Source organism: Mesoplodon mirus (assembly GCF_964341445.2).
Source record: "Mesoplodon mirus genome assembly, chromosome: 19".
NCBI lineage: Eukaryota > Metazoa > Chordata > Mammalia > Artiodactyla > Ziphiidae > Mesoplodon > Mesoplodon mirus.
Window position 1 is genome coordinate 60,427,416 of NC_138995.1, and position 71,766 is coordinate 60,499,181.

The following is a 71,766-nucleotide window of genomic DNA, read 5'->3' on the forward strand; positions in this document are numbered from 1 at the left end:
AATCCACATCAGAGCATTCACATGAGGACTAACTAAGTCTCAAGTTTAGTCTGAAATATTGCATACTGCAGAATAAAATTAAAAGTCAAAATATGTTAAAACTTAGGTAGATATATAGATAGATCCTGAGGATGTTATCCTGTGGTTTCTTTTCTAAATCTCTTATAATTTAAAGTAGTATGGTTTTACATTTCACGTTTAAAGCTATGACCAAGTTTGAGCTAATATTTGTACAGGTGTGAAGTTTTGGTGGAGATTCTTTCTTTTTTTTTTTTCCTAGTATGGAAGATCAGTTGATATGGTGTAATTTTTTCAGATTCTTGCTTCATTCAGTTTTCTTGGTACCTTTGTCAAAACTCAGTTGCAAGTAATTGTGTGGGGCTATTTCTGGGTTCTCTGTTTTGTTCCCTCGTTCTGTATGTCTCACTCCACAAATATCAGTCTTGATTACTTTTTATCTTATTAGAAGTTTTGAATTGAATGAGTGATTCCAACCAATTTATTCTTCTTAAGATATTTTAGCTATTCTAGTTCCTTTGCCTTTCCATATAAGTTTTAGAAAAATCTTGTTTGTGCCTACAAAATATCTTGATAGAAAATGCATTAAGCCTGTCTATCAGTTTGCGATCATTTGACATCATTTCTATATTACGCCTTCCAATAAATGGCTGTAGTATGTCTATTTATTTGTCTGATCTTTGGTTTCTTTCACCAATATTTTATAGATTTCAGCATCAAAATCCCGTCAACGTTTTGTTTGATTAACACATTTCTACTTCTTTTTTGAATAATCGGACATGTTATTTTTACCTTGTTTCCATGCGTTAATTGCTACTATATAGAAATACAATAGATTTTTGAATGTTGATCTTGTATCCTTAGAATTTACTAGTCTCACTTATTCTAGAGGTATTCATAGATGACTTGGACTTGTCTGTATATATCATTTCATTAGTTTCCTAATGCAGCTTGTTGACGAAAATTCAATTATCTATCAAGAAGAAGAAGAAAAAAAGGGAATTTTATGCACGCCAAATTGAGGGCTATAATCCAGGAAGCAGATTCTCAGAAAGCTCTGAGAACTGTTCCAGCTGTTAGAGTTCAAGGTACAGTCATACACATTTTTGAGACAAAGGATCGTGCATCAAAATGACATACTGATATTTTACATAAAGTTCACCAAGGATACGTAGTCCAGGTGAGTACATACAACAACGCGAGCAGCAAGTCACCATGACCCCCTACAGAGTTGGGAAAGGACGCTATTCTTTTGAGAAGTTAAATTGCTAGTGTCGAAAGGAAAAAAATTTGACCTTTCCGGTTGGTGGGCAGGCACTCCCACGTTTGAGGATCTGTGGTTAATGTGTGATGCAGATGCACACTGCACACTCGGGAGGGAGGAGGCCCAAACAGAGAATTTTATGTTAATTTTTTTCTTGTCTTGCCTTAAAATATAAATTTTATTTCATCAGGCGGTAAGAAATTACCACAAACTAGGTGGATTAAAACAATAAAATGTATTCTCTTTCAGTTCAGGTCAGACGTCTAAAATGGGTATGTTAACAGAACTGTAACCCTGACATTCCAGGGAGGAATTTATTTCCTTGCACTTGCAAATTCTGCAGACTGCTTATATGCTTTGCCACTTCATCCATCATCAAAGTCAGCCAGGTACCATCTTAATATCTTTTTATCTCCGTCCTGCTTCCACCACACTAGCAACTTCTATGTGGCCAAGTCCGACCGCATCCTTCTTATTCAACCCCTTCTGATTATACCATGTTTATCAGATAATCCAGGGTAATCTTTCATCTCAAGATCCTTAACACTTGAAGGTTACAGGGGTGAGCATGTGGCTGTCCTTTGGTGGCGGGAGGTGATTGTTCAACCCACCACCACAATGATACCTCCTGCTGATGGATACACTATTATATCTTCTTTCTGACCTTTATCACTTCTATTTCCTTTTATTCCCTTATTTCATTGGCCGTAACTTCTAATTGCATGTTGACTAACAGTGGTAAAAGCGGACATACTTGTCTTATCCTCAGTCTCTGTGGGGGAAGCATTCAGTCTTTCACCATTAAGAATGATGTTGTAAGGTAAGCTTTCTTAGGTGTTCTTTATTGAGTTGAGGAAATTTCCCTCTATTCCTGGTTCTCTGAAAGCTTAAACTGAGTGTTGAATATTGTCAAATGCTTCTTCTGCATCAGTTGATAGGATGCTATGATTTTTCCACTGTAATCTGTTGCTACTGTGATTTATGTTGATTTTTAAACGTTAAAACAGCCTTGCATCCCTCAAGTGAACCCCTTTTGGTCATCGTGTACAGTTCTTTCTATATATTGTTTGTTTGTTTTAAATATTTATTTATTTGGCTGTACCAGGTCTTAGTTGCGGCACACGGGATCTTTAGTTGCAGCATGTGGGATCTAGTTCCCTGACCAGGGATCGAACCTGGCCCCCCTGAATTGGGAGTTTGGAGTCTTAGCCACTGGACCACGAGGTCAGTCCCTCTTTCTATATATTGCTAATTTCTATCACTAATATTTTGTAAAAATTTTTGCTTTTTTTTTTGCAGTACGCAGGCCTCTCACTGCTGTGGCCTCTCCCGCTGCGGAGCACAGGCTCCAGTCACGCAGGCTTAGCGACCATGGCTCACGGGCCCAGCCGCTCCGCGGCATGTGGGATCCTCCCAGACCGGGGCACGAACCCGCGTCCCCCGCATCAACAGGCGGACTCTCAACCACTGCGCCACCAGAGAAGCCCCTGCATATTTTTTTATGTGGGATTTAGTTAGTAGTTATTGCTTTCTTCAAGTGCTTTTATTTTTGTTACCGTGGTAATAGTAGTCTCAGAAATTGAGTTTAAAAGTATTCATGGTCTATTTTCTGGAAGAAATTGTATACAAATACTGTTATTCTTCACTCATTTGATAGAATTGCCTAGTGTCACCAGTTGAGTCTAGCAATAAGTTTGGGAGGGGCACTTTTTTTGAGGTAAGAACACTTAACATGAGTACTACCATGTACAGTATTGTTAGCTATAGGTAGTATGTCATACTGTAGATCTCCAGTACTTATTTATCTTGTATAACTGAAACTTTGTACCCTTTGAACACCATCTCCCCATTTCCCTCTCCGCTAACCCCTGGCAACCAACATGCTACTCTGATTCTATGAGTTTGACTATCTTAGGTTCCACATAAAAGTGAGATCATACAGTATTTTTCTCCATCGGTCTTGTTTCACTTAGCATAGAGTCCTCCAGAGCTCTCCATGTTGTTGAACAGGATTTCCTTCTTTGTTAAGACTGAATAAGATTGCATTGTATGTTTATAAAACATTTTCTTTATCCATTCTTGTGTTGATGCTCATTTAAGTTGTTTCTATACTTTGATTATTGTGAATAATGCTGCAGTGAACATAGGAGTACTGGTACTTCTATGAGATCCTGATTTTATTTCCTTTGGATATATTACCAGCAGTGGGATTGCTGGGTCATATGGTAGTTCTATTTATAATTTTTGGAGAACCCACCATACTGTTTTCTGTAGTGCCTGTACCACTGTTCCCTTTTCTCAAACATCCTTGGCAACATTTGTTATCATTTGTCTCTTTAAGAATCATCTTAGGGACTTCCTGGTGGTGCAGTGGTTAAGAATCCGCCTGCCAATGCAGGGGACATGGGTTCGAGCCCTGTTCCGGGAAGATCCCACATGCCATGGAGCAACTAAGCCCATGCGCCACAACTACTGAGCCTGCTCTCTAGAGCCTGCAAGCCACAACTATTGAAGCCCGTGCGCCTAGAGCCTGTGGTCCGCAGCAAGAGAAGCCACCGCAATGAGAAGCTCGCACACCACAACAAAGAGTAGCCCCCGCTCGCTGCAACTAGAGGAAGCCGGCGTGCAACAACGAAGACCCAATGCAGCCAAAAATAAATAAATAAATAAGTATATAAATAAATTTATTTATTAAAAAAATAAATAATAAGCATTCTAACAAGTATGAAATGATATAGCATGGTGGCTTTGATTTGCTTTTCCCGGATTAGTGATGTTGGGTATCTTTTCATATACCTGCTGACCATTTGTATGTCTTCTTTTGAGAAATGTCTGTTTAGGTCCTTTGCCCATTTTTTAATTGGATTATTTGGGGGGGTTTGCTATTGAGATGAGTTCCTTACATATTTTGGATATTAACCCCCTATCAAATATATGGTTTGCAAATATTTTCTCCCATTCTGTAGATTGCCTTTTCACTCTTTTTTTTTTATTTTATTATTATTTTTTAAAATATTTATTTATTTATTTATTTGGCTGTACCTGTCTTAGTTGTGGCATGCAGGATCTTTAGTTGTGGCATGCAGGATCTAGTTCCCTGACCAGGTATCGAACCTGGGCCCCCTGCATTAGGAATGTGGAGTCTTAGCCACTGGACCACTAGGGAATTCCCTGCCTTTTCACTCTTTTTTTTAATATATAAATTATTTTATTTATTTGGCTGCGTTGGGTCTTTATTGCTGCATACAGGCTTTCTCTAGCTGCGGCAAGCAGGGGCTACTCTTTGTTGCGGTGTGCGGGCTTCTCATTGTGGTGGCTTCTCTTGTTGCAGAGCACGGGCTCTAGGTGTGTGGGCTTCAGTAGTTGTGGCACACAGGATCAGTAGTTGTGGCACACGGGCTTAGTTGCTCCGCAATATGTGGGATCTTCCCAGACCAGGGTTCGAAACCGTGTCTCCTGCATTGGCAGGTGTATTCTTAACCACTGCGCCACCAGGGAAGTCCCTGCCTTTTCACTCTTGATTGATTCTTTGGCTGTGCAGAAACTTTTTAGTTTGATATGGTCACATTTGTCTAATTAGCTTTGATGTCAAATAAAAAAAAATTATTCCACAGGCCGTTGTCAAGAAGCTTTTCTCCTGTTTTCTTCTAGGGGTCTTACAGTTTCAGGTCTGACACTTAAGTATTTAATTCATTTTGATTTGATTTTTTTTTTTTTTTTTTTTTGCTGTGCCGTGCAGCATGCAGGATCTTAGTTCCCTGACCAGGGATTGAACCCGTGCCCCCTGCAATGGAAGTGCGGAGTCTTAACCACTGGACCTCCAGGGAAGTCCAGTAAGATCTTTTTTAATGATCACTGATCACTTTTTTTTTTTTTTTTGGCGGTACGTGGGCCTCTCAATGATCAAAGGGTACAACGCTTCTGACAACAAACATATGGGGGTTTTCCCCACACCAAGCAGTTCTCCAGCTCTTCGGACACCAACTGTGTGTCCTACAATTGAATTTTGATACCAGCTACTTGGAGTAAGTACAGACTCCAAAGAATTAAGGACTCAGTTGCACAACACTACCCCCACTTCAGATGCCAATCACAAGTCCGAGGCCTCCCATGCTTCTGACCTACTGGCTGTAAATGGCTACAAATTCTACTATACTCTTTGAGTAGAAGTGATATTCAGAGATCAATTCTAGATTTATTACTGACCTAAACAGAAATGCTTGTTAACATTTTTTTAACATCTTTTTTGGAGTATAATTGCTTTACAATGGTGTGTTAGTTTCTGCTGTATAAGAAAGTGAATCAGCTATACATATACATATATCCACATATGCCCTCCCTCTTGCATCTCCCTCCCACACTCCCTATCCCACCCCTCTAGGTGGTCACAAAGCACCGAGCTGGTCTCCCTGTGCTATGCGGCTGTTTCCCACTAGCTAGCTATTTTACATTTGGTGGTGTATATAAGTCCATAACACTCTCTCAACATTTGACCATCAATATAAAGTTCTATATTCATTGTTGATGGACACTATAGATCAGATTAATTTTCCTCCTGATCCTATATGCTGGGTGTATGTTTATTTTATTTTACTTTATTTTAAATTTTATTGAAGTATGGTTGATTTACAATGTTGTGTTGTAGATTTCTATAAATGTAACTGAGTGTTGAAATGTTTCAAGTGCTTCTCTGAAGCTATTGGCATAATAGAGGTCAGTGTTCTCATTGTTCACACCACAGCAGGCTGTGTAATACCACATATATTAAAACATCATATATTACTAGAATAACATCTGCTCAGTCACACTGTGTATTTTAATGATCCATTTTGCATCAAACTTCAGAAGTCAAACTGCTTTTTTTTTGATGTGTTAACATGAGGGATAGAAGAGCAGTATTACACATTTTCATATCTTCTGTAGTGAAAAAAGTTTGTAAATGAAGAGAACTGCCAATACCTTGCAAATGTGGGAAATTTTCCTGTAAAACAATCAGTCTTGTTGAGTATTTCAAAGTTTTGAAGTTATTTATGTTTCTCTTATTTCTAATTCTTCTTAATTCAGTTTTAGTGATCTATATTTGTAGAAATCATTCTCAATTTTCAAATTAATTAATATAAAGTTGTCCTTAGTAATCTCTACAGGTTTTGAAAATCTCTATCAATAGTCATCTACTATTATTAGTACTGTTCAAGTGTGTCTTTGCACATTTTATTTTATTTTATTTTATTTTAATAAGTTTATTTTATTTATTTACTTCTGGCTGTGTTGGGTCTTTGTTGCTGCACATGGGCTTTCTCTAGTTGCGGTGAGCGGGGGCTACTCTTCCCTGCGGTGCACAGGCTTCTCATTGTGGTGGCTTCTCTTGTTGTGGAGCACGGGCTCTAGGTGTGCAGGCTTTGGTAGTTGTGGCACGTGGGCTCAGTAGTTGTGGCGCGCAGGCTCAGTAGTTGTGGTGCATGGGCTTAGTTGCTCCATGTCATGTGGGATCTTCCCGGACCAGGGCTCAAACCCATGTCCCCTGCATTGGCAGGCGGATTCTTAGCCACTGGGCTGCCAGGGAAGCCTTTTGCACATTTTAAAGCCAATATTTCAAAAGAACATTTTGTTATATTTAATATAATTTTCATTTTTGCCTTTTGTTGGGTTTACACTATACCTTCCTTTAAAAATTCTTGAATTGGGTCCATAGGACATGGATTGTCCAGTGAACTTCTAATATGTGAATTTGCAGCTATCTTATTTCCTCTAAATAATTATTTTCATTAAATAAATATCACAGGGTTGACACAAGAATTTTCTTATCTTTTCATATACATAAATTCTAATTATCTAAACAGTGACTCTTTAAGGTTTTCAATATTTTAAAATTTCTGAATGTACAGTTTTCCAAGTGGTATTATTTGATGATGATAAAATATTATCTGTCTTATTAAAAAATTTTTTTAGTGTTTGAAACTTTGTGGTCTAACAACTGCTGAAAAATGCTCTTTATATATATATTTTTTGACACAAGTTTGAATATATTGTCCATTTGTTGAAACTCCTTTAAATTTTTTGGATCCTCAAATCTAGCAGTCACAAATAAGGGTATATTCTAATCTTTCTATGTGACTGAGGAATTGTCCATTTCCCCCACTTTTTAAAAATTATTTTTTATTTATTTATTTTTTCATTTTTTATTGTTATTATTTTTTTAACATCTTCATTGGAGTATAATTGCTTTACAATGGTGTGTTAGTTGCTACTTTATAACAAAGTGAATCAGTTATACTCCCGTACGCGGGCCTCTCACTGTTGTGGCCTCTCCTGTTGCAGAGCACAGGCTCCGGACGCGCAGCCTCAGCGGCCATGGCTCACAGGCCCAGCCGCTCCGCGGCACGTGGGACCCTCCCGGACTGGGGCACGAACCTGTGTCCCGGCAGGCGGACTCCCAACCACTGCGCCACCAGGGAAGCCCCTCCCCCACTTTTTGATTCTCCTGTTTTGTTCCCTTGGATCTTTTCCTAAAGAAAGATCCACATAAACAAAAAGGTTATTCACCCACACCCTCCTTGTCTGCTATTCTGGAAATGTGAAGATTCCACCATGGGTATATTTCCTCAGTAGAGGACATGGGAATCCGAACTGACTCCTGTCTTCCCTCAAACTAATTGAGATATCAGTTAATACAAAATATTTCAGGCTCTAAATATCCCAGTACCCGGTTGATATTTTTAGTTGTCGATTTCCCATCTTAAAAACATTCTACCATGAGATACCACCTCACATCCGTTAGGATGGCTACTATTATTTAAAAAACAACAGAAAATAACAAATGTTGGCAGGGAGGTAGTGAAACTGTAAACCTTATCCACTGTTGGTTGGATTGTGAAATGGTGCAGCTAATTTGGAAAACAAATGGTTCCTCAAAAAGTTAAACCTAGGGGCTTCCCTGGTGGCACAGTGCTTGAGAATCTGCCTGCCAATGCAGGGGACACGGGTTCGAGCCCTGGTGTGTGAAGATCCCACATGCCGTGGAGCAGCTGGGCCCGTGAGCCACAACTACTGAGCCTGCGCGTCTGGAGCCTGTGCTCCGCAACAAGAGAGGCCGCGACAGTGAGAGGCCCGTGCACCGCGATGAAGAGTGGCCCCCACTCGCCGCAACTGGAGAAAGCCCTCGCACAGAAATGAAGACCCAACACAGCCAAAAATAAATAAATAAATAAATAAATTTAAATTCATTCTATTAAAAAAAAAAAGTTAAACCTAGAATTAACATATGATCCAAAAATTCTACTTCTGGGTATATACCCCAAAGAACTAAGAGAAGATTCAAAGAGAAATTTGTACAGGCATGTTTGGAGCAACATGATTTACAATAGCCAACATTATTTGCAGTAGCCAAAAGGTGGACACAACCAAATGTCCACTGATACACAAAGAGAAACACGATGTGGTCAACGATAAAATATTATTCAGCCTTAAAAAGGATAATCTGGGGCCTCCCTGGTGGCGCAGTGGTTGAGAGTCCGCCTGCCGATGCAGGGGATACGGGTTCGTGCCCCGGTCTGGGAGGATCCCATATGCCGCGGAGCGGCTGGGCCCGTGAGCCATGGCCGCTGAGCCTGTGCGTCTGGAGCCTGTGCTCCGCAACGGGAGAGGCCACAACAGTGAGAGGCCCGCGTACAGCAAAAAAAAAAAAAGGATAATCTGTCGCATGCTACAACATGGATGCACCTTGAGGACATTATGCTCAGTGAAATAAGCCAATCGCAAAAGGACAAATACTGTCTGATTCCACTTATATGAGGTACCTAGACCAGTCAAATCTAGAGACAGAAAGTAGAATGGTGGTTGCCAGGGGCAGAGGGAGAGGGCAATAGGGAGTTACTGTTTATTGCATAGAGTTACGGTTTAGTAGATAAGAATCGTGGAGATGGGTGGTGGTCATAGTTGCACAACAATATCAAGGTACTTAATGCCGCTGAACTGTACACTTAAAAATAGTTAAAATGTTAGATTTTATGCGTATTTCATCACAACTAAAAATATTATTTTAAAAATCCCAAGACATCTGTGTTTACTTTGTTGCCTTGCCTTCACTATTCAGCTGATTTTTGCCAGAAAATACAGAAAAAACATATGGCAATCTCTCCCCATCCAAAAACAACTCAAATAGCAAGGTCTCCTCTTAGGCTTTGAGGTAAAAACACATACTGGACCTTCAGTGTTATGCAGTGTCTGACACCTTATTCCCTCTTCCAGATCCATCCTAGGTATGCGAATAATCAAAACCAAAGGCTCTCTCTTTCCATAAACTCTTCTCACATTTCACTGCCTCTTGAGTTCTAGGGACATTTTGATTTATTAGACTGAAATATACATACTCAGAGAAACTTTCTGTTAGCTTCAAATAATACAGGCCACACTTTTTACAAATTCCTAGACTCAAGTATTATATTGAAACAGCTCATGAAAATGAGATTACATTGCATTTTGCTTAGTAAATAGCTGGTTCAGTGTCTTCCCCAATATATTTTATTTTTTGTGTGTGTTAATTAGACCTTTTTATTTTTGCTTTTTTTAAATTTAATTTTTATTTTATATTGGAGTATAGTTGATTTACAATGTTGTGCTAGTTTCAGGTATATAGCAAAGTGATTCAGTTATACATGTATCCATTCTTTTTCAGATTGTTTTCCCATATAGGTTATTACAGAATATTGAGTAGAGTTCCCTGTGCTGTACAGTAGGTCCTTGTTGATTATTTTATGTACAGTAGTGTGTGTATGTTAATCCCAACCTCCTAATTTATCCCCACCCCACCCCCACACACAGTTCCCCTTTGGTAACCATAAGTTTGTTTTTTTTTTTGTTTTTTTTTTGTTTTTTGTTTTTTGTTTTTTTTTTGCGGTACGCGGGCCTCTCACCGCTGTGGCCTCCCCCGCTGCGGAGCACAGGCTCAGTGGCCATGGCTCACGGGCCCAGCCGCTCCGCGGCACGCGGAATCCTCCCAGACCGGGGCACGAACCCACGTCCCCTGCATCAGCAGGCGGACCCTCAACCACTGCGCCACCAGGGAAGCCCCATAAGTTTGTTTTTGAAGTCTGTGAGTCTGTTTCTGTTTTGTAAATAAGTTCACTTGTATCATTTTTTTTTAGATTCCACATATAGGTGCTATCATATGATATTTGTCTTTCTCTGGCTTACTTCACTCAGTATGATCATCTCTAGGGCCATCCATGTTGCTGCAAACGTCATTATTTCACTCTTTTTTATGCCTGAGTAATATTCCATTGTTTATCTATGTACCACATCTTTATCCATTCCTCTGTCAATGGACATTTAGGTTGTTTCCATGGCTATTGTAAATAGTGCTGCAATGAACATTGGGATGCATGTATCTTTTCAAATGATGGTTTTCTCCAGATATATGCCCAGGAGTGGGATTGCTGGATCATATGGTAGTTCTGTTTTTAGTTTTTTAAGGAACCTCTATATTGTTCTCCATAGTGGTTGTACCGACAAAAAATTTTTTAAATAAATTTATTTATTTATTTTTGGCTGCATTGGGTCTTCGTTGCTGCACACGGGCTTTTCTCTAGTTGTGGCGAGCGGGGGCCACTCTTTGTTGTGGTGCACAGGCTTCTCATTATGGTGGCTTCTCTTGTTGCAGAGCACAGGCTCTAGGCGTATGGGCTTCAGTAGTTGTGGCTCACAGGCTCTAGAGCGCAGGCTCAGTAGTTGTGGCGCATGGGCTTAGTTGCTCCATGGCATGTGGCATCTTCCCGGACCAGGGCTCAAACCCTTGTCCCCTGAATTGGCAGGCGGATTCTTAACCACCGTGCCACCAGGGAAGTCCCCAACCAATATATTTTAAATTCGGAAGACAGCCTGTTGGTCACCACTGTCTGTGATGTGACTGCTCATTCTAGTGCTGAATACAGCAAAAACTGAATGAATAAAGGACTTTTATTGTGAATACAAATAGAAAATTTAGAGTTTTCTGACCAGATTAGGGACTTGGGTATTCCTTCTGCAGCAGGTAGAGCAGAGCCTGGGTACATCGGTGTCTGGACTCATGAGAAGAAAGGGGCTGACAGTGGGGAAGTGTGAATGCATTAGTGCAGAGATGTTAACCAGCCACTACCTGGGATTATTGAGAATCACCATATAAGTTGCAAAAATGGGGCAGAGGATGTAGAAAGAAAGAAAGACGCTCACCAAGGCAAGGATTCTTTGGGAAGCTCTGGTCTCAGGAAAGGATCTGGTTGAATAGTTGGTCCTATGAATGTGTTAGACTTGCTGGTCGTGTCTGTACAGAATGAAAACCATGTATCCACTGGCCAAGATCATGAGTCCAAAAGACAAAGTACTAGGAGGGCTTTAAAAAGCTGCCAATAGTGTGGATGTTATTTTGTCAAGAAGAGTACTAGAGCAGTATCCGAAATCTTTTTGCTTTGTGATGTTCGTGTTGCCCCATTTACCAGACACATGTGAAAACAACTATATTTACAAGCAAGTGCAAAGTCCATCACAGGTAAATAAAGAAGCCAGTGTACTTGGGAGCCTTTACTTTAAGATTTGTCCATGTGGAGTTTCTGGGGCTGATCATGATGGCCTGTAAGATACTTAAGAGACAGATGGTGCTGAAGGACACAGCCGTGGCCACTATGTGAACATAGAAAACAAGTTTGCATCCAGAGCTACTGAGGAAATGTTTCAACCCAAAGGCTGCCATTGTGTGGGGAAGTCCTTTAGAAAGGAGGACCGAGGTATTGGCAAACATCAGGTGACTGAGAATCAAATCTAGGGATTTTAACCTGTATCCCCTGAGGTGAATGATGACATTCTGATAAAGAAAATAGAAATTCCCTGAGATTCCAACTACAAGTCTGTGATAAGGAGATAACCCCTACTGCCCAATCCCTGGAGGCCATTCTGCCACCTCCCAGACACTGAGACTCATATTCAGAGTAAGACGGCGCTGCAGGAATATGTGCGGTTTACGTTACTGGTGACACGGCAATTGAAATTCACTCTTCTTCATTCAGAAACACTCCCATTTTCCATTAATAAGTGGTTGCATAAGTGATATTGTTTTGTATGTAACGACACTGAATCTTCAACTCTGAGTTAAGTACGGTTGTTGTCATTTTCCAGACGAGGTGACCCTAAGTACAGATGATAAGAACCATCCCAACTCGCATCCCCCTAGGTAGCAGCATCAGAAACTGCATCTGTGTTTTCTAGCTGCAGACAAGCCTCTTCCCCAGGATCCTGCGTGAAGAAAGGTAGTCAGTTTCACTCCTCATGTCCTCAACATCTGTATTTTTGTTTTTTTACTTATGTCCTTTGCCATACTTAAATGGTTTTATCTTCATTAATCATTGTGATGTGGCAAGTTTATAATTATGTCTGTAAGTTTATTTTATAGGCCAATGTTACCTATGAATAAATCTTTAAAATGCAAATAAGATGATAATGCACCAACTACCATAAAATCCTATAAGAAAGATTATCCCAGACCAAGTGTTGGGTTTATAGGGGCAATAATGGTTTGATGTGGTGATGGTAACACAGGTGCATTTGTCCTTATCCCAAGAACAAGCATAAAATGAGAGCAACCAACAGAATCTTTGTACTATAATATGATGGGCTAATCTCTGGGCTTTGAAACATGTATGAGACAAAACACTAAAATAGAGATTAAACTATTACTGATTACATACGATATAATTGGTTAACAATGAAGGAGGATTACATGAAACTCTGTGAGGAGCAATATAATAATTATTGAAATAGACTCAAATACAAGTATTCCAAATGATATCCAGAAGTCATGGAAACAAGTGCAATGAATAAGTTTAAATATTAGATTTGGTGTGAGCCTGGGGTTGACGTTAAAACATTTGTTCTTAACAGAGAAATATCAGAAGATACATCTGAAACTGCAGACTGTCAAGTCCCAGATCATTTGCTCTGAAACCCACAACATAATGCTAATTTTTTTCTGAAATGGTCATTGTCTAATTTCTTTTTTTGGGGGGGTGGTGGTGGGAGGGTGTGGTCTCTTTTATTGTTTTTCCAAATTTATGAGCAAAAATCCACAAGGAAGACAGCTGAAGTGGATAATGAATATTTGCTGATGCCTTTCACTTGCTCTAAGAGCAAAGTGGAAAGAATCCACGCGGGACTGAGTTTATGTTCGTGACCCAGACAAGGCCCTTGGATAGGTCTTCAGGAAACCCAGAGAGGAGAGCTCTTTGGCTGCCTCCTTGAAACCAGGGGAGGAACCCAAAGGCAGGAGGACAGAGGTCTGTGAGTGGTGAACTGAATGAACTAAGACACCAAGGAACTGAACTAGGACTCTCCCTTCCTCTGGAAACCTGACTCTGAACCAGGCAGTGTTCCTTAGCACTCCTTCCAGGAGTTGGGGGCAGTCGGGCCCATTTACCAAGGGATAAGGTGCTTTGAAATCCCCTGTGAATTGCTGGCTAGAAAACAAATGGGTCAGCATAGGAGCAACTAGTCCCTGTTGGGAAAGCACTTTGCAGAAGCTCGGCCGGAGAGAGGGGAGGGGTAGGGAGAGGAGGGGAGAGCCGGTAGCCACAGTGAAGGGAGCTTGTGCCCTGGGAGGGGAGGCGAGGGGAGAGGAAAGAGAGAGAGGAGGGAAAAGGGGAGGAGAGAAGGGAAGGGGAGGGAGGGGAGAGGGGACAGGAGAGGAGGGATGGAGGAAGGGAGGGAGGGGACCGGAGCGGAGAGGAGGGGGAGGGGGGAGAGAGGGAGCGATGTTGGGGGTGGGCTTCGAGGCCCCCTAAGCCCCGCATCCCCCAGGCAGCCCAAGGCTGCCTGCACCTGCCCGGTCTGTGCCTAATTTCAAGAGGGATAATAGTTTCACCATAATCAGAGCACAGGTTTTTTTTGGTTTTTGTTTTGTTTTTGTTTGTTTGGTTTTAAACCCACGTGGAGATAAAATTACAGCATCCATTTTAAACAAATAATATGTCCAGCTTAAGAGGGAAAAGGAAGATATTTATATTGTGGTGTCAAGGAAAAATTAATCAGTAGTCAATGTAAGAAAGAAATGGAAAATTTCATACCAGTCAAATTGAGGATTATAACCCAGGAGCCAGTCCCCCAGGGAGCTCTGAAAACTGTTCTGAGTCAGGGCGGAGGCCAGTATATATGTGGATTTGGGGAAGGGGCTACATGTAATCAAGCACACATCTGGGTAGAAGGTTTCTGCTGGTCAAAGGGAACAGACATCTTAATGGTTGTTAATGGTTTCAGTGCTTTTCTAAGTATGGGAAGATGAAAGAATTAAGGTTCATAAAAAAATTTCTCCTGAAAATATCTAACTTTCTGAAGGCCGGTTCTGCCAGTTTTCCCAGAGCAGAGAGTGCCTCATCCTGATCTCTGCCTGGAATTCCTGTCAGGGTGGCTGTAAGTCAGTGACTGTGGTGGCTAATGTCTTGATTCTTGTAGAACTGGATGGTGGGAAATATTCTTTTTTTAAAAAAATTATTTATTTATTTTATTTTTGGCTGCGTTGGGTCTTTGTTGCTGCGTGCAGGCTTTCTCTAGTTGCGGTGAGCAGGGGCTACTCTTCATTGTGGTGTGTGGCTTCTCATTGCGGTGGCTTCTCTTGTTGAAGAGCAGGGGCTCTAGGCGTGTGGGCTCAGTAGTTGTGGCACATGGGCTCAGTAGTTGTGGCTCAAGGACTCTAGAGTGCAGGCTCAGTAGTTGTGGCGCATGGGCTCAGTAGTTGTGGCTTGTGGGCTCTAGAGCACAGGCTCAGTAGTTGTGGTGCTCGGGCTTAGTTGCTCTGCGGCATGTGGGATCTTCCCGGATCAGGGCTCGAACTCGTGCCCCCTGCATTGGCAGGCGGATTCTTAACCATTGTGCCACGAGGGAAGTCCTACATACAGCTTTCTTTCCCAAGTCACGGAAAACAACAGACCTTTTTTTGCATAATTAATCAAGAAAAGCTTATTCTCACCAGCTTATTTCTTCAGCAGGGCTCAGCCGGTAATAGAGGAGATGCCTGGATAATTTAGTTACATAAGTATGACATTTTCATTACTGCTTATATTGTCTAATCATGAACATAAAATCCATAATGCTGTCCGCAGATTTTTTTTTAGTGATTACCAGAGAAACAGCAAAATGAAAAATATTTTTCTTAATATAAACTCTGGGTTCTTGTTCAATTTAACAGCAGCCGGAACCTCTTGCTTGATTTAGAGGAACATCTTTCAACACGTAATGATGTCTCTAGGATGTGACAGGATGAGACACAACACAGCCACAAATGAACATGCAGAGCCTTCAACGTCGTTCAAAGGCATGTACACTGAGGTTCCTGGGCAAGTTTGTTGTTGTCGCCATTATTATTATTTGTTTAGTATTTCTTTTTTAAAAAAATATTTATTTATTTTGGCTGCACTGGGTCTTGGTTGCAGCATGAGGGATCTAGTTCCCCCACCAGGTATCGAACCCCGGGCCCCCTGCATTGGAAGCTCAGAGTCCTAACCACTGGACAGCCAGGAACTCCAGGAAGTCCCTAGTTCAGCATTTCTAATGTTCCATTTTTCAACTATAACGTGTATTTATCATTTTTGACTTTTGCTTGGTGTTACAGTTTGTGGTGACAAGGTTGAAGCTTCCTTAACCCTGTCATTGTAGAAAAGATAAAAGGTTAAAGAATTCTCCCACTTCACATTCCAGGAAACGGCTTGCTGCCAAGACCCACCCTTCTGCATATCACTGCATGAAGACTCACACTAGGCCCCTTGTTTACCTGGGGAAAAGCCAGAGACCCTCCAAATTCCCTACGATTGCTCAATTCTTTGGCCCCGCCCACCGCACCCCGAGGCCCCGCCTCTCCTTCCCAGGCAGGGTCCCCTTGGAGACGCGGCTTCTCTCTATGACCCGCCCCATGACGGTCTTGCCCCGCCCAGGCCCCTCCCCCATACCGCCCCGCCTTTTCACTCCGCGCGCGGAATTCCACACGGACCCGGAAACGGAGAGTGTGGAGAGAGTCTCGCTGCCCAGCGTGAGTTTCTGTCTTTATAGTTTAAACTTGCGCCTCGCAGTCTCCTTTCCTCTGTACCCGGGGTCTGAGGGTCGCTGCCGACCATGAATTCCCGCCCCCGCCCCTCCACCCCGAGGAAACTCAGACGTCGCTGTGAGAGGCCGAGGGGCGCTTCCCTTTCGGTTTAAACTCTGAAGCCGGTCCCTGCCTTCGGTCACTTAGACACCGCCTTTCACCCCTCTTTCCTGCTTAAAACCCTTCAGTGACCTCACTGACCCCTCCGCCCTTTCCACACCACATAACGTTCTCTTCCGCGAGGTGGATTTATTCGCTCAGCGGCCCCCAAGCTTCGCCCTTTTCGGCCCCTGTGGCAGCTTCTGTCGCCGCGCTCCAGGCCAGGCCGCGTCCTCTCCCCGGGCCTGGGATTCTGGAGAGCCCGCCCCTCTCCTGAGACCCCCTCTCAGCCCCTCTCTCCTCAGGTCCTTCTCAGGCCGGTCCTCCTGCTCCGCAGGCCTCCCCTTCCCCTGACCCGTGTTGGGCGAGGTGACCTGGGCCAGCCATGTGACACCCATGGTTCTTCCGTCTCAAATTCCATCCCGCTGAAAATGTGCTCTTGCTGGAGGGGGGCATCTTATTCAGTCGCCATCCCGGCAAGTACGTGGGCCAGAGGGATCAGGAGAAGCTGAGACAGAGAGCGACTGAGAGAGACAGAAAACTGAGGAGAAAAGGAGGAGGGAGAACCGATGGCAACGTAGAGGGTGGGTAAGGAACTTGCGAAGAGACGGCAGCCTTGAGGAGAGTAAGCCTGGAAGGTAGCAGGTGGGTAAGAGAGCAGTTTAGAGAAAAGCGAGGTCTCCAGGGAGATGAAGGCGAGCGAAATAGGAGAGGGGCCCTCGATCAGGGGTAGCAGCGGGGCAACAGTGGTGAAGCACTTCAGACAGAGAGAGAGGGAGAGGGAGAGGGAGGGGGAGGGGGAGGGGGAGAGAGGGAGGGGGAGGGAGAGGGAGAAGGGAGAGAAGGAGAGAGAGAGAAGGGAGGGAGAGAGGGGGAGGGGGAGGGGGAGGGGGAGAGAGGGAGGGGGAGGGAGAGGGAGAAGGGAGAGAAGGAGAGAGAGAGAAGGGAGGGAGAGAGAGGGAGAGAGGGGGGAGAGGGAGAGAGAGAGAGGGAGGGAGAGGGGGAGAGAGGGAGAGAGAGGGAGGGGGAGAGGGGGAGAGAGAGGGGGAGAGAGAAGGGAGAGAGGGAGAGAGAGGGAGAGAGAAGGGAGAGAGGGAGGGAGAGGGGGAGAGAGAGAAGGGAGAGAGGGAGAGAGAGGGAGAGAGAAGGGAGAGAGGGAGAGAGGGGGAGAGGGAGAGAGAGGGGGAGAGGGAGGGAGAGAGAGGGAGGAGAGGGAGGGAGAGAGAGAGGGAAACCCACAGTAGTGGCGAAATAGGAGTGACCTGGACCCAGATGAGTCGGTTGGCTATGAATTGACTGGATATGAATGATTCAATTGTGATATATTGAATCGTGGCTTTATAGTCTACTAAATTTTAAAGCTGTTTAATTTATATAGATGAGGAGGAGAATTGCAAAATTCCACTCTATAAGGCTTGTGCATTTTATATTTATTTTTATCAGAAGAAAACTTCCATTTGCAGTCCTTCAACCAGGGGCTGGTGACTTGACTCAGTCAGTTGTGGGTCACCCCCTTCCCTTTTCCTGGCGTGGGATAGGGAGTGTGTGTGTGTGTGTGTGTGTGTGTCTGTAGCAAGAAAAAAATTGTTACTTCATAGTGCCTATTTAAAGGGACATTAAAATTCCCCCCCCTTTTTTTGTGATGGGGATTTCTTTTTTCATTGTTCTTTTTGTAGCTTGAGCATAATCTTAGTTCATTCAATGTCTGCTCTCCTATAAATAATAACCTCTGAAATTGCTTTGGTGGGCATCCTATAATCAATTCATGTCATTTTCTAAATATATATGCTTAATATTTTTTGACTTTGACCCCAGAATTGTGTAGGGTTTTTTTTGTGTGTGTGTGGTGTGTGGGCCTCTCACTGTTGTGGCCTCTCCCGTCGCGGAGCACAGGCTCTGGACACGCAGGCTCAGCAGCCATGGCTCACGGGCCCAGCCGCTCCGTGGCATGTGGGATCTTCCCGGACCGGGGCACGAACCCGTGTCCCCTGCATCGGCAGGCGGACTCTCAACCACTGCGCCACCAGGGAAGCCCGTGTAGGGTTTTTAAAAAAAAAAATTACTAATTGTTTCCGTTTTAAATTTGTTTCTGGTTTAGAGAAAGCCTGTGTGCTTTCTCCTCTTTATCTTATATATTGGAAATATTCTTTGGTAACTAGTAAAGAATTTTAGACTATTTCAGTGAGTACTGAGTAAAGATGTCAATGATCTTTTATCTTAATAGTTGAAACCTCATTTAACCTAGTTAGTCTAATATTCAGTTTTCTTTGCTTTTATGTGATCTATTAAAATAGCCATGAGCTACTAAGCAGATATTCCCCTCAAGTCCTTCTTGTCCACTCTCTGGAAAAGTTAAAGGATAAGCTGGATTGACTTGGAACCTTTTACCAACAGAGCCTATCTATTTGCGATAAAGAAATGTGCTCAACAAAACAGAAAAGCTTCAATAAACATGAAATTTAAAAAAAAAACTTGCTCAGAGCTTCTTTCACAGCTGACCCTTTTTCAGTGTTTTCCTCACGAGTAGGTATGTTTTTGCAATTATGTATTTTTAAACTGCTTTGCTGTGATTTTCTGGAAAAGAAAAATTAAATGCTCAGTATCAGTGTGATCAGACCTTGAAAGAGAAGTTTCCTTTGAAACTTCTTGAAAGAGACATTTCCTTTGCTCAGGCACATGAAAGATGGTCCCGGTATTTTAAGTGGGAACGTTAATAAGGACAAACTCTGCCCACTGGCCCTTCAAGCGACCTTTTCAGAATTCAGTTCCACCTGCTTCTGTTCACTCAACTCAGACCTTCTCAGAAATGTCTCCCGTCTGGGCCTCAGGGAGCCCACTTGTAACATGGAGATGAGAGACTAGACCAGAAACTCTGAGGCTGAGCAACACTGACGCCTGAACTGATTGGCCAGATTGGGTGTGTGTCTGTGTGTGGCGGTTCTTCTTGGAGGGAGTGTCCGCTTGTAATTAGAATATTAAGTGGGTCCCAGGCCTTCCAACGTGAAAAACTAAAAGAAAAACAGTAGGATGGAGGCAGGAACATAGGCTCCAAGTCGGAGACCATCATCAGGTGTCTTCTATGAATAAGGATAAATGAGAAGGGAGGGTTTGTCACTTCTGGCACTCAGACCTCCACTGGCTTCCATACGTCTTCAGGGCAAAATCCCGAGTCCTCACGGTGGCTACACAGCTCTTTAGTCATCCTCAGGGCCCTGCCATTGTGTCCAGCCTCATCCTTTTCTTGTGGTTCACTGTGCCCCAGTCACATTCAGCGTTTCTCTGTTCCCAAACACCAACACCTTTTCTATCTCAGATCTTAGTTCCTGCTTCACGCTTTGTCCCTAAATCGTCTCTGCTCTGGCCCTTTCTCCTCCTTCAGGTCTCGGCCAGAGATACTCCCCATCTTCTCCAGCCAATCATCTAAATTTCCCTTCACCAGTCATTCTCTGTCTCATTACCCAGGTTGTACTGCTTCCACATCAAGCTCCTCTGTAAGAAATGCTCTGCCCCCTTGATTATTTTGGGTCATTTTCCCCGCCACTGGAGGGTGCATTTTCTCCATCTTCTTCCCAGGACACCTGCAGCACTTTACTCTGGGAGTGTTTAGATGCTGGGGACGGGGTTGGGCAGAGTACTCCTCAGGGAAAACCAAGGGGCTAGAGCAGATGATGAGGCTATAGCTCCCATATTTGTTCTGGAAATTCCAGCTCCGACTGAACTAAAGTGTCACTGCTGTGTTCTTCTGCGTCACTGCTCACTGTGGCCCCCAGGTCTTCCAAATTCTGCACATCGAGGGGCTAGTTACCATCTTGGACAGGAGCCTTGCCTTCCAGCAGTTCATCTGCTCAGCATCAGGGATACTGATTACACTTTGGTAAGGATGGGGAGAAGCTTAGGACCTGTGGTGTGGGCATGAAGGAGGCCCCCCCTTAAAAAGCTAGGGCAGGGCTTCCCTGGTGGCGCACTGGTTGAGAGTCCGCCTGCCGATGCAGGGGACACGGGTTCATGCCCCGGTCCGGGAAGATCCCACATGCCACGGAGCGGCTGGGCCCGTGAGCCATGGCCGCTGAGCCTGCGCGTCTGGAGCCTGTGCTCCGCAACGGGAGAGGCCACAACAGTGAGAGGCCCGCATACCGCAAAAAGAAAAAAAAAAAAAAATACCATAACGAAAATCTGACTGTTGGAAGAGATCAGCATAGTAGAAGCGATGCAGGAAATAAGCCTATTGAAAATAGGCATGGATCAAGCTTTCAAGATGAACTGCAGATACTTCAAACTGAAGGGAAAATTTTTTTAATGTAATCAGGCTGTGAGGACTGTCAACAGTATTGCCTCAGTTTCCCCACTTCGAAGAACTCCTAGTGGCTGTACCAGCATTTCTAATATATAGAATGATCGTTCACTACTGACACAAGACCAAGAAGCACACAGGGAAAAACCTTACAAGTGTAATGAGTGTGATGTAGCCTTTCTTCAGGGCTCAGACCTCACTAGACATCAAAGAATCCATACAGGAGGGAAACCATGTAAATGGTGTACGTGGCCGGGCCTTCAGTCAGAGGACTCACTCTGCACATCATTGGAGCATCCACACTAGAGTGAAACCTTACACATGTAATGAGTGTGGTAAAGTGTATCGTCTGTTGGACCCTCAGAAAAGTCAACCTGGAGGAAAGCCACACAAATGTGGGAGTCACGGCATAGCTTCGGTTCTGTGTTCAGACCTGGTTCACCAACCATCAGGTAATTAATCCCGAATCGGAACCTTACCAGCGTACTGAATGTCACAAGCGTTTGGAAAGCGTTCACACCTTGCAGAGCATGAGCAAGCTCATACAGGGGAGAAGCCGTACAAGTGCAATGCGTGTGGCAGACGCGTCACGGTGCATTCAGGCCTAAAAAGACATCAGGTGATCCCTACTCACGGGAGACCTTACAAATGTAATAAATGTGGCGAGGCTTTTGTCAGGCCTTTACATCTTAGGCTTCCTGAGAAAATTCATGCTAGATAGAAGCTGTATAAATGTAATGAGTGTGTCAAGGCTTTTAGACAATGGTCTGAACTCAGGATTCAGTAAAGAGTTCATTCTGGAGAGAATGCTTACAAGTGACACGAGTGTGTAAAACCTTTACTCAGGGCTCACATCTCACCAGTCATCGGATAATCCATACTGGAGAGACCCTTACAAGTGCACGGAATGTGGCTAGGCTTTTAGGTACTGTCTTAAGCTCAGGGTTTACTGAATACTTTATACTTACAAATGCTATGAATATGGCAGTTTTAAAACTTATTGCTCACTCTTTAGGTATGTAAGAATATATATCCTGGAGACAAACCACACAGATGTAATGTTTGTGGGAAGGATTTTACCCAAACGTCAAAGGTTGGGGAACATAGTGGAGCGATCCCTTACAGATGCAATGGGAGTGGCAAAAGTTTCACCTTGAGTTGAAGTAGGCAACAAGAGTCCATACTGAAGAGAAGTCCTGGAAATGTATGGGCAGGCGCTTTCTCCAGGCTTCAGAGTGCACTAGACTTCAGAATATACGTCTTTCACAGAAACCACACAAGAGTAATGTGCATGCTAAAGCTTTAACCCAGAGATCAGGACTGTGGAACAGGAGAGGATTTATATTGGAGAGCAAGCTTTCAAAGGTAATGAATGTTGTAAAGTTTTTCATCAAATATTCACACCTTGGGTGTAATGAGGTAATTCATGCAGATCAGAAACTGTACACATGTACTGAATGTGGAAACACCTTTAAGAAAACAGTATGTCCTGAAGATTCACCAAAAAATTCATACTGGGGAGAAAGGTGACGAATTTGGTAATTTCCCCCCTTGGTGTCCATACGTTTGTTCTCTACATCTGTGTCTCAATTTCTGCTCTGAAAACCAGTTCACCTGTACCATTCTTCTAGGTTCCACATATATGCGTTAATATACGATATTTGTTTTTCTCTTTCTGACTTACTTCACTCTGTATGACAGTTTCTAGATCCATCCACGTCTCTACAAATGACCCAGTTTCATTCCTTTTTATGGCTGAGTAATATTCCATTGTATATATGTACCACATCTTCTTTATCCATTCGTCTGTCGATGGGCATTTAGGTTGCTTCCATGACCTGGCTATTGTAAATAGTGCGGCAGTGAACATTGGGGTGCATGTGTCTATTTGAATTGTGGTTTTCTCTGGGTATATGCCCAGTAGTGGGATTGTTGGATCATATGGTAATTCTATTTTTAGTTTTTTAAGGAACCTCCATACTGTTCTCCATAGCAGCTGTATCAGTTTACATTCCCACCAACAGGGCAAGAGGGTCCCCTTTTCTCCCTCTCCAGCATTTGTTGTTTGTAGCTTTTCTGATGAAGCCCATTCTAACTGGTGTGAGGTGATACCTCATTGAAGTTTTGATTTGCATTTCTCTAATAATTGGTGATTTTGAGCAGCTTTTCATATGCTTCTTGGCCATCTTTATGTCTTCTTTGGAGAAATGTCTATTTAGGTCTTCTGCCCATTTTTGGATTGGATTGTTTTTTTAATATCGAGCTGCATGAGCTGTTTATATATTTTGGAGATTAATCCTTTGTCCCTTGATTCGTTTGCAAATATTTTCTCCCATTCTGAGGGCTGTCTTTTCGTCTTGTTTATGGTTTCCTTTGCTGTGCAAAAGCTTTTAAGTTTCATTAGGTCCCATTTGTTTATTTTTGGTTTTGTTTCCATTTCTCTAGGAGGTGGATCAAAACAGATCTTGCTGTGATTTCCGTCAAAGAAAGTTCTTCCTATGTTTTCCTCTAAGAGTTTTATAGTGTCCGGTCTTACATTGAGGTCTCGAATACATTTTGACTTTATTTTTGTGTATGGTGTTAGGGAGTGTTCTAATTTCATTCTTTTACATGTAGCTGTCCAGTTTTCCCAGCACCACTTATTGAAAAGACTGTGTTTTCTCCATTGTATATCCTTGCCTCCTTTGTCATAGATTAGTTGACCATAGTTGCATGAGTTTACCTCTGGGCTTTCTATCTTGTTCCATTGATCTATGTTTCTGTGTTTGTGCCAGTAGCATATTGTCTTGATTACTGTAGCTTTGTAGTATGATCTGAAGTCAGAGAGTCTGATTCCTCCAGCTCCGTTTTTTTCTCTCAAGACTGCTTTGGCTATTCGGGGTCTTCTGTGTCTCCATACGAATTTTAAGATTTTTTGGTTCTAGTTCCGTAAAAAATGCCATTGATAATTTGATAGGGATTGCATTGAATCTGCAGGTTGCTTTGGGTAGTAGAGTCATTTTCACAATATTGATTCTTCCAATCCAAGAACATGGTATATCTCTCCATCTGTTGGTATCATCTTTAATTTCTTTCATCAGTGTCTTATAGTTTTCTGCATACAGGTCTTTTGTCTCCCTAGGTAGGTTTATTCCTAGGTCTTTTATTCTTTTTGTTGCAGTGGTAAATGGGAGTGTTTCCTTAATTTCTCTTTCAGATATTTCATCATTAGTGTATAGGAATGCAAGAGATTTCTTTGCATTAATTTTTTATACTGCAACTTTACCAGATTCATTGATTAGCTCTAGTAGTTTTCTGGTGGCATCTTTAGGATTCTCTATGTATAGTATCATGTCATCTGCAAACAGTGACAGTTTTACTTCTTCATTTCCAATTTGTATTTCTTTTTCTTCTCTGGTTGCCATGGCGAAGACTGTCAACCACTGTGCCACCATGGAAGCCCTTTTTTGGTAGTTTTGATAGTGGGTTCTCTGTTTTATTTTTTTCAATTAACCCTATGATCTTTGGGACTGTAAATATTCACGCGACGGGAGTAACCGGAGCAAGCAGCTCATTGCACAAGGAAGGCAACATTTCCAATACTCTGTTAGATGTAACTAGGTGAAGTCAAGAGCAACGAAATACAAAGCACTGGAGGTCTGTTCTCAGGAGAAGAGCTGGATTCAAGAAAAGGGTCCCTTGTCATTCCTGCCCCCACAGAACAGGGCCCTCACTACAGCTGCCCAGCAGAACTGCACATTTGCCGTGGACCCGAGACTACTGGGTACCTCTTTTCTTTTTTTCTTCTAAATGAGAGTGTTTATTGAGATTTTATTTCTCTGTTCCACTGTAATGTGTTATGAGTAGGGAGAGCTCCACACGGGGCTCTGAATTCAGAGGAATCTCATGAGATTATTATGAAATTCTCATTTGTGATTGAACTCATGTCTAGGGCGAAATGTTTTTTCTTTCCTCTCGGACCGGGGTAAATATATTTTGTGTGAACAAAGGACAGACAAATTATTTCTGATAGAAGCTGCACTAACATATATTGTAATATTATTTCCAATCATTTATCACCATCCTGTGAGATCATATATGTCTGCCCTTTGATATCAAACTTGGCCACTTGACTTAGGCAACCAACCCTTCCTTCCCTTTGAGAGGACTGCACTTCCCTGACCATTTTGTGCAAGAATGGCTTTGTGAGTTCCTGGTGTGAGTAGAATGGCATGTTTCAACTTTAAATGGAAGCTTTCAAAACCTTTGTTTGCTTTTTTGAACCTTCTCTTCCTGCTGCAAGAATGGTAGATCCCAGATACACTGGAATTTTACCCTGAATCCCAGAATCAAGTTAGAGAAACAAGCAAGAGGTGAATAATGATAGATATCATATGAGCAAGAAATAAATGTTTGTTGTTATAAAGCCAGTAAGAATTCAGAGATATTTGTTACCACAGGAAAACTTGTAGAAAGCTGACTGGTACACTTTCAATGACCTTTTGTTTTTCCTTACCCACCGTAACCACCCAAGGTTTAGGTTACAGAAGGGAATTCATTATTCCCAGTCATTGTTCCACCTTTGAAATCTTGATTTCAAGATCCCCTTCCTAAATATTACCCTCATTCCTTCCATCATATATTCACTGTTTGCATTAGAATATCCATTTAATTTTAATTCATCTAGAAATATATTACCTTTCATTGTCTAACTACCTTTAATGGATTGTGTGTTCTCAGTTTTAACATGTTTAGCTGGTTTATCGTATCAGATATTTGTAACAACCTCAAGAAACTTGCCCTCTCACTGTGATGCCTTCACCTACCTAAACAAGCCTCAGAACTGGATGAGCTCAGTTAAGACTTAAGTCCCGTTACAAGCAGGAAGTTCACACTGAGGGCCAAAAAGCCCAAGAAAACAAAAAAAATGAAAGAGCCCTTAGGCTTTTAGGTGTTTTGTTAAATTGCTATCCCTTCTCCAAGGGTGCTCTTTTTAATTTCTCCTGCTATAGTAGCAAATGATAAATTTGATACGTTCTGTTTTCATTTTTATTCAATTCAGAATACATTCTAATTTCCTTTCTAATTTCTCCTCTGTCACAGGGTTGGTCACAAGTCGGTCATTATATTTCAGATATTTGATTTTCCAGATATTTTTGTTAATGATTTCTGTTTTAATTCCATTGTGGTCATAGAGATATTTTGTATAGGATTCTTGTAAAGTTTATCCAGACTTGTTTCATGGGCCAGGATGTGGTTTGTCTTGGTAAAGTACTATGTGCACTTTGAAAGATTGCTTAAAATTCTCGTTAGCTGGATTGTTCTTATAAAGGAGAAACTCAGTTTCCCTCCTCTTGTGGAGAGAAAGATCCAGTCCATCCTACTGTGTTTCTTTTCTCTGTTTCCTTTATGCTCACACTATTACCACCTTCACTCTGAACACTTCACTTCTCACACTTTTGGTCACCAAATGTGGAAGTTTTTCCCCACAACAAGCAATTCTCTGCAACACCAACTAGGTGTTTTTCACTTAAACTCAATTCTGACACTATCTACCTGGAGAGAGCATCACATCCCACAGATTAGGGCTCAGCCCACAACACTGCCCCAGCCCCCACCCGACACACTTCAGACCCCAGTCACAGGTCCAGGTCATCACCTTTGCTTCAGACCAAGTAGCTATAGATGGTAGATTCCAACAAGCCTCTCCTGGGATCAATTAATTTGCTAGAGCTGCTCACAAAACTCAGGGAAACACATTCACCAGTTTCCTAAAGGATATGATAAAGGATACAGTTGAAGAGACACATAGGGTGAGATCTGGGAGGTACCCCAGCGCAGGTGCTTCTGTCTTCATGGCGTTGGGGTGCATCACCCTCCCCATGTGGATGTGTTCTCCAGTCTGCAGCTCTCTGAACCTCCTACTGTTGGGATTTTATGGAGGCTTCCTCGTGTAGGTATAATGAATTTTTAGGGGTAGGGCTGAAAATTCCAAGCTTCTAATCCTGGCTTGGTCTTTCTGCTGACCAAGCTCCCCTTATAGGATGGAGCCACCCAGAGTCACCTCAATAGAACAAAAGATGCTCCTGGTGCTCTTACCACTTAGAGAATCACAAGGGTTTTAGGAGCTCTGTGCCAGGAGCCAGGACCAGAGATCAATATATATATTTTCTATTATCTCACAGTTCTATAAATCTCCATTTCATTGATTAATGGTATTGTTAGAATCTTCCAGGAACTTACCGATTTTCTGTCTGTTCTTCTACTGTTATCGACAGAGGAAGCGTGGAAATCGCTGACCATGAGTGTGGGTTTATTTATTTCTCCTTGCAATCTTGTCAGTTTTCTCCGAGGGTTTTGAAGTTCTGCTGCTGGGTGCATAGTTTTTATGACTGTCATGTCATTCTGATGAACTTAATCCCTTTATGATTATGAACTAGATTTCATTACCCCTGGTCTTATTCTCTCCTTAATCTCCTTTAATCTTACAATAGCCACTCTATTTTGAATAGTGTTGATATGGTTTACCTTTTTTCCATGCTTTTATTTTGAATTTTATTAAATTCATCTCTCTTTTAAAAATCTAGCTGTCAATGTCTGCCTTTCAATTGGGGTCTTTAGGCCATTTGGTTTGAAAGAGATAATTATATAGTTAGATTTAAATTATTATCATGCTATTGGTTTTATGTTGTCTGCTTTGTATTTTCCACCGTTTCCCCTCTTTTTCTGTCTTCTGTAAAATAACTGAATTTTTTCTTGGGTTTGTTTAAACTCCTTTTTCGGTTCATCACTGTTAGCTGTAACAATATTTAAGTGTTTGCTCTAGGGGTTTTACTATACAGCTTACCACAGTCTACATTCAAGGACTTTCACACTACTTTCTATAGAGCATCCAACCCTTACACATGTATACTTCCAGTTCTCCAGTCCTGCCCTTTGTGTGATCATTCTCATAGATTTTACTTTGACATATACTATAAACCCAAACTAGATGGTTAAGTTTTTTAAACAATTATATTTTAAAGACACTTAAAAATAAGCAATGTCTGGCTTATGTATTTACCGTGTAGTTGCTGTCTCTGGTGGCCTTCATTCCTTTGTGTAGGTCATGGCTCGGCAACCTACAGAACAGGAGCCAAATACAACCTACCATCTGTTTTTAAATGCTGCATCAGTGTAATTAGAATACACTTATGTTTACATACCATGGATCTAATAAGGGCAGAGTAGAATAGTTGTAACAGAATCAGTATGGCTTACAAAGAATAAAATATTTGCTGTGTGCCCCTTTACAAAAAAGTTTGCTGACTTCTCATGGAGTGTCACATTTCGATTTCGTATCTCAATTACTATAAAATTTTGGACATAACGCATACGGAAAAGTCAATCTGGTACTCAGGTATTAGGCAGCGGTGACACATGAATTACTCTTTTTTTAAAAAAAATTATTTTATTGAAGTATAGTTGATTGATAATGTTAATTTCTGCTGTACAGCACAGTGATTCCGTTATACATGTATATATTCTTTTTCATATTCTTTTCTATTATGATTTATCACAGGGTGTTGAATATAGTTCCCAGTGCTACACAGTAGGACCTTGTTGTTTATCCAATCTATATATAATAATTTGCATCTACTAACCCCCCACAACTACAAGTCTGTTCGCTATGTCTGTGAGTCTGTTTCTGTTTTGGAGATAAGTTCATTTGTGTCATATTTTATATTCCACATATAAGTGATAGCATATGGTATTTGTCTTTCTGACTAACTTAGTATGATGATCGCTAGGTCGATCCATGTTGTTGCGACACAGGATTGCTCTTACTTGGAAAAGTAAAACTGGAAATAATTGGCAGTCAGTAGGTCTTGTACTCATTCAGGGGAAATACAAGTGATATGAGATTGTGTTGCAATTTGATTCGAAAGTACAATGTCTTATTATACGTTAAAATATTTTGATGACATTGACACTGAAGGTACAACTGAGGCTTAAAAGCGTCCACTTACTTTACTTGTCATGCCTTCATAAGTGGAACTAGCAACATACCCCTACATAGCTACAGGGGTCGATACAGGAAACGTGTGTATATAACTAGTCCTGGGATCAAATCTCTCAGGCAGTTTTGACAAATGATATTAACTATCTTTCCATTAATTCATTATACTGCCCCATCCCCATGTCTTCTCGGCAATACTGAGGATGCTTTAAAGAAACATGTCTGTGTGTCCTTCAAACAGGTAATCATGATTTTGGATCCATTACTTATATCTTAAGCTCTCTAGGGAATTATATCATTTTTAAAACGAAGACTCAACATGCAGAAGTATACACAGCCTATTTATATAGGGTGGCTTTTTAAGTCCTGAAAAATAAAAAAAATTCTAACTCCAAGAAGTCCCAAATTTTAAATGTCTCCAATAGAAAATTAATATCACACCTCACCAAGCCACACAATAATTATGGCTATTCCTCAGTCACTGTAAATATGTGCCCATCCTGGCAATTTTCTCCTCCTGTTTCCTTCACCGAATTGCCCTTCCGCATTTGTATTTGTATGACACACTCAGGGCCACCGCAGTGACCAATGAGCTTGATCCTTGTAGAACAGGAATGGCACGGCAACATTTTTGTCCTTACAGGTGTTAGTATGAAATAGCCCATTCCAAGGGTTCTGTGTTTCACATAGTTTGTAATCCCTACGCAGACAGATCCAGCTCTTGTTTCCTTAAGCTGCTTAAATTAACTCTAATTGCAGGAATGTTCCTGGGTCCAAACACCACCCCACATCAAGCCCCCACCGAGACTGCAGTTCCCAGACCAACAGAAGTATCCCACACTACTTTAAGCTTTTACCTTAAAACTGTTACAAACTGTTAAACCAAGGAGGAAGCAATGGTGCAACACAAGACCCTCAAGCATTTCTAGACCCAGACAGGATCAAACGGAGGAACGTGCAGCGCCCGCCCCGCCCTCTCACGGTCCAGGCGCTGGCCTGGGCCCCACGCCCCGCTCCTCGCCCTGGCGCTCTGCTCAGGCTCCGCCCCTCCCCGTGGCGCTCTGCTCAGGCCCCGCCCCTCCCCGTGACACTCTGCTCAGGCCCCGCCCCCAGCCGCCTCTGGCGTCTCGTCTCCATGGTCGCGTAGTTTGCTGCAGATCCCGAAGCGGAGAACGCGGAGCTGCGGTCGCGGTGGGGAGTGTGAGTTAACCGTTTTTTTACTAGTTTAACCTGCGCCCGGTGGTCCCCTCTCCGTATCCGAGGTCTGGGGTCGCTACGGACCTTAAAATATCCGCTCCCGCACCCCAAGTTAATTCAGTTGTGGCCGTGAGAAGCCTGGGGTCTGATTTCCCTTCGGTGTAAAATCCAGAGGTAATACATATAATGCACGAAATACGTAGTAACTTATAGAAAAAGGAAGTCATTTTAATACCGACATGGTACTTAATTTTCTAAGTGTCCCGTACCAAATGTTCAGGAAATAATTTAAGTAGAATTTCAGCTTTGGGTGCTGATAGTGGAGCTTCTTCCTTGAGTCTTAGGTGTGTTATTCTCCTTTTCTGGTTTACAAGACCAGGGTAAAAGACTCTTCATTTTAGGAGATTATTTTCAGTGATGCTAGTTACTGGTATTAGAGCTAGAATTTAAAAGAAACAAAATGGATGCTTGTTCGATAATAACGGGTGCTCTAGGGTTTGTCCTCCAATTCATGTGTCGTTAGGTCTGCCACTAGTACTCAAAATAGGCATTGGCTGAGGGGTCGGAATGTTATGCTTTGTTGTTTCAATGTATGGAGTACTGGGTAAATGCTAGGATTAAGACTGAAAAAATTAGAGCTAGTACTCCTGTAAGTTTTTTGGGAATTGATCGTAGAATTGCGTACGCGAATAAGAAGTATCATTCTGGCTTGATATGTGGTGGTGTATTAAGGGGATTTGCTGGGATGTAGTTGTCTGGGTCTCCTAGCAGGTCAGATGAGAATAATACTAAGATTAGAATCAGTGATAGGACACCTAGGATGTCTTTGTATAGTAGGGGTGAGATGGGATTTTGTCTATGTCATATGAGGTTCTTGTGGGGTTATTAGAGCCCATTTCTGGAAGGAATAAGGGAACAGTTGCTAGTGCTGCAACGAGGAGGGTAACATGGAAGGCAAAGAACTGTGTTAGAGTTGCTTTGTCTACTGAAAAACCGCCTCAGATTCATTCCACAAGGCTTGTGCCGATATAGGGAATTGCTGAGAGAAGATTGGTAGTAACTGTTGCTCCTCAGAACGCTGTTTGTCCTCAAGGTAAGACATAGCCTATGAATGCTGTGGCTATACCTGTAAATAGTAAAATGATTCCAGTATTTCATGTTTCAGAAAAGGTATAGGATCTGTAGTATAAGCCTCGTCCTACATGAATGAATTGGCAAATAAAAAACATGGAAGCTCCATTTGCATGTAGGTACCAGATGATTCTAGTTTACATCTTGGCAGATATGTGTTACTCATAAAAATGCAGTTATTATATCTGATGTATGATGTATTGCTAGGAATAAGCCTGTCAAGATGTGTAGAACTAAACAAATGCCTAACAGAGAACCAAAGGTCCATCGTGATGAGATGTTTGATGCAGCTGGAAGATCAATGACTGCATTGTTGATAATTTTTATTAGTGGGTGTGATTTTCAGATGTTGGTCATTAGTGTTCTTATAGTCGAAATAGTGATGATTTTTCATGTCATTGGCCATGGTTAGATTCCATGTAAGAATAATGGTAACATACATTGTATTTAAGTACTATTTTTATAATTAGTTTTGTGGGGTTTTCTTCTAAACCTTCACCTATTTATGGTGGACTTGGGTTGATTGTGGGTGGTGGTATTGGTTGTGGAATTTTGTTGAATTTTGGTGGTTCGCTTTTGGGTTTAATGGTGTTTTTAATTTCTTTAGGGAGAATGTTAGTAGTATTTGGTTATACAACAGCTGTGGCCACTGAGAAGTATCCTGAAATTTGAGTTTCTAACAAAACTGTTTTAGGTATATTTCTTTCGGCATTAATGATAGAATTTACAATAGAAAATTGATAAAGTGATAGAATTTTCTGTGCTTTAAAGGACAAGGAAGTAGAAATGGTATTTGTTCAATGGACTGGGGGACTGAGTAATTTATGATTCAGGTGATTCTGGATTTTTTAGTGAGGAGGCTATAGATATTGCGGCGTTGTATAGTTATGGTAGTTGATTCAAGGTAAATGTTACTGGTTGGTCATTGCTTATAGTTATTATAGAGGTTACTCATGGTAATTAAATACTATTATGCTTAGGGTAAGGATAATGAGGAATGAAAGGAAGTATAGTTTGATTAGGCCTCTTTGGTCCGGTACAAGTGTAGAAAATTTTATTTGAATAAGAGAAGTGGGTTTTGGTAAGATATTTTCTAATCAAATTAAATCCAGTAGGGAAGATGCTGACTTTTGGCTTGCTGAAAGTGGTGTATAATAGTGGGAAAATATCCTAAGAGTTTTGAGGTTTTGAAGAAGTTTGAGGGATAATTAAGTTTTAAATTTTATGCAGCAAGGTTGATTTCAGGTGCTAGAATAAAGCCTAGGATGGTTACGGCAAGAGCAGTTGGTTTCAATTAAGGAGGCACAGTTATTTGTGGGATTGTTGTTGGGGGAATGTTGTTGGAGATAAGAAATCCGGAGAAACTGCTTCCAGCTAATAGACATCTGATAGAGTTGATTAGGAGTGGGTTGTCTTCGTTAATTGAAGTTAATTGGACAAGCAAGGTCGTCCTCGGGGTGGGAGGAAAATAACGTGAGTGTGTGCTATGCACAGCTGTGAGGGATGTGGCGCCGGGGGTTATTAAGAGGGCTCAGGTGTTGGTATACAGCGTGTTAGCAGATTCAATAATGAGATCTTTAGAACAGAAGCCCGTGAGGAGTGGTATCCTGTTAACGTGAGACTTCCAATAATGAGGGCTGTTGTGGTGAAAGGCATTGCTTTACGTAGGCCTCCTATTTTTCGAATGTCTTATCTATCATTTAGGCTGAATAATCGATCCAGAGCATATGAATAGTATATCCTTGAAACAGGCGTGTGTGCAAATGTGGAGAAATGCTAGATGAGGCTGGTTAATGCCGACTGTTACTATTATAAGGCCTAGTTGACTCGAAGTGGAGAAAGCAACAATTTTTTTAATGTCACTTTGGGTAAGAGCACATGTTGCTGTAAATAATGTGGTGATAGCTCCGAAACAGAATGTTATTGTTTGGATGAATGTATTCTTTTCTATCAAAGGGTAAAAGCGGACTAGTAGGAAGATGCCTGCAACAACTATGGTGCTTGAGTGGGCTAGGGCTGAGATGGCAGTAGGACCCTCTTGCTGAGGGAGGTCATGGGTGGAGGCCAGTTGGGGCGGGTTTTCCGGTTGCGGCGAATACAAGTCCTGTCGGGTGGATTTGGGTGATTTAGGTTAAGTATAAAGATTTGTTGAATAGAGGTCATGCTGTTGATACAACGAATCCAGTGTCTCCAGTGTGTTGTATAAAATTGTTTGAAGAGCGGCCGTATTTGCATCTGCTCTGTCACGTCACCACCCAGTAAGTAGAAAAGACATAATTCTGGCTCCTTCCCATCCAGTGAAAAGTTGGAGAAGATTGGTAGTGGGAACACGAATTAGTATTGTGGGAATTCCCTGGCAGTCCAGTGGTTAGGACTGCATGCTTTCACTGCCGAGGGCCTGGGTTCCATCCCTGGTCGGGGAAAAGAATTAGTATTGTGATAAGAAACAGGAGTAAATATTTGAAAAATTGATTAGTATTAGGATCTGAGTGCATGTATCATATTGAAAATTCTATACTAGATCACGTGATAAATTAGTGCTACTGCACAAACATTGAGAAATAATCTATTGTGAAGCTAAGTGATAATTTTAAGGTTTGGATTGTGATTCGGTGTCAGTCTGAGATAATTATTTCTTGTTCTGTAAGAATAAATATTGTTGCAATTAGGCTGGTGATAAAAGCATATGATAGTGGTTTTCACATGGGATGGATATATATTACTTCTGTAAATGTTGGAGTTTGTTGTTATAATCGGCATTGTTAGTATGAATAGTGTGACTAGCGTAAAGGAGGTAAGTTATTATTTTTACTTGGATTTGCACCAGTTTTTTGGTTCCTAAGGCCAGTGGGTAACTGCTGTCCTTTAGAAGCTTGAAAAAGCCATCCTAACAGGTATGCATGCGTGAATTAGCAGTTCTTGCATACTTTTTTGGCAAATAAGATTTAGTCTTCTGTTACTGGATTCACAATCTACTGTTTTATTCTTTTTTAAAGAATACTTACAGTATAAGGTCCTAAAATGATTTGGGGGTTTAATGATAGGAGTAAGAGAGGAAACGGGTGGAGAGTCACGACGTGTAAACGATGGCTTAATATCATTGATATGATGCGTGTATTTGCCTCCTTCAGCTTTTCGGTCTCCGGTCCACGTAGACACCGCCTTTAGGGTCGTTTTCCTCCATAAAACCCTTTACGACCTCCCCCCCCCCGCCCCATGTAACGTCCTCTTCCGCGAGGTGGATGCGCGCCGCCCAGCCTCGCCCTCTCGGCCCCTGGAGGGCAGCACCGGCCGCCCTGCTCGCGGACAGGCCGCGTCCTCCCCCCGGTCCTGGGGTTCTGCAGAGCCCGCCCCTCTCCGGAGACCCCCTCCCTCCCTCCCTCCCCGCTCCTCTGTCCTTGCGTCTCCTCAGGCCGGTCCTTCTGCTCCTCCGGCCTCCCCTTTGTGGTCAGCCCTTCCCCTCACCCGGCGTGTGGGGCGGGGAGTGACCTGGGCCAGGCGCGTGACACCCCAGTGTTCTTCCGTCTGAAATTCCACCCGCTGGAAAATGTGTAGTTGGCGGAAAAGTAATCAATAGTCAATCTAAGAAAGAAGTGAAAAATTTATTTTTGCCAACCTGAGGATTTTAACCCCGGAGACAGTCCCTTGGAGAGCTGTGAGAATTGTGCTGAAGAGGGAAGCGGGGAGGCTGGTGTATAGCTGATGCTGGCGGAGGGGTACAGGGAGTCAGGCACACATCTTGGAAGAAGGTAACTGCCGTTCTTGAGGAACACATAGCTTAGTTAATGGTTTCAGTGCTTTGCTCACTATGGTAAGATGTAAGAACCCAGGTTCATAAAAATTTTTCCTGAAAATGCTTGACTCTCTGAAGGCCGGTTCTGCCAGTTTTCCCAGAGCAGAGAGTGCCTCATCCTGCTCTCTGCCCTGAATTCCTGTCGGGGTGGCTGCAGGTCAGTGACCGCGGCGGCTGATGTCCTGAATCTTGTAGAACTGGATGGTGGGCAACAGTCTTTATTTTACAGTCCGTTCCCTTTCGGTCTTATTTTCATCCAACATTTGGGAGGCATTTTGTGACCTAGTCCCACAGTGCTAGGAATGCTCATTCCCAGGTCCAGTGAGCAACCTTGTCTTCTAAGGGTTCACCAGCCCATTGCTCTCTGGGCCTTTCAGGAGTAGGGTCTTGTTTTTTTTTTTTTGGCTGCGTGGCATGTGGGGTCTTAGTTCCCCAACCAGGGATTGAACACGCCCCCTGCATTGGGAGCTTGGAGTCTTAACCACTGGACCGCCAGGGAAGTCCCATCAATGCTCCTTTTTAAATGGATGATTCATTTTCTCAGTTTTTCCTGTTGATTGTGGTCTCCGTGATGAATGTAGCTTCCAATTAACTTGCAGGGCTTTAGATACTGGTTGGGTTTTGCTCAAGAGAAAAGCAGACCCATTATCACTTTGAAGGGGGTCAGGCAGTGCACATCAGGGGATAATTTCCTTGAGGGCTTTAACCACTTCAGAGGCTTTTTCTCTGTCTGGGTGGGATATGCCTCCACCCATCCACAAACACAAGCAGATACCTGAAATTTCCTGTGGCTCGAGGCATTTTGATGCTGCAGAAATGTGTCTCAGGGGGCTCCCAGGAGCTCTGGTTCTTTACGTCTCAGCACAGAAAGAATTCAGTGAGAGGCAAAGTGATAGATAAGGACGTTGGTGAGGCTTCCAGGCGGGCGAGAGGGTGCCTCCCCGGGAACTTAGCTACAGTTTTATATAATCAAGGGAAAACTCCTCCACGCCCAGAGGGGCAGTTTTCTTGTCCCTACGTGGTCAAGCCGGGACTGTCGTGGAGCAACAGAAATGAGCAAAAAGGTGGTAACATATACTAAAACATGATAAGTCATCTCAGCTTTCAGCATAATATCACCTTTCCCTTATATTTTGTTTTTAGTGTGTGCAGAGGAGTGTGTCCTAGGGGTCATCAACTTACTGAGCTCACTGGGCAGGATGTGGGTCTCAGGCCACCATTGTTTTATTGTCTGCGGGCGTGTCTCAGGCTTCTGTTGCTTGGTTTTATTGCTAAGCAAGCCTGCTCTCTTGAGTGATCATTAACTTGCAGGGGTCTCCCGTGCTTTCTACTTATGATTCCCTGGTGGGATGAACTGTTTAATCACCTACTTTGTCCCTTTACTCTGCCCCTATCATTCCCCTCTCCAGGTGTTTACCCTTTTATGCTTAAAATGGAGGCAAGGAGCGAGGAACCTATCATTAACTGTTCCTGCTGAGATGGGACCTAGGCCTGCCTGGGAGGAATAAAGCTCCTGGCTGACTGTCCGTTCTTGTTGGGAGGACTGCGAGTCAGTGTCACTCTGGTTAGCATCATCCTTTTAGCCCTCTTGGATGTTAAGCGTCAGAGGATGCGTCTACAAAAGACATAAATAGAGCAGTAAGCATTCGAAGAGTCATTAAAAGTGATTGTAGCCATAAGTTTGAAGATTCAAACCATTTTTCCCAAACAGTTTCCAAATCTGGAAGAGGATCACTTAAGGCCTCAATCTGTTTGTTTTCAGCTAGGCTCGGAACCTCGGTGTTTCGTACTTCAGGCTCTGTTGAGTCTTTTATCTCAGTTATAGATTTAAGCTTGTTTTTTGTTAATGTCATTTGGTGATAAGGGTGGCTTCCTTGTCCCTCGAGAGACAGGGTGGCCCCTAATTTAGTTAGTAAGTCCCTTGCATTAAAGAGAGGACAATCAGGCACAAATGGAAAGCAGTGTAGAAACGACTGGCCATTGCTGTTGCACAAAAGGGGTTCCTGGAAAGTGTGCCCCTGTCTCCTTCCCGACATTCCCATTACATATTTCTTATGCTTGTTAAGGCTTCTAATCCTCTGGCTTAAGACTGAAAGGGTTGCACCGGTGTCTATGAGAAATTCTATGATGGCCCACCACTTAGTGACCTCCCAAGGCTCGACACTAGTTATGTACATGGTGTCTGTAGGCAGAGCCACTTTCAGCCTCGAGCGCCCTCAGTGTTCTGACTGTGAAACCATCAGAGGCCCCAGTCGCTCTCTGGTGTCTGCGGCATTCCCTCCTCCAGTGCCCTCGCTGTTTGTAAAGGGCACGTGTCACAGTCCTTCCTCCAGTGTCCCTTTGGTGCACACAGGGCACACTGGTCCTGTCTGGGTACCCATGGGCCTTGTGGTCCCCCACAGCCAGATTGGCCCGGAAAGCCCGGCCTCCCCTTCGGTGGGCTCTGAGTGGACAAAGCCACTACCATCGTTTGGGCCTTTTGTATATATTTCTCTGAGTGCATTCAGCCTTTTCGGCCAAATTCCTATTATTGAAAACTGAATAAGCTAATTGGAGCAAATCACTCATAGGGGTCTGAGGGTCAGCAGTCGCTTTTTGAATCTTGCACCTGATGTCTGGGGCAGACTGGGCTATGAAATGTATAGCCAAAAGGGCCTGTGCCTTGGGGGAGGAGGGATCCACATTTATATACTTTTTAAAATCTTCTATTAACTTTTCTTGAAATACTATCAGACTTCCATCTGACCCCTGTTGGACTTCTTTCACTTTTTCATAATTGACAGGTTTCACTGTAAATTTTTTCATAGCCTCTATTGAACAATCATATGGTCTCATCTGTCCCTATCAGTAGAATTTACCTGATAATGCATCATACATCTGCCTCGGGGACAGCGTTGTTCCCCACCCGGTGTAGTGACTGGCCCTGTTGGGCTCTGGCTGCCAATATTATACGCTGTTTTTCCTCTGGGGTGCAGCACGGGATAGTAAAATCTGCAAAGCCCCCCCAAGTGAGATCAAAAGATCGCATTAACCGGGTAAACTCCTTCGTGAAAAGTTCAGGGTCCTCAGAAAAACTTCCCAGTTTATCTTCTGCCAGACTTAGATCAGACATTGAGCAAGGCACACGGACTTCTATTTTTCCTTGATTTCCATCAGGAACTTTCTCTCAGAGGCAGAACGGTAGGGGCAGTTGGTTGGTGACTTACGCCACTGCGGTTGCTAGCTGGTCCAAGACTGGGCCCCTTGGGGTACAGAGGAGGAGCTCCTGAATATGGTGGGGGCCTCTCTCTCCTCACCCTTGGGTGCACTTTCCCCTGGGATAAGGGCCTCAGCTGGAGCAGGGGCTCCTGCCTGTGAGATAGCCCTTGTTGGAGCAGCCACTTCCATGGCTATAGCACCTTCCACCGGAGCAACAGTTAGCTATCCAGAAGTTTCCTTCCTTTGTCAAAATCCACCATGCAATTTAATCAAGATTTGTACTTTAGATGTATCCCTTCCAAAGTAGTCTCCCAACCTGGTGTTAATGGCCAAGAAACTGTCCCAAAGGCATAGTACAGAAGGTGTCCCCAGTGGTGTTAACAGTGAGTGGGAACTGGTCTGACTGTAAATTGGAAATGAAGGGTCAGCACCTGTAAGGGGCGTAGTGGGGGAAGACCGACATCAGGGCACTCCTCTGCTGGGCACTTCTAGTAACTGGGGGAAAAGTACCTGAAGTCTTGGAAGTGGATTCCCTTCAGTTTCCTTGTATGCATGACGTGCTTAAGAATACCTGTTAAGAGGCCTTTTATCTAGGACAGACACAGTCCTCCTGGCATCCACGGCCCCTCTAGGACCCGACCCCCCTCCTTCTTATCTTACCACTGCCCCTTTGTGGTCGCCAGCCGAAACCACTGAAATGTGTCTTGGGGGTGCTCTGAGGAGCTCGTTCTTCAGCGAGAGGCGAAGTGATCTATTAGACTAGGACGCTTGTGAGGCTGGCGGGTGGGCGAGAGGGTGCTGCCCCGAGAACTTAGTGGGCTCCTGTTTTATAATCAAAGGAAAAGTGGGGAGGAGGAGAGGACCACCTCCTTCCTCATTCTTGAGCAGACACTCAAGCTTCCATCATCAGCTCCGCCTCCACATCGGGTGGGGGATTCTTCTTGTCCCTGCATGGCCAAACTGGGACTGTCGTGGAGCAATGGAAAGGAGGAACAAAGGTGGAAACATTACTAAACTATGATAAACCATCTCAGGTTTCAGCATAATGTCACCTTTTCCTTATGTACTTGTTTTTAGTGTACGCAGAGGAGCGTGTCTAGGAATCATCAACTTACTGAGCTCACTGGGCAGATGTGGGTCTCATGCCACCATTGTTTTATTGTTCAGGGGCGTGTCTCAGGCTTCTGTTGCTTGGTTTTGTGGATAAGCGAACCTGCTTTCTTGAGTGATCATTAACTTACAGGGGTCTGCCATGCTTTTTTCTTTACTTGCAGTCCCCTAGTGGGATTAACTATTCAGTCGCCTACTTTGTCCCTTTACTCTGTCCCTATCAACTTGAGTAAAGTCTATTTGCCAGTCCTTGGTGGCTCGTGGAGTCCTGTGTTGGGTCCCCATCTGGGGAGATCTGACAGCAGTATTTGGGTTATTTTTAGCACAAATCACGTAATTTTCAGTGACTTCCCGGATAGCCCTTTGTAGGTTAGGCCCCGTTATATATTTTTGACTCCATCGTAAGGTGGCATCTCCCCCGTGGTGGGTACTATTACGAACGTGCTGCAGCACAGTGTCCACGAATGCCTCAGAAATCAAGTCAGTTCCATGTGCACTACATTTCTAACCAGGCAAGGTGTGATCAGGAGTGACTCCCCGGCCCTCTCCTTGTCCTTTTCTGAATATTCCGGCTGGTTTTTTGACAAGCCAGTCTGCGGGAGAAGGGACCCTATGATGGCTTGGTAATTGCCTGCCTTTGCTATTTTCTTTGCAGCTTGGTCAGCTTAACCAGTTGCCTTTTGTTATATGAGTCTCACCCTTCTGGTGGCCTGGGCAGTGCATTAGGGCCACTTGTGAGGGCTTGTGGACTGCTTCTAATAGGGACAATATTTCAGAAGCACATTTTATGTCTTTATCGTTTGAAGGGAGGAGCCCCCTTTCTTTCCAGGTCGCGCCGTGAGCATATGCACCACGGAGAATGCATGGTGAGAGGGCTCTTGTCAGAGTAATGATTTCTCCTTCTGAGCTGAGCTCCTGGGGGCGGGGCTTTTGCTTCAGCAGTCCTTTCAAGGGTTACCACCACATACCCAGCACATCAACTGCCTTGGTCCCTGATGCTGCTTCTAACTGTGAACAGTTCCGTACCTGCCTCAGCCAGGGGTTGTCTGATCAGTCTGGTCTGCTAGAGCACACCAGCTCCACGACGTGCAGGCAGCTGTGCTCTGGGGACTGTGCAGCAGCGGCCCGGAGCAATGGTGGCTGGCTTGAGGGCTGAAGTGACCTGAAATGTTACATTGGGATTGTCTAAGAGAATGGCCTGGTACTTCCCCATTCTCCCAGAAGCTAGCCAGTAGCCCCCCTTTTTGTTCCAGTAAAGAAAGGACATGGTGAGAGACATACACAGTGCCGGGGCTGCCCAGGGCAAACTCAGCCTCCAGAAGTCTGTCGCAAGGAGCTGCTATAGCTCAAAGCAAGGTCTTGAGAATTAGGCAACAGGTCGAAGGACATTCCCCAGAATTTGAATTAACACCCCGAGATTTGTCTCTCATGGACATATAATCTGAAAGGTTTCTTTCAGTCTGGTTGTCCCAAAGCCGGAGCTGAGACTTTGGTTTTATTGTTTCAAAGGCTGTTTGGCACTCTTTAGTCCAAGTAAGGGGCCCAGAATCATGTCCCTTTAAAGCCTATAGAGGGGCTTTGCTCTGAGCCTGTAGGTCGGGATCCAGATCCGACAGAGTCCTGCCATTCCCAGAAACGCCCTCAGTTATCTGCAACTCTTGGGTGTTCCCAAGCCTGCAACTGCCCGTTTTCTATCAAGCAAAAGACCCCACTGCCCTTGGGAAAGGATAAAACCCAGCTACATGACTTGTTGCTTACATACTTGAGCCTTTTTCTGGGAGACCTTACATCTACAGTTGGCCAAATAGCTCAGGGTTCTGATGGTATTTTGTAGACACATCATTTGCAGGGCTCGCTATGAGCAAATGGTCCACATTTTGGAGGAAGAGTCCTTCATCCAGTATTAAGTCTCTAAGGTCCCTGGCCAACATTTCCCCAAACAAGGTAGGGGAATCCTTAAATCCTTGCGGCAGGACCATCCCACCTGTCTTTCTGGGTCCTGCCATTCAAAAGCAAACAGCGGCTGTGATTCTTCTGCAATAGGAATGCAGAAAAAAAGCATCCTTCAAGTCAAAAACAGAGCCAGCTGTTTGCTCCTGGAATAGTTGTGAGCAGAGTGTATGGATTAGGTACCACAGGGTGCAAATCTTGGATTTTTTCATTAATAGCCCTCAAGTCTGGGACAAAGAGATACTCTGTTGAGTTTGGCTGTTTGACTAGGAGGATAGGGATTTTATATGGGGACCTGCAAGGTTTAAACTGATTAAACCAACTTTTTGAGAATTGGCTAAATTCCCTTTTGGGCCTCTTGGCTCAGAGGGTATTGTTTTCGATTAGGTGTCCCAGCGCATCCCTTTTTTTTTTTTTGCCGCGCTGTGCGGCTTGCAGGATCGGGATCTTAGTTCCCCGACCAGAAATCGAACCCGGGCTACCGCAATGAAAGCGCCGAGCCCTAACCATTGGACCACCAGGGAATTCCCTCCAGAGTCCCTTTTTAACATGATTTGTATTGGCCATGCATTTCTGGCCTTCCCTGGGGTGCCAACAACCCACACTTCTGCCTTACCTTTTCACAGACCTGGAGCGGGGGGAATGGGGGTGCAGTGGGTGAGAGCTCAGTCTCCTTTGCTGGGGTGTCCATGAGCGCCATCTTTAGGCTTACAGTGTGCTCCTGTGGGACCCTGATGCCAAGCTGTTCTGGCGAAAAAGTTGCTTGAGTGCTTAATTTACAAAAGAGGGACTGATTAGACATACCGGCATATATAAGGAACTGTGTTTCAGGTTGAGGTCCCCTAATTGGCATCCTAGAGGTTACAGGAAAGAAAGACTTCATCCTTCTCCAGAAACTCCTGTGACTGGGAGGGACTGAGATGTTTTCTGTGCCACCGTGCTGTATATCACAGAGTATGTTGCACCCGTATCTATCAGAAAGTCAATCAACTTGTCCCCCACTGTCAAAGTTACCCGGGGCTCCTGTGGGGAAATTGGAATTGGACGCCTCAAGTCCAAGGGAGCCCCTGGGCCGCTGTATTCATCTTCAGAGCGTTGCTCTCTCTACCACAGGAGAGGCTCCCGTCTTTCTTTTGTTGTTTTCCTTCTTATTCCTTAGCTGAGCGCAGTCTTTTCCAGCACCCTTCCTCCTTCCAGTAAGCACACTGTTCCCTCCCCAGTGGGCTCACCTCTCTCCAGGCTGCTCGCCTTCCGGGAATCCAGTGCCCCCCCCCCAGATCGGTGGCGTTACGTCTTGCAAAGAGCTCCTTTCGTTGTTCCCTGTTGTTGAACACTTCAAAAACAACATCTACCAGTTGAGAAGGGTTCATTCCAAATGCACCATCTAACTTTGTAATTTTCTTCTTATATCTGGGGCGCTTTGCCCAATGAAGGTCATATTTACCATTCCCATATTTTTGGGGGCCTCAGGGTCTGCATCAGTATAGTGCCTATAAGCTTGATAAATTCTTTCTAGAAACTCTGATGGATCCTCATTGGGTTTTGGTGTATCTCTTGAATTTTGTTTAAGCTCTTTTGCCTCACTACTCCCTGAGTAGCGACCCGCTACTGAGTACTGACCCGCTGAGATACACTTCCTCTAATGCTCCAGGTGCGGCACATCTCCATTATTAGGTTCCCAGTCAGGCTCAGCAGTAGGACCTGCCGGATTTGCTTCTGGAGTTCCACCTGGTCCGCTAGATGGAGCTCGTGCACCTCCTCTCCAGTCTTGTCAATGAGCACCCTCCTTTCATCCCCAGTAAGCATCATATTCGTAAGGGTGTGAATATCCGCCCAAGAGGGACATTCAGTGACAAAGATAGAAGTTCAGTCATGTGGACTTATGTAGGTTATGGTTTTTCCGGTTAAATAAATCAAATTGAGAATGGACTGTGCCTCCATAGAAACCCAGCTGATTGGCCATCTGCATTAAGGCCTCCTACAGGCTATCGGTGCAAGGGGAACTGCCTGCTCCAGAAGTGGCTCCTGGTCAAATGGGTGCCCTCTTGGGTCACAGATGGTGATACAAACTAGGCCTCTGTGCCCCAGAGGTTAACATAGAAACTTCTAATTGATCCCCATAAGTAGGGGAAACAGGAGGTGGTGAAAGGAGTGAATATGTTGGTGGCGTGGGGGCCGTCGGAACAACCCCTGGTGCAGCCTGCTTGGCTGAAATATGAAATGACATGTTCCCAGCCTCATTTTCTCCCTCTCCCTCTCGTAGCACAGATTTCCCCCTGGTTTTCCTTTCAGACCACCACACCATAATGCAGCAGCCGTCTGACTTCTCTTCCTCCTGATGCAATAGCAGACATGCGTCTACACATGGAATCTCAGCATGTTCACCTGCTCAATTCTAACTGCAAGATTGTATCAGTGAGCCAGCCATTCAGGGCCCACTGCTCTTCTGATCCTAACATATACTGGGGCCACACACTATACAATAGAATATCATCTCGTTTTAGTCATAGGCCCACAACTATACTTTGCCCATTCATTTAAGATACGCCCCAAAGGGCTTTCCTTAGGGACAGATATATTTATAAGTTCAAGAGCAACAAAACACAAAGGGCACAGACAAATTCCATCGTGAATGAATGCAAAACAAAAGCAGACAAACTGGTTCACAGAGTTCCAACAAAAATTCCCCTCTCCAACAGGGTACCCCAGTCAAATGCAAAACAAATTGGCTTTTCCCTTACAGGAAAGGCGGAAATTGAGAGGGTGGTATGTTCCCAGTTGTACACATCAGACATACCTACTGTCTGGAGCCCCTCCCGTCGATTCCATCTGTATGGAGCTCCCAGATGTCACTTCCTTGCTCCCACTGCTAAGTGCTGGGGCATCTGGTGCCGCTTCAGGGAATTTTAAAGGGAAGATCCTCAGGACAAGTGGTCCCAGCAGCTGCTAGGGCCTTACCTGAAAATTCCCCAACCGGGGCTGACCACAAGCAGCAAGGATCCTGGCCGGGCCCTGAGGCAGCGGTGACCCTCTCCCCCATCTGCGCCTTTGCGACCTAATGGCCGCTGTCTGCGGGACCTGGCCCCTTGCCATTGGGCGGCCAGAGGAGCTGGAGGACCAGTGGGCAGGGTCTGGGGACCTGGCCCTGAGGGAGCTGCCAACCTGGTTCTGGGCGAGTGCTCCGGGGCAGGGTAACTGGCCCCCTGCAGGGACCCCTTTCTGTTAGCCAGGCCTGGACCTCAGAGGGTGAAAGTTGTGCCTTGGCACCTTCCCCTTTCTTGTCAGGACAGAGAGTAACGTTTGTTTGGTGGAGGTTTACAGGAACATCTTTACCTGACCATGACCTGACCTCAAGTACAAAGGATCTGCCACCAAGAAGTCTGCAACAACTAACCACACCCCTCCCCCACCGTTCCTATAAGAGGGCTTTCCTGGAAGCTTTCAGGGAGTTTGGGGTTTTTAAGGCAGGAGCCACCCATCTCCTTGCATGGCCCTGCGGCAAACTTTCTCTGTTCCAAACCCCAACATCTTGGTATTGTTTGGCCTCACTGTGCGTCTAGCACACGGACTTGCGTTTTGGTAACAGTACTAAGTGGAGTAAATCAGACAGAGATAGACACATATGATATCACTTATATGTGGAATCTAAAAAAATGGTACAAATGAACTTATTTACAAAGCAGAACTAGACTCACAGACATTGAAAACAAACTTACGGTTCCCAAAGGTGGAAGGAGGGGGAGGGATAAATTACGAGTTTGGGATAAACAGATACACACTACTACATATAGAGTAATTAAACAACAAGGAACTGCTGTGTAGCACAGGGAACTATATTCAGTATCTTATAATAACCTACAATGGAAAATAATCTGAAAAAGAAAACATAGGGACTTCCCTGGTGGTGCAGTGGTTAAGAATCTGCCTGCCAATGCAGGGGACACGGGTTTGAGCCCTGGTCCGGGAAGATCCCACGTGCTCCGGAGCAGCTAGGCCTGTGCGCCACAACTACTGAGCCTGCGCTCTAGAGCCCGTGCTCTGCAACAAGAGAAGCTACCGCAATGAGAAGCCCGTGTACTGCAATGAAGACCCAATGCAGCCATAAATAAATGAATGAATAAAATATATATTCAATATATATATACTTCAGTTAAAAAAGCGATAAGCTACACTATTTGATCTTCAAAGATCTGTCATGCACTGGACAAAAAAAAAGTAGGAACTTACTTGTTGGGCTGTGTGTGGGAGTTACTGTCCTGAGCCCCTCCTGGGACAGTGGGCAGCAGAGGACTGTCTGTTCCACATGCTGAGGGCTTCCCTGTGTGTGTGGTTGTGACTCAGGAAGGGGGTGTGTCAATTCTAAGCATTAAACAGCCTGTTTTCCACTTTCAGGTCCAGTGACCTCTAAAGACTCTTGTCTGAGAAAGAAGCCCTGAAGAGGAGGGAGAGGAAAGAACTGGAGTCAGGAATGACTCTTTCTCAGGTAAAGTCATTTTCTCAGCTGATTTTTCTGTCTGTCCTTCCTGAAATGCCCTTCTTTGGACTCGCTAATCTCTGACTCGGAAGTAGCCTGCCTGACACCTGTACATTCACATTCACCTGGGTCCTTCCCTCAGGGCCTGACATCTCCACTTAGATCCCATTTCCCCATGACCCAGTGACCTGGGACTTGTGAAGAGGCTCCACTGGGCCTAGTCCTGGGCAGGGCTTCACACCCATGGACTGGAGACGTGGTGTCAGTGCTACTGGGCAGCAGGGATTGCTTAGGGCCCCATCTCACTGCACTGTCCGCTCTCTGAAAACCAGGATAAAGAAGCTGCACATGCAAGTCAGGTAATAATATGCACTTATGCCTGGTAAATTGTAGGAAACAGACTACAGCAAATAACGTTCTGACTTTTCAGGCTGCATTAGAAGCAAAATGGATGTGTCACTGATTTAAAAATCGTAATGATTGGGAATGGAATGGGAAGTTCAGAGATAGAGGGCGTTTCATTCTATTATTGCTTTTAAACTTTGAAATCAGCCTAAATCTCTGACACGTGAAGATTCTTAACCCATTTTCATCATCTCTGGTCCTTGGAGGTTACTTTTCACTGTTGGTTGCCTCCTCTGACACATAGAAGTTTCTCATTCTGATGCAGGTAAGGTTCCAGGCTTTACACTTTTGCTGGCAGATACCCGGTTTCCCAGCACCATTTGTTACTGAGACTGTCCTTTTTCTATTGCGTGGTCTTGGCACCCTTGAAAATGCGTTCTACGTCTATGCAAAATTAATTCTGAGTGTTCTCTTCTGTTACGTTACATATCTGTGTTTATGCCAGTACCACACCATCTTATTTCGTGATATGTTTTTCGCATGGACTTTTGGTATCCCGCAACTTTTCTAGAGGTCTTTTAAAATTTTATTTATTTTATTTTTGGTTGCATTGAGTCTTCCTTGCTGCACGCAGGCATTCTCTAGTTGCGGCGAGCAGGCGCTACTCTGTTGCAGTGCGCGGGCTTCTCATTGTGGTGGCTTCTCTTGTTGCAGAGCATAGGCACTAGGGCGCACAGGCTTCAGTAGTTGTGGCACACGGGTTTATTTGCTCTGCGGCATGTGGGATCTCCCCAGACCAGGGCTCAAACCTGTGTCCCCTGCATTGGCAGGCGGATTCTCAACCACTGTGCCACCAGGGAAGCCCTAGAGTTGTTTTTTGATGTAGCAGTTTCCTTGTGGAATCTTTACTGTTTTTACATATAAAAGTTATCATCTACGAAAAAAAGATAATTTTACTTTTTTCAATTTGGGTAACTTTCTTTTTCTTGTCTAATTTCTCTGGTGAGGGCTTTCTGTACTTTGCTGGACAGTAGTGCAGAGAGCGTGTATCCTTGCCTTCTTCCTGATCTGAGAAGGAAAGCTTTCTAGCTGAGTGTTTATATCTCTCTTTTTTTTTCTTTTTGGCTTTGTGTTGGGATCTTAGTTCCCTGACCAGGGATTGAACCTGGGCCACGACAGTGAAAGTGCCGAGTCCTAACCACTGGACCGCCAGGGAATTCCCAGTTTTTATATCTTGAAACATAGTTGAATTTTGTGAAACGCATTTTTCTGCATCGAGACGATCATGTGTTTTTTCCTTTATTCTGTTAATGTGGTGTATCACATTAATCGATTTTTTTTATAGTAATAAAGTCCACTTGGTCATGATGTAAAGTCATTTTAATGTGCTGTTGAATTTGGTTTGGTACTATTTTGTTGAGGATTTTTGCTTCAGTATTCATCGGGGATATTGGTTTGTACTTTTCTTTGCTTCATGTGTCTTTCTCTGGGCTTGGTATAGAATCAGACAGGCTCCATAGACTGAGTTTGCCAGCGTTCCCTCTACAGCTCTTCAGAAGTTTTTTTTTATTCAGGATTAGAGGTTATTCTTCTGTAAAGGTTTGGTAGAATTATGCAGTGAAGTGATCTGGTTTTGGCTTTTTCCTTGTTTGAGATTTCTGATTGCTGCTTGAACCTCTCTAGTTATAATTCTTTTCAATTTTTTTATTAAAGATAAGAGCATAGTAGGTTGTATGTTTCATGAATTTACCTGTATCTTCTAGATTATGTAATTTGTAAGCATTATTGTTCACAGGACCCCTTACAGTTTTAAAAAACATTTCTGTGACAGCAGTTGAAATCTCTCCTCTTTCATGTTTTTAGTTACCTAAATCTTGTTTTTTCTTACTCTAGCCAAGGTTTTGTAAATTTAATTTCTTCAAAACACCAACTCATAGTTTTTACTTTTATATTGACTTTTATATTTTATATTCATTATAGTACATTTATCTCTGGTCTAATCTTTTTTATTTACCTCTTTCCTTACGTTAAATTTTAGTTTATTCTTCTTCTCTACTTACTTTAGTAAAAATAGATTTCTGATTTGACTTCCGTTAGTACAGCTTTCACTATGTTTTATGAATTTTTGTATGTTTTCATTTTCATCCAGATATTTTAAAAGTTCCTTTGTGATTTCTTCTTTGACCCATTGGTTATTTATGAATATGTTGTTTTATTTCCACATTTTGGGGATTTTTCTGTTTTCATTCTGCTGTTTATTTCTAATTTCATTGCTTTGTAGTTTGAGAAAATTTTAAGAAGACTGAGAGCATAATGAACTAAGATTTCTTTTATGTCCTAATGTGGTCTCTCATTGAGAATATTTTATTTGTTCTTGAGTAGTGTGTGTTTTCTGGTTTTGTTAGGTGATTTGTACATGTCTGTTAGGTCCCGTCGGTCTATTGTCTTGTTCAAGTCCTCTGTTTCTTTACTGATGTTCTCTTTGGTTCCATCCATCCAAAAAACTGGGGTATTAAAATCTCATACTATTACTGTGCTGCTATTTCTCTTTGTTTCTGTTAATGTTTCCTTCATTTTGGGGGGGAGCTCTAATGTTAGATGTATATCTTCTTGGTGAATTGATCCTTTTAACAGTATATATTGTCCTTCATCTCTTGTATCAGCTTTTGTCTTTATATTGTGTGACACTGTGTAGTCACCTCGGGTCTCTTTAGGATGGAATGTCTTTTTCCACCCTTTCACTCTTGGCCTTTCCATGGCTGTAGATTTGTGATTGTTAATAGTTCCAGCTCTCTGACACACTCTCTGTAGGCACACTGTACAGTGGTAAAAGGCAGGAGCCCTGGCCAGCACCCTTCACTGCAACTTCAGAGGGAATGCATCCAGTGTTTTCTTCTGATTATGATGTTTGTTTGGTGAAATGTTCTTGCTTCATAACAATATCTTTTTTTCTATATTTTTTGTCATGATTTTTAATTCTCCAGGAAGTTTTAAACTTTATTATTGTGATAAATCTTTTTCTTAATATGTTAAATTAATGTATAATAGTAATAACTTCTAATTTTGAGTCAGTGTTTTATAAGTGGAATACACAAACTCTGTTTTGCATTTTTTAATACCTAGCTCTTTTAATTTTGGTGGATAAAACTTTTTATTTTTGAATATAGGTATTATACAGAGATAGGAAAGTTTTGTATTTTTCTCTGTATGTTTGTAACATTTTTCTTTTACTAGACCAGTATAAAAATAATGTTGACAAACTAAGTGCAGGTAATTCTTGTTGTTCAAAAATGCTGAAATAAATGTGGATGAAAATGGTAATGGAAAATGTTATCCAAAAATATGTCACTAGACAACTCCTATCTTTTGTTTTTTCTTTGGCCAAGCCAAGCGTCTTGTGGGATCTTAGTTCCCTGACCAGGGATTGAACCTGGGGCTGCAGCAGTAAAATCACCTCCCTGGGCCCACAAGTTCCTATAAAGCCCCAATGTATAAGGGGACAGTGGCCTTAGGTGGGGAGACCTCGTCTAACCCCAGCTTGAAAAAGTGAGTCTGAATCTAGTTCAGATGCTCTAAGTCCTCCAGAAAGAGCAGTTTAATAAAAGGCTTTGGGTTAAGCTTTCAGAAGAGAGCTGGATATTCCATTTAATCAATAAACATTAGTTAAAAATCAGGAACAACTGAAAACTGTTCAGTGAGATAGACAAACAGCTTACTTTTTTGGAAGCTTATCATTGTTTTCAGCCTGTCCTCCCAATCTGCTGAGGCCCAAGGCATCTTGAGATTAGTTTTCTGTCTCTGACATACCAGCTAGGAGGAAGCAGAGTGGTCGAAATATTGAGAGAAAATCAACACGGCCAAGTTAGGTGGTTCTGTAACAGGTGGAGGAGTATCTGCAGGGAGAGTGAAGAAAAGTGTCAAGGCGAACTTTCTGACCAGACAACAAACAAACACACAAAAATGCTCCAGAGGCAGTAAGGCCTGGACATCCAGGGGAGGCTGAGTTACTCAAGGCAGACGATCGTTGCCCGCCCTGTTCTCTGGGTCATGTGAGGACCCACTGAGAACCACACAGAAGGTGCACACAGAGCCGATTCACCACATTTGTCTTTGATTATGTCTGGTTCCCTTGACAACACTGACACATCTAATGTCACTCACTTCACAAACATCTCGTTGCAATTTCGTGTTCACTTCCTCAGATACGACGAGGTCTTCTCTGGCCGTGTACAGACCTTTCTCCCGCTCTGTCACGTGAGTACAGAAGGCTGCCAGGCGCCCAGCTCCTTCGTCTGGCTCTGCTCTCGACTGCTTGTCTGAGATTTCCCGGAGCTCGGGCACTCCAGCCAGGTCTTCCTCGTGAGAACCATCAGAAGATCTCTAATGGAAAGAATCCTTAAACGGCCTTGTTTGGTGAGGGGCAAAATAAAGCACTTCCAGGAAATTGCTAAGATCAAAACTGCCTTCTGCCCGCTGTGGGCTCACACGACTGTCATGGCCGCTCAGGTCTAGGCGGTGTGTTGGTGACAGACCTGCACAGACTGGACAGGTGAGATGAGAACCAAACAGGGAGACAAGGACTTGCCTTTCCATTCATGCTCGGGGTTTATGTCAAGCACCCCCGTCTGTTAATGTCTTCTCCTGGTTTTCCTGCTCTTTAAGAATCATTAGCTAAGGGCCTTTCCTGGTGCTCCAGTGGATAACACTGGCACTCCCAATGCGGGGGGCCCGGGTTTGATCCCTGGTCGGGGAACTAGATCCCACACGCTGTGCAGTGTGGCCAGTGAGTCAAGTTAGAGAAATTCCCCCTCAAATGTACTAAAATTACATTAACTCTCATCATAAATTTCAAGCAAGGTATGAGAACCCTGAACTGGTCAACCCCAGTCCGCTTAGTGGGAAGATGTCGAAAATGTGTTTAAAAGCAGGCAGAGTGGATCATCTTTTGAGTTTAAAGACAGTAACCTGGAGCCCAATCATGACCAGAAGCAAATGTTAACGCAGTAAGAACTCCACTAACCCTGGTGGTGTTCCTTTCCGCTTTCAGTTCAGCGATTTCTTTTTCTCTTTCAAGGAGCTGCTCTCTGCATATGTTTAGTTCTTTAGTTCTTAACTGCTGCAAAATCCTGGAAAACAGTTAAATAAATAGAAGTAGAAAATAGACCCTCAAGACTGTCCCCAGTCAATCCTCTCCGGTCTTCACACAAAGGCACCTTGCGCCTTTGTGGGAGGACCCCTCTGACCCTCCAGAGAAAGAGGGGGTCCACCCAAGACCCCCCCGGACCACCATAACTCAGACCAGCCTTCACCCCTCTGCCCCTGACCCTGGCATGCACACAGATCGGGGTGAGAAGGGAACGCAACCCCACTTTCTCAAGATCCAGGGAAGTCCAAGATATTTTTCTGAACATAAATCCTAACACTAAGGTGGATATATATATATATATATATATATATATATATATATATATATATATATATATATATATTTATTTATTTACTTACTTACTTACTTACTTACTTACTTACTTACTTACTTATTTATTTATTTATTTATTTATTTATTTATTTAATATTTATTTGGCTGCACCAGGTCTTAGTTGCAGCACGGGGGATCTTTGCTGTGGCATGGACATGACCAATGGTGCCCTTTTTGTAAAGGGGCCTTCAGGGACGCTGTGCTAGCACACCTTCTCTGCCTGAGCAGCCATTTATGATGAAGCTGAAGCCTCTTATTAGATTCTGAAAGAAGCTTGTCAGCAGCATCTGATAAGCATTTATTACATTTTCCATTCATTTTTTCTCTCTGCCTTACCTAAAATAGGAAAAACGAAAACTTCTAAACCTCAAGAACAAGTATGGCCATTATTTTAAAAGCACCAAGGAGCGACAACATTGAGTGGCTTGTGCCCTGGTTCCCTAGGCTGTCAGCTTTCAAGTGAACCCAGAAAGGAGTCAGCATTCTGAACCACACACAACTGCCAGACTCTAAATGCATCTAAAATGCAAACACATTCGGTGCACAAATCCAGGGGTGCTGTATACATTACAGCAGTGGACTAGCGTAGACGTTGGCTAAACATCTGTAGTAATTATAATAACTATGAACCCAGCTCAATTCACCTCTTAACAGATTTCTAAACGATTTAGAGATTTAAGTACCTGATTATGTTGTATTTCTTGTAACTGCTGTTTTGCCTAAAATAGGAGAAACAACTTACAGACTTCAAGAACAAGTATGGTCCATGTTTTAAAAGCACCAAGGAGCGACGACGGGCGTGGCCTGTGCCCTGGCTCCGTGGGCTGTGGCCTCCCACTGCTATCTCTAGTGGACTCTGCACCATCACCAGAGCTGACCCACAGGTACAGAGAAGGGCAGCGACATGGTTCGTTACAAGGTCCCTCCCCACGGCTTCTGTTCAACAAAGGACCCAGGGGGCCTCAGGACTGTCACCAGCCATTACCGTCAGATGGACTCAGCGAGCAGATTTATATGCAGAAACAAGCGTATTTTAAAGGGCATCAGCCTATATACACATTGGTGGAGGAATTTCCCAGTGTGTAAACCAAAGATTGAGTCTGGATTAAGCCGCTTGTGGGCTCTTTGTCGTGGCACGCATGTGGGATCTAATTCCCTGACCAGGGATCAAACCCAGCCCCCTGCACTGGAAACGCAGAGTCTCACCCACTGGACCACCAGTGAAGTCCGTGGCTCTGCTCTCTTGACTGCTCATCTAGGATTTCCTGGAGCTCGAACACTTTAGCCAGGTCTTCCTTGTGGCTTAGGGAACAATCAGAAAGAGTCCTTAAACAGTCTTGTTTGGTGAGGGACGAAATAAAGCACTTCCAGGAAATCGGTAAGGTCAAAACTGCCTTCTGCACGCAGTGGGCTCACACTCACGGCCACTCAGGAGAGAGTCAAAGAGGGGTCAGAAACCACTGCCTCAGCCCAATGAGTCCACCACCCACCACAAGAATGGGACCACCAGAAATCATTCCCTCCCAAAGTGAGGGTAAAGCGAGGAAATGAGGTAAGGCTGGGAGGCAAAGTGGGAGACGTTAAATCCCCAAGGAACGCGAACTACACGGTGCTCATACCTTAAAGTGGTTTCTAAGTGGCGTATTGCTCTTTTAATTTTCTAACCAGTAAAAAAAAATGTAAATCACATTCAAAGTTGTTACGGTCAACATTGTTACGCATACGTTTTCTCCAGATAAGAACCATTTCCTTAGCAGAAATAAAACGGCTCCTGCCAGAATATGAGCATTTTGAGGATCTTTATACACCGGGCAAAATTGGTTCTCCAGAAGAGATAGCTACCAAATTGCTTAATAGTAGCGAACGCTGAGAGCTAGCCAGCAGAAGACAGGGCAAAAAGAAGGGCCTTCTTCTCTGAGAGAACAGCATATTTACAAAGAAGCTACAGGAAGACAAAACATCCCAGCTGAGGAACCCAGCATGGCTGGGGCAGGACAGAGAGGCTACTGGGGTCAACCCCTCCCTGAGTCAACCAGATGGAAGAAGACAGTCCAGATCTCACCAGCGGACCTCAAACTTGGCCTCCAAGACAGCGGAAAGGTGCCTCCCACAGGAGACTAGGCAGAGCTGTCTCCTAGGCTTCTGCCCAAGCAACTCCTCCCACGTAGGAAGAGAGACCCCTACCATGTACGAACAGCGATCCCTCCAATGTATGCCCAATGACCCCTCCCATGTACAGAAGAGCGACACCTCCAATGTACGCCCAGCGACCCCTCCAATGTACAAAAGAGCGACTCCTCCCATGTATCTGCAGTGACCGCTCCCACGTACGAACAGCGACCCCTCAAGTACGAAGAGCAACTCCTCCCATATACGGAGCGGCCCCTCCCATGTATGCCCAGCGACCCCTCCCATGTACTCCCAGCGACCCCTCCCATGTACAGAAGAGCGACCCCTCCAACGTACGCCCGGCGAACGCTCCCATGTACAGAAGAGCGAATCCTCCCATATACGAAGAGCAAATCCTCCCAGGTACGCCCAGCGATTCCTCCCACATAGGAAGAGCGACCCCTACCATGTAAGAAGAGTGACCCCTCCAATGTACGCTTAGCGACCCCTCATGTACGGAAGAGTGACCCCTCACATGTACGAAGAACGACTCCTCCCATGTACGCCCAGCGCCCCCTCCCATGTACAGAAGAGAGACTCATCCCATATACGAAGAGCAACTCCTCCCAAGTAAGCCGAGCAACTCTTCCCACGTACAGAAGAGCAACTCCTCCCAAGTACGAAGAGTGACCCCACCAATGTACGCCCAGCAACCCCTGCCATTTACGAAGAGCGACTCCTCGCATGTACCAACAGCAACCCCTCCCATGTACGAAGAGCGACCCCCTCCCATGTACAGAAGAGCGACTTCTACCATGTACGAAGAGCAAGTCCTCCCAGGTACACCCAGCGACTCCTCCCACATAGGAAGAGCGACCGCTACCATGTACGAAGAGCGACCCCTCCAATGTACGTCCAGCGACCCCTCCCATGTATAGAAGTGTGACCCCTTCCATGTACAAAGAGCGACCTCTCCCATGTACACCCAGCGACCCCTCCAATATACGCTTAGCGACCCCTCCCATGTATGGAAGAGTGACCCCTGCCATGTACAAAGAGCAACCCCTCCAATGTACGCCCAGCGACCCCTCCAATATACGCTTAGCGACCCCTCTCATGTACGGAAGAGCGAACCTCCCATGTATGGAAAAGTGACCCCTACCATGTACGAAGAGTGACCCCTGCAATGTACACCCAGTGGCCCCTCCCATGTACAGAAAAGCAACTCCTACCATGTACAGAAGAGTGACCCCTCCAATGTACGAAGAGCGATTCCTCCCAGGTATGGCCAGTGACTCCTCTCACATACGAAGAGCGACTCCTACCATGTACGAAGAGCGACCCCTCCCGTGTACGCTTAGCGAACCCTCCCATGTATGGAAGTGTGACCCCTCCCATGTACGCCCTGCGACTCCTCCCATGTACAAAGAGCGACCCCTCCATTGTACGCTTAGCGACCCGTCCCGTGTATGAAAGAGTGACCCCTCCCATGTACAAAAAGCGACCCCTCCAATGTACGCCCAGCGACCCCTCCAACGTACGCTTAGCAACCCCTCCCATGTACAGAAGTGACTCCTAACGTACAATGAGCGACCCCTCCAATGTATGCCCAGCGACCCCTCCCATTTATAGAAGAGCGACTCCTCCCATATACGAAGAGCAACTCCTCCCAGATACGCCCAGCGACTCCTCCCACGTACAGAAGAGCGACTCCTCCCAGGTACGCCCAGCAACTCCTCCCACGTAGGAAGAGGGACCCCTACCATGTACGAAGAGCGACGCCTCCAATGTATGTCCAGCGACCCCTCCCATGTACGAAGAGGGACTCCACCCATGTACGCCCTGCGACTCCTACCATGTATGAAGAGCGATCTCTCCAATATACGCCCAGCGACCCCTCCGATGTACGGAAGAGTGACCCATCCCATGTACAAAGAGCGACGCCTCCAATGTACACCCCGCGACCCCTACTATATATGCTTAGCGACCCCTCCCATGTATGGAAGAGTGACCCCTCCAATGTACGCCCAGCGACCCCTCCAATGTATGCTTAGCGACCCCTCTCATGTACGGAAGAGCGACCCTCCCATGTATGGAAGACTGACCCCTCCCATGTACAAAGAGTGGCCTCTCTCATGTACGCCCAGTGACCCCTCCAATGTACGCTTAGCGACCCCTGAAATGTACGGAAAAGTGGCTCCTCCCATGTACGAAGAGCGACCCCTCCGATGTACGCCCAGCGCCCCCTCCCATGTACAGAAGAGCGACTCCTCCCATGTACAGAAGAACGACTCCTCCCATATACGAAGAGCAACTCCTCCCACGTAGGAAGAGGGACCCCTACCATGTACGAACAGCGACCGTTCTGACTCACGAAGAGCAGCCGCTCCAATGTACGCCCAGCGACCCCTCCAATGTATGCTTAGTGACCCCTCCCGTGTACGGAAGAGTGACTCCTCCCATGTACAAAGAGCAATCCCTCCAATATACGCCCAGCGACCTCTCCGATGTACGGAAGAGTGACCCATCCCATGTACAAAGAGCGACGCCTCCAATGTACGCCCAGCGACCCCTCCCATAGACGCTTAGTGACCCCCCAAATATATGGAAGTGTGACCCCTCCCATGTACAAAGAGCGACCCCTACCACGTACACCCTGCAACTCCTCCCATATATGTAGAGCGACCCCTCCCATATATGGAACAGGGACCCCTCCCATGTAAAGAGCGACTCCTCCCATGTACTCCCAGCGACCCCTCCCATGTACGAAGAGCGAACCCTCCGACACACGAAGAGCGACCCCTCCAATGTACACCCAGCGACTCCTCCCATATACGAAGAGCAAATCCTCCCAGGTACACCCAGCGACTCCTCCCACATAGGAAGAGCGACCGCTACCATGTACGAAGAGCGGCCCCTCCCATGTACGGAAGAGTGACCCCTCCCGTGTACAAAGAGCGACCTCTCCCATGTACACCCAGCGACCCCTCCAGGGTACGCTTAGCGACCCCTCCAATGTACGCCCAGCACCCCCTCCCATGTACAGAAGAGCGACTCCTCCCATATACGAAGAGCAAATCCTCCCAGGTACACCCAGTGACTCCTCCCACATAGGAAGAGTGACCCCTACCATGTACGAAGAGCGACCCCTGCAATGTACGCCCAGCGGCCCCTCCCATGTACAGAAAAGCAACTCCTACCATGTACAGAAGAGCGACCCCTCCAATGTACGAAGAGCGACTCCTCCCAGGTATGGCCAGCGACTCCTCTCACATACGAAGAGTGACTCCTACCATGTACGAAGAGCGACTCCTCCAATGTACAACCAGTGACCCTTCCCATGTACAACCAGCGACCCCTCCCATGTATGCTTAGCGAACCCTCCCATGTATGGAAGTGTGACCCCTCCCATGTACTCCCTGCGACCCCTCCAATGTACGCCTCGCGACCCCTCCCATGTACGAACATCGACCCCTCCATTGTACGCTTAGCGACCCCTCCCATGTACGAAGAGTGACCCCTCCCATGTATGAAGAGTGACCCCTCCCATGTACAAAGAGCGACCCCTCTCATGTACGGAAGAGCGACCCTCCCATGTACAGAGCGACCTCTCCCATGTACGCCCAGCGACCCCTCCAATGTACACTTAGCGACCCCTCCCGTGTACAGAAGAGCGACTCCTACCATGTACGAAGAGCGAACCCTCCATTGTACGCTTAGCGACCCCTCCCATGTACAAAGAGCGACCCCTCCAATGTACGAAGAGCGACCCTCCCATGCACAGAGAGCGACCTCTCCCATGTACGCCCAGCGACCCCTCCAATGTACGCCCAGCAACCCCTCCAACGTACGCTTAGCGACCCCTCACCTGTACAGAAGACTGACTCCTACCATGTACCATGAGCGACCCCTCCAATGTATGCCCAGCGACTCCTCCAATATACAAAGAGTAACTCCTCCCAGATACGCCCAGCGACTCCTCCCACGCACAGAAGAGCGACTCCTCCCATATACGAAGAGCAACTCCTCCCAGGTACGCCCAGTGACTCCTCCCACGTAGGAAGAGCCATGTATGAAGAGGGACTCCACCCATATACGCCCTGCAACTCCTCCCATGTACGAAGAGCGATCCCTCTAATGTACGAAGAGCGATCCCTCTATTATACGCCCAGCGACCCCTCCGATGTACGGAAGAGTGACCCATCCCGTGTACAAAGAGTGACGCCTCCAATGTACACCCAGCGACCCCTCCTATATACGCTTAGCGACCCCCCCAATGTATGGAAGTGTGACCCCTCCCATGTACAAAGAACGACCCCTCCAATGTACGCTTAGCGACCCCTCCCATGTATGGAAGAGTGACCCCTCCAATGTACGCCCAGCAACCCCCTCCAATGTATGCTTAGGGACCCCTCTCATGTACGGAAGACGACCCTCCCATGTATGGAAAAGTGACCCCTCCGATGTACGCCCAGTGCCCCCTCCCATGTACAGAAGAGCGACTCCTCCCATATACGAAGAGCAACTCCTCCCAGGTACGCACAGCGACTCCTCCCATATACGAAGAGTACGTCCTCCCAGGTACGCCCAGCGACTCCTCTCACGTACGAAGAGCGACCCCTCCCATGTACAGAAGAGTGACTCCTACCATGTACGAAGAGCGGCCCCTCCAATTCACGCCCAGCGACCCCACGCATGTACGAACATCGACCACCCCATGTACGAAAAGCAACCCCTCGCATGTACAGTGACCCCTCCAATATACGCCCAGCGTCACCTCCCATGTACAGAAGGGCGACTCCTACCATGTACGAAGAGCAACCCCTCCAACGTATGCCCGCGACCCCTCCCATATACAGAAGAGCAACTCCTCCCACGTACGCCCAGCGACTCCTCCCATGTACAGAAGAGCGACTCCTCCCATATACGAAGAGCAAATCCTCCCAGGTACACCCAGTAACTCCTACCACATAGGAAGAGTGACCCCTACCATGTACAGAAAGGCGACTCCTACCATGTACGAAGAGCGACTCCTCCCATGTTCGAAGAGTGACTCCTCCCAGGTATGCCCAGCGACTCCTCTCACATGCGAAGAGAGACTCCTACCATGTACGAAGAGCGACCCCTCCCATGTACAAAGAGCGACCCCTCCAATGTACAACCAGCAACCCCTCCCATGTACGCTTAGCGAACCCTCCCATGTATGGAAGTGACCCCTCCCATATACAAAGAGTGAACCCTCCAATGTACGCCCAGCGACCCCTCCAATGTACGCTGAGCAACCCCTCTCATGTACGGAAGAGCGACCCTCCCATATACGAAGAGCAACTCCTCCCAGGTACGCCCAGCGACTCTTTGCACGTAGGAAGAGGGACTCCTACCATGTACGAAGAGCGACGCCTCCAATGTACGCCCAGCGACCCCTCCCATGTACAAAGAGCCATGTACGAAGAGGGACTCCACCCATATACGCCCTGCAACTCCTCCCATGTATGAAGAGCGATCCCTCCAATGTACGCCCAGCGACCCCTCCTATATACGCTTAGCGACCCCTCCCATGTATGGAAGTGTGACCCCTCCCATGTACAAAGAGCGACCTCTCCCATGTACGCTTAGCGACCCCTCCCATTTATGGAAGAGTGATCCCTCCCATGTACAAAGAGCGACCTCTCCCATGTATGCCCAGCGACCCCTCCAAGGTATGCTTAGCGACCCCTCGCACGTACGGAAGAGCGACCCTCCCATGTATGGTAGAGTGACCCCTCCCATGTACAAAGAGTGACCTCTCTCATGTACGCCCAGTGACCCCTCCAATGTACGCTTAGCGACCCCTGCCATGTACGGAAAAGTGGCTCCTCCCATGTACGAAGAGCGACCCCTCCGATGTACATCCAGTGCCCCCTCCCATGTACAGAAGAGCGACTTCTGCCATGTACGAAGAGCGACTCCTCCAATGTACGCTCAGCGACCCCTCCCATGTACGGAAGAGCGACCCCTTCCATGTACGCCCTGGACTCCTACCATGTACACTCAGCGACCCCTCCCATGTACGGAAGAGCGACTTCTGCCATGTACGAAGAGCGACCACTCCAATGTACGCCTGCAACTCCTCCCATGTACGAAGAGTGACCCCTCCATTGTACGCTTAGCGACCCCTCCCATGTACGCTTAGCGACCCCTCCCATGTATGGAAGAGTGACCCCTCCCATGTACAAAGAGCGACCTCTCTCCCATGTACGCCCGGCGACCCCTCCAATGTATGCTTAGCGACCCCTCCCGTGTACAGAAGAGTGACTCCTACCATGTACGATGAGCGACCCCCTCCAATGTATGCCCAGCGACCCCTCCCATTTATAGAAGAGCGACTCCTCCCATATACGAGGAGCAACTCCTCCCAGGTACGCCCAGCGACTCCTCCCACGTAGGAAGAGGGACCCCTACCATGTATGAAGAGCGACGCCTCCAGTGTATGCCCAGCGACCCTTCCCATGTACGAAGAGCCATGTACGAAGAGGGACTCCACCCATGTACGCCCTGCGACTCCTCCCATGTATGAAGAGCGATCCCTCCAATGTAGGCCCAATGACAACTCCAATGTATGCTTAGCGACCCCTCCCGTATACGAAAGAGTGACTCCTCCCATGTACAAAGAGCGATCCCTCCAATATACGCCCAGCGACCCCTCCGATGTACAGAAGAGTGACCCATCCCATGTACAAAGAGCGACACCTCCAATGTACACCCAGCGACCCCTCCTATATAAGCTTAGCGACCCCCGAATGTATGGAAGTGTGACCCCTCCCATGTACAAAGAGCGACCCCTCCAATGTATGCTTAGCGACCCCTCTCATGTACGGAAGAGCGACCCTCCCATGTATGGAAGAGTGACCCCTCCCATGTACAAAGAGCGACCTCTCTCATGTACGCCCAGTGACCCCTCCAATGTACGCTTAGCGGCCCCTGCCATGTACGGAAAAGTGGCTCCTCCCATGTACGAAGAGCGACCCCTCCGATGTATGCCCAGCGCCCCCTCCCATGTACAGAAGAGCGAGTCCTCCCATATACGCAGAGCAACTCCTCCCAGGTACGCCCAGCGACTCCTCCCACGTACGAAGAGCGACCCCTCCCATGTATGGAAGAGTGACCCCTCCCATGTACAAAGAGCGACCCCTCCAATGTACGTCCAGCAACCCCTCCAATGTATGCTTAGCGACCCCTCTCATGTACAGAAGAGCGACCCTCCCATGTATGGAAGAGTGACCCCTCCCATGTACAAAGAGCAACCTCTCTCATGTACGCCCAGTGACCCCTCCAATGTACGGAAAAGTGGCTCCTCCCATGTATGAAGAGTGACCCCTCCGATGTACGCTCAGCGCCCCCTCCCATGTACAGAAGAGCGAGTCCTCCCATATACGAAGAGCAACTCCTCCCAGGTACGCCCAGCGACTCCTCCCACGTACGAAGAGCGACCCCTCCCATGTACAAAGAGTGACCCCTACCATGTACAAAGAGCGACCCCTCCAACGTATGCCCGCGACCCCTCCCATATACAGAAGAGCAACTCCTCCCATATAGGAAGAGCAACTTCTCCCACGTACGCCCAGCGACTCCTCCCATGTACAGAAGAGCGACTCCTCCCATATACGAAGAGCAAATCCTCCCAGGTACACCCAGAGACTCCTCCCACATAGGAAGAGTGACCCCTACCATGTACGAAGAGCGACCCCTGCAATGTACGCCCAGCGACCCCTCCCACGTACGCTTAGCGACCCCCCAATGTATGGAAGTGTCACCCCTCCCATGTACAAAGAGCGACCCCTCCCATGTACAGAAGAGCGACCCCTCCCATGTACGAAGAGTGACTCCTCCCAGGTATGGCCAGCGACTCCTCTCACATACGAAGAGCGACTCCTACCATGTACGAAGAGCGACTCCTCCAATGTACGGAAGAGTGACCCCTCCCATGTACAAAGAGCGACCCCTCCAATGTACAACCAGCGACCCCTCCCATGTACAAAGAGCGACCCCTCCAATGTACAAACAGCGACCCCTCCCATGTACGCTTAGTGAACCCTCCCATGTATGGAAGTGTGACCCCTCCCATGTACGGAAGTGTGACCCCTCCCATGTACAAAGAGCGACCCCTCCCATGTACTCCCTGCGACTCCTCACATGTACAAAGAGCGACCCCTCCAATGTACGCCTAGCAACCCCTCCCATGTATGCCCTGCGACTCCTCCCATGTACGAAGAGCGACCCCTGCAATGTACGCCCAGCGACTCCTCACACGTACAGAAGAGCGACTCCTCCCATATACGAAGAGCAAGTCCTCCCAGGTACGCCCAGCGACTCCTCCCACATACGAAGAGCGACCCCTACCATGTACAGAAGAGCGACTCCTACCATGTACGAAGAGCGGCCCCTCCAATGTACGCCCAGCGACCCCACGCATGTACGAACAGCAACCACCCCATGTACGAAAAGCAACCCCTCGCATGTACGAACAGTGACCCCTCCCATGTATGAAGAGCGATCCCTCCGATATACGCCTAGCGTCACCTCCCATGTACGGAAGAGTGACTCCTCCCATGTACAAAGAGCGACCCCTCCAATGTATGCCCAGCGACCCCTCCAATGTACGCCCAGCCACCCCTCCCATGTACGGAAGAGTGACTCCTCCCACGTATGGAAGAGGGACCCCTCCCATGTACGCCCAGCGACTCCTCCCATGTACCCCGAGCGACCCCTCCTCCAGTGCTTTCTACCAATCCCTCTTGCCCCGCCCCCACCCATCCTCCACACAGCGCCCGCAGGACCTGCTGGCGCGTTTGACCAGATGGTGTCAATCCTTCCCCAGTGAGGCCACAACGCCCTGGGCCCGCAGCCGTACTTACAAGACGAAGCAAACCCCGCCTCTTCACCAGGCCCCATTGGACGGGCCACAGCCCTGCCGGCCTCACCTCCCTGCACTCTTCGCTGTGCTCCTGGGGCCGGGGGCACCAGCCCCGCTTCCCTGACTTGAGCTGAGGCCAAGTTCTTCCTCGCCATGGCCTTGGCCCTGCGGTCGCAGCACCGGAAATGGGACCACAGGTGGCCCCTTCCATCACCCAACCTCGGGGACGGGTGCAGCACCTCGCGCTCGGCGGTGGCTGCTGCTTCACTGCTGGGCACCTCACCACCTCCACTGCCACTGTGACCGCCGCCATCACCGCCATCTCCAGAGGGAATGGCGCCATGGCTCCGCCTCTGCCACTGTCTCCCGGGAGCCCAGAACCGACCCAGTCACAAGGGGCTCCATGGACATCGGAGGGCTCGGCTCAGGCCACCATCAACGGGGCGGAGAAGGGGTGCGGGGGGATGACTTCCAAGAACACGACAGGATGAGTGTGTGGGGAAGAGTGCTCAAACACTGCTTGGAAAGGATACTGTCTGAAAGTAGCACTGAAGAGGGACTTCCCTGCTGGTCCCGTGGTAAACAATCCGCCTGACGATGCAGGGGGCGCGGGTTGGATCACTGGTCCGGGAGCTAAGATCCCACATGCTGTGGGGAAACTAATCCCGTGCGCCACAACTACTGCGCTCGCACGCTACAACTAGAGAAGAGAAAACCCGCATGCGGCAACTAGAGAGAAGCCCGCACACCTCAACGAAAGAGCCCGCATGCCTCAAGATCCCATGCGCCACAACTAAGACCCGACTCAGCCATACAGATAAAACAAGTTAATTTTTAAAAAATTGAATAAAATTTTTAACAATAAATTAACCCGAAGCTACTGAAGAGTATTAACTTTCAGAAACCAAAAACACTAGAACTAAGAGGGGTTTTGCCACCTCCTCCTACTACAAACGCCGCCAGTGAGGCTATTGGAAGGGCCCCACCTAAACTCAAAGGCATCCCTAGAATCTACCCCAGGTGAGGAGTCACTGGGCTAATTTTACCTCACTGATTCTGAGGTCAATGCTGCCTAACTGGCTCACTCAAGCTCAGGAAGTGCTGGATCCAACCTTGTTAAGGGCACTGAAAATGAACCCACAGTGGAGTGCTGGACCCCGCTGTGAACTCAGCGGCACTTGAGACAGGCTGGGGATTCTTCACACCAGAGCCTCAACCTCAGCTGTGCCGTGGGTGCTGCGCAGAGGTTCAGGAGCATCCCTGCCCTGAGTGTGACGGCCACGGCCCCTCAGACCCCTCCAGGTGTCACTCCTTCCTCTGTCCCTACGTCACCCCCCACCCCCTCTCACCCTCCTGGCTGGGCTGCGCTTCCACCCTCCTTGCTCTCTGATCCCTCGGCACAGGCTACACTGATCCTGGCTCCATCCAAACCTCTGTGACAACCAACACTGCTGACACAGCAGACTAAGTTGTGGTTTAGGACCTTAGTCCTTCGGGCGTTTGGAGTCCTATATCCACCCATCTCAGGAATTAGCAGACTCTGGGCGACACAGAGGCACAATTTGGGGTCCCGCCCACAATTCAACCTGAACACATTCTCTTTTCTCAGCTTTATACACTGGAGTTCTCTGAGATGCCTTTTTCAAATCTCAACTGTTGCTTTCAAAAAGACTATAATCACTGCACTCAACTTCAAGAATAAAATCTTCATTTTCACCTTTAAAATGAAATTGGAGGGAAGACAAAAGCAGTCATTTTTTTAAGCACTTAAAGAGAAAACCCACATGGGATCAGTTCACAGACTAAAGGTCACGTAACCCCTGCCACCTCCTCGGCCACCGCCCGTCATCACGAAGCCCGCCCTGGGCTGGCACAGGGCAAGGGGACCAGGGGAGACCAGTGCACGCCTGGGACAGTGGCCACGAGAGGAGCCGGAGCACAGGTCCTCTGTCTCTGGGCAGAGTGGGCCGCTTGCTCCATCCTCTTTCCAAGTTCAAGTGGCCAAGCATGGGCAACCTGGGGATTCTGATTAGAAACGGAACAGTGGGGACTAAGCAAGGACCAGTGGTTCTTGCTTTCTCCCATATTAAATAAAGAGGATCAGTATATTTACGATGACTATTATGTATTGCTTCAGATGGAGGGAACACCAGTTTCTTCCCACTTCCAGTTCTATACGTGAGCAGCCTGTAGGTCAGCCCACCAAGAACTAGAAAAGCTAAGTATGTTTTTAAAGGATGTCTGAAGGCGTCAGAGGTACTGAGGCGTCCGCAACCGAAGTGTCCAAGATTCCAAACAAAAGGGAAACCCAGTGAGGGAGCGGGAGACTGAGAGGGCCGCTCCTTCCCTCGGGGCATCTGACTCTGGGAAGAAAATGCAGTAAAAAGTCAAGCAGAGAGCACCGGCTAACAGAGCTCTGGACAGTTCCATGGGGCTGGGAAGACAAAAATTTGAGTGCAGGCCTGACAAGTCAGCCAGGATTTTAGGGACCAAGCTTCCCAAGGAAAGGAACGCACAGAAAATGAGCCCAACACTGTAGAAACTGGTGAGCAGCTGAACTGCAGTAACCTCATGGTGCTCAGGAGACAAAAACTGGGCTTCAGGACCTGCCAAGAAGGAGGGGCCCTGGGAGGCACCCCAAGCTTCCAGATGGAGACCCTGGAAGGCTCCACCCGGGGTGTGGGGTGGGGGGGGGAAGGTGGGTGAAGGCAGCTGAGACTGAGGCTTACAAGGACTCCCAGCCTCCAGTCACTCATTCCCCGACTGAACTGAGAGCCTGTCCATACTCTGGGTCTATGTCACAGGAAACTCTGAAGGAAGACAGCATCAGCCAGAACCTCTATGGTTTTTCATATATAATACCCAGCACTCAACTAAAATAACAAAAATGATGTCACAACAAATAGGACCAAGAGATAAAAAGAGCAGAAATAGAAACAGAGGCAGACGGGATCCATATACTCCAGTTATCAGATGCAAACTTCACTTGTTCAAAAATATATACCAGACGTTTATGCATATGAATATGTGACTTCCATGTGCAGATTTCTCCTGGTTTACAAAGGGTGACAGAGGGCGTTGTTGAAACTTAGGATCTATAGCGTATTCATGAGAAGCACGGGTGATAACCTCAATTTGTGCCTGCCATCTGAAGTGTGTTAAGAGGGATGTCAGTCCTGTGAGATCTATAGGACCTCATGCAATCTCAGTGCAGACACTGTCTCAGCTGAGTTGAATTGTGGGATACCCAGCTGGTGTCCCAGGAATTAACTTGCTAGAAAAATACCCACACATTGGTGACCAAGTGTCAAAAGCATTCCACATGAGGGTGTTGTGGTGAGCATTTTTAAGTATGAAGTATTTGGTGATCCCTGAGTTTAAGGCACAACCAAGAAGCTTTGCTAAATTCAGTACATCTGTAATGCTCTGACGGGTGTGGAGTTCCTGATTATTGGTGAGACGTGATCCACGAGGATAGGTTTTTCACATTCATGGCATTTGTGAGGATTCTTTCCAGAATGAATTCATCTTCTAAAGGCCTGACTATACTAAATACATTTATCTGGCTTCTATCCAGCATACATTTTCTCATGAAGCCTAAGCTATCAAGCCATGCTAAAAGCATCACCAACTTCATTATATTTTTAAGGGCTCTCACTAGTATGGATCCTCTGATGCTAAGTTAGGCTAGAAGGCACACTGAAGAATCTGCCACACTCATTACATTTGTACGGTTTCTGTCCGGTATGAACGCCCCATTGATTGGCAAGGTATGAATTTCGGCTAAAGGCTCTGCCACATACATTTATATAATTTCTTTCCTGTCTGAATTTTCTGATGTCTACTGACGTTTGAGCTGTCATTAAATTTGTAACTTCTCTTTCCAGCATGAATATTCCAAGCTGGGAGTTTTGACCAAAGATTTTACCACAGGCGCTATCATTAAAGGTTTTGCCACACGTTACATTTGTACCATGACTCTACGTGAATTTTCTGATGATGTACAAGCTGTGAATTTCGAACAAAGAATTTATCACATACATCACATTTATACAATTTCTCTCTTGTACGGATTATCTGATGTCCAGTGAGGAGTGAGTCCTTAAGAAAGGTTTTCCTACACTCATTACATTTGTAAGGTCTTTCGATGTGGTCTTGTGTCATCACTGAAGGAGGCATGAAATCATTGCCATATGTATTTGAAACGTTGGTTTGGACACTAGGAGGAATTCTTTGAAGTGCAGTGAATGAGGAACTACTGCTGATAGACCTCTCAACTTCATTACATTCAGATATTATCCCATCAGTAAGAAATATCTGCAGTTTATCCAACATGTTAAATCCAAGCCTATTTCCAATGGGCTTGATTCCTGCATCCCTTCTACCATGTTGATCTCTTCCATCAGTGAGATTTCCATTATGGGTCACAGACATTCCTTTGTAATTTCTTTCATCATCTATCTAATGACACTCAAAATCATGCATATGTTCCTGGATTTCCTTGAGGTGAAAATGATTATAGGAACAGTTCTGTCATTATTACCAGTTTAAAGAGTTGGGAGGAAGGTTAACATGATTTTTCTGTCGGTGCCCTTCCAACCTGCAGCTTTATCAAGCTGAACGTTCCATCGCTGACTTGCACCTAGTTATGGAAACGCGTTCTTCGCAGAATCCCAGTTCAGGGAGTTCAAGCTGGCCCATCATAGATGCCTCTCCATCTCTACAGGAAGAGGGTTAAAAGCAGGAGAACTGGAAGGTTTCCACAGGAGGGAAGTCCAAGGAAAAGAGTGAAAATTGGGGAGTGAGGAGAGAAAACCCACGGTGTCCTCTGCAAGGCTGTGGGCGGTGGCCCGTGGACATGGGGAGCCCGCGCTGGTCACCTGTCCTGTCGTCAGGGAAGGCCGCCCTCGTAGTGAGCAGCTATCGGATGCCTGCTGTGTGCCTGGAGCTCTGTTCCCCTTGCAGAACAGCTAAACCCACGGAAGGTGTCCTTAGGGGCGGATGGTGGAGCGGGCACTTGTGTCCGGTGGGGCACTGACCCCCGAGGCTGGGCACCCCTCTCCTGGGGGGAGCAGCAGCAGGCTGGCCTCTGCTGACCACGTGGGCTGGGAGTCCTGAGCCTGCTCTCCTGAGGATGTGGTGGGCTGAGTGCTGGGAGGGATGGGTCTCCAGGTTCCCAAGCCAGTGACCATGGGCTTTGGCTGCACATGCCCACACCAGGTACCAGGGCCCCATCAGCGCACACTCATGAGGCCCTCACCTCTGGGGATTCGACCTCTTTTCCACCCTGCTTCATTATCCAGGACACTCGCTATTTGATTGCACGTCTTTTGAATGAATGTGACCTACAGTTGAGAAACACTGTGATGACATTTTAATCACTGGGAACATGAATTAAAAGAATGATATTTACATACCAATTAACACTAAACAGACTTGTCTCATAATTGAGAAGAAAAAAATATACTATAGGTGTATTCTGAATACTTACTGTAAATAAATAAATGCAAAAGAACAGATGGCATGGGATAAAGATGTGGCACATATATACAATGGAATATTACTCAGCCATAAAAAGAAACGAAACTGAGTTATCTGTAGTGAGATGGATGGACCTAGAGTCTGTCATACAGAGTGAAGTGAGTCAGAAAGAGAAAAACAAATACCGCATGCTAACACATATATATGGAATCAAAAAAAAAAACGTTCTGATGAACCTAGGGGCAGGACAGGAATAAAGAAGACGACATGGAGAATGGACTTGAGGACATGGGGAGGGGGAAGGTAAGCTGGGAGGAAGTGAGAGTAGCATTGACATATATACACTACCAAACGTAAAATAGATAGCTAGTGGGAAGCAGCTGCATGGCACACGGAGATCAGCTCGGTGCTTTGTGTCCACCTAGAGGGGTGGGATAGGGAGGGTGGGAGGGAGATGCAAGAGGGAGGAGATATGGGGACATATATATATGTATAGCTGATTCACTTTGTTATACAGCAGAAACTACACAACACTGTAAAGCAGTTATACTCCAATAAAGATGTTAAAGTAAAAAAAAGAACAGATGACATAAATTGTAATGCTAAATAAGCCAAAACAAGCTTATCCAATCCAACTAATTGGCTGTTTAGAATTGTAAAACAAATATAGAGAAATAAAGAATTTGATAAAACAATTTTTTTTTTTTTTTTTTTTGCGGTACGCGGGCCTCTCACTGTTGTGGCCTCTCCCGTTGTGGAGCACAGGCTCGGGACGCGCAGGCTCAGCGGCCAGGGCTCACGGGCCCAGCTGCTCCGCGGCACGTGGGATCTTCCCGGACCGGGGCACGAACCCATGTCCCCTGCATCGGCAGGCGGACTCTCAACCACTGCGCCACCAGGGAAGCCCTGATAAAACAATTTTTAAGAAAACAATATAGTTTTCTAAGTATCTGCCGTAAAACTACATACCCATAAAGAAAAGGCATTTTATAACTTTAACAAGTAGTATGTGTCAGTTGTTTTGCATAAGACATGCTGAAAGACCATCATCTGTAAACTCCACTTATAAATTAATACATAAAATATTAATTTTCTCCAGTTCTCTAACAGCCAGTAAGTACAGCAGTCCCTACCTATGCAGTACCCTTAATTATCTAGCTTAATGGTTACCAAAATATATGGAATAAACAGCACATTCTATATTCATTAACTGGGATCAGATACAATGTTGTTGAGAACGAAGTACAAACGAAAAGCAAACAGGATATAATATAGACAGAGGTGTATCATGAAAACCATGACAGAATACTAACATACCTTTTTTCTAAAAAAGTAACTTTTGAGTATTTACTACAAAACATGCAATATTCTAAGCCATCTAACAGCACTAAATTGTTTTAAAAGGCTTGAGGTAAATTAACACAATTTTTCAAATCAGGGTAGGAGACGCACAGGTTTATTATGTACATTAACCCAACTGACACACAAAGTGGTGCAAGAACCAGGACCTACAGACTGAGAAAACTTCAATGTGACCGGCCATCGGCCAAAACTTAAACAGGACAGATTACAAAATAATACAACGAGTACCAGGAGTTTAGACAGAAAACATCAAGGGAGATGCAAGAAGTGAGCTGTGTAACTAAGTTATTCAGCGATCCCTCCTGGAAGTGGTTTCTGAGTCATCACAGCTGCCCGGCTGTCTGGATAAAGTTGTTCAATGGATAAAGAGGGGTCATTTCTATAATGTGAGTAACGTGGAAGGTGAAGGCATGGGTGAAAAAGTGCTCTGGAAATGGGGGTGGATCAACAGAAATTAAATATGCACATAAATAACTTTCCATTCACATCGAGGTTCCATTTGAGGAGTGATCAGGAATGAAAAAGGACCTGAGCAGAGCACAGGGTGTGACTGCATATCTGTATGAAAATAAGTGTACGATGGCAACTAAAATACTAATTTTAAAAGAAAAGAAGAATTGGTTTAGGAATTAACATAATACCATCCCATTTTTAACTATGGAAATTATACTGTGGATATGAAACAGAAACGAAAAAGATCTAAAAAGGGAGACAGTGTGATGTTGTAGGAAGAAAGCAGGATTACAAATGTGCTCTATAATGTGTCGTACTGATTATACCACAAGTTCCACTGTCATGTTTATATCCAAGAAAAACATACAGGGCTTCCCTGGTGGCGTAGTGGTTGAGAGTCCGCCTGGCGATGCAGGGGACACGGGTTCGTGCCCCAGTCCGGAAAGATCCCACATGCCGCGGAGCGGCTGGGCCCGTGAGCCATGGCCGCTGAGCCTGCGTGTCCGGAGCCTGTGCTCCGCAACGGGAGAGGCCACAACAGTGAGAGGCCTGCGTACCACAAAAAAAAAAAAAAAAAAAACATACAGGATTTTGGCACAGTGGTTAAGAATATGCCTGCCAATGCAGAGGGCACGGGTTCCATCCCTGGTCCGGAAAGATCCCACATGCCACGGAGCCACAACTACTGAGCCCACATGCCTAGAGCCCATGCTCCGCAACAAGAGAAGCCACCGCAATGAGAAGCCCACGCACCACAACGAACAATAACCCCTGCTTGCCGCAACTGGAGAAAACCCGTGTGCAGCAACAAAGACCCAATGAAGCAAAAACAAAACAAAAAAAACCCCATTAATATTCCAGGAGATTGTTCAAGAATGTTCTTGGCAGAAACCAGAAGAAAAAACCAAAAATGGGCGATCATAGGTGATAGATAAGTTTCTTCTGTATCCAAACAGAGATACAAAAAAGTCAAATCAATAGTAAAGAAGAGTAAGAGACCATGATTTTGAAACTGAGTCCCCCTAAATCTGAGTTCTTCTGTCGAGTTTGATTAACCTGTCTGTCCAACATTTTCCCATTCTTATCCAATATCTGTTCCCCTCAAGATTGATGATTGTCAAAGAAAAGGCAGGACTGATATCAAAGGGAACCTGGGGGGCCTTCCAGGTTACAAAAACCTTTCTGTGTCCCCTGTTTCCTGTTTATAGAAGAAGGCTTTAGTTTCCTAGACCTTCCCTGAGATCCAAAGAGCAGATTCAAGCAGTTATCAATTAGGGGAAGGAGGGAATGCAGAAACAAAGGAAAAGCAAGCCAAACATGTATCTTTTCCACGATTGGTAGCTTAAACTAATACCTTGATTTATAACCCCAAACTGTGGCTTCAACAAGTTGCCCCAAGAAGCCTTAAAAATTGATGACACCCAGAGGGTCAACTGAGAACTGGGATTCTTAACGCATCACATTTGGCTCTAGGTAAATAATAAAACGTCACAACTATTGCTTTTACTCTCTTCCTGAAAGAAGTTAAAGAAACACAAGACCGTGATTTAGAAACTTGTTTTGCAGGCACGTTCAGAATAATCACAAAGAAAGTCACAATGTGTGCCAAAGAGTCTCCACAGCTGGGATCTTATAGGAAAGCTGGGATCACAGACACTCCCCTCCCCTCCCTCCTTTTGCCTTTAAAATCTTATACACAGGTATAAGAGTATGCTGAAAACTGTCCTTCCACACAGTCTTTCTTCAGAGCTTTCACCAGCCTCAATGGTGAAAGAATGGAAGCTTTTCCTCAAATATCAGGAACAAGACAAGCATACTTGCTATTTCTAAAAACATATAATTGGAAGTCCTACCACGAACACATAGGCATAAAATGTGATAATCGATATCCCAATAGCAACAGGAAGCAAAATCATCTCTGTACACAGGTAACATGATCTAATAGGTAGAAAACCCTGAAGATTCTGAAATTAAAAAAAAAAAAAAAACCCTTCTAGAAATAATGAAAGAGTCCAAAAACCTTGTAAGGTTTAAAATCATCATGCAA

The 71,766-nt window shown here is 45.5% G+C and overlaps 1 protein-coding gene and 1 long non-coding RNA gene across 4 annotated transcripts in view; both read left to right on the top strand.

Annotated features, from left to right (window-relative positions):
* Window positions 1-59, top strand: part of LOC309794920 (uncharacterized protein) — an 8,980-nt gene extending 8,921 nt beyond the window's left edge. For both annotated transcript variants that reach the window (XM_082606866.1, XM_082606867.1), the window contains one exon: window positions 1-59. This exon is cut by the window's left edge and continues 1,900 nt beyond it. The gene's annotated coding sequence lies outside the window, so the exon portion shown is untranslated.
* Window positions 60-16,237: 16,178 nt separating this feature from the next.
* LOC309794931 lies at window positions 16,238-53,448 on the top strand. 2 transcript variants are annotated; one of them, XR_014292201.1, is made up of 4 exons: window positions 16,238-16,322; window positions 45,516-45,606; window positions 50,145-50,491; window positions 51,767-53,448. It is a non-coding gene; the product is annotated as an uncharacterized lncRNA (long non-coding RNA). The 2 variants fall into 2 exon arrangements; XR_014292202.1 differs by having other exon boundaries at window positions 52,150-53,448.
* The last annotated feature ends 18,318 nt before the right edge of the window (window positions 53,449-71,766 follow it).